At 40.4% G+C, this 72089-nt stretch overlaps 1 protein-coding gene and 1 long non-coding RNA gene across 5 annotated transcripts; both read right to left on the reverse strand.

Moving 5' to 3' along the window:
• Positions 1-6091: 6091 nt before the first annotated feature.
• On the reverse strand, positions 6092-37221 carry LOC308608959 (flavin-containing monooxygenase 5-like). 2 transcript variants are annotated; one of them, XM_081222354.1, is made up of 9 exons: positions 37157-37221; positions 36749-36926; positions 25668-25856; positions 23598-23760; positions 21902-22044; positions 18578-18777; positions 14316-14668; positions 8395-8467; positions 6092-7242 (listed from the first exon to the last, which is right to left on the reverse strand). In XM_081222354.1, the coding sequence occupies exons 2-9, from the start codon at positions 36881-36883 to the stop codon at positions 6897-6899; spliced, it is 1602 nt and encodes a 533-aa protein (XP_081078480.1). In that variant the 5' UTR covers positions 36884-36926; positions 37157-37221; the 3' UTR covers positions 6092-6896. The 2 variants fall into 2 exon arrangements, with proteins under 2 accessions (XP_081078480.1, XP_081078479.1); XM_081222353.1 differs by having other exon boundaries at positions 37081-37198.
• Positions 37222-60775: 23554 nt separating this feature from the next.
• Positions 60776-70717, reverse strand: LOC308628405. Of its 3 annotated transcripts, none has more exons than XR_014017526.1 (3): positions 69499-70717; positions 67738-67820; positions 60776-66760 (listed from the first exon to the last, which is right to left on the reverse strand). It is a non-coding gene; the product is annotated as an uncharacterized lncRNA (long non-coding RNA). The 3 variants fall into 3 exon arrangements; XR_014017527.1 differs by lacking the exon at positions 69499-70717 and adding an exon at positions 66904-66965 and having other exon boundaries at positions 67738-68126; XR_014017528.1 differs by lacking the exon at positions 69499-70717 and adding an exon at positions 66904-66990 and having other exon boundaries at positions 67738-68126.
• Between the last annotated feature and the right edge of the window lie 1372 nt (positions 70718-72089).

The raw sequence follows: 72089 nt of genomic DNA on the forward strand, positions 1-72089 counted from the left end.
GCACTTGGGCACCGGGGAGCTCCCCAGCCTAATCCTCTTCCCTCGGAGCCTCCCTCCTGCCACACAGAGCCCAAGCCCCACCCCTACATCCCGCCCAGGGCCCTACCTCTACACTCGGAAAGCCCCTCTGAGAGCCCCTCCAACCACGCTGGGCCTAAATCCCATCCATACGCCCTCACCCAGGGCCTTACCTCCAAACTTCGGAACTCCACATTCCGAGGGCCCTCCTTTGGAGGTGCTACCTCTCCCCTTTCACGGGCAGGTCCTAAGCAGGGCTCCACCCCATGCTTGAATGTCACCCTGACTAGGCCCTGCCCCATGCTCAAAAGTCACCCCCACCACTGCCTAAGTTCCATCCCTGCCTAAACTCTGCCCCCCATAGCCAAGGCTTTTTTTTTTTCTTTTTCTTTTTCCTCTTTTAGATTGGGATTCTGTTTTACCTTGTTGTTGATTCATTTATATTTTTATTTTTTCTAATAAATCTTTTATTTTTCTTATTTTATTTTATTTTTTTTACTTTGTTATTGTTCTGCTCCTTTTGGCTTGTTCCCCCCTCTTTTTTTTGTTTTGTTCTGTTTTTATTTTTATTTTTTTGCGGTACACGGGCCTCTCACTGTTGTGGCCTCTCCTGTTGCAGAGCACAGGCTCCGGACGCACAGGCTCAGCGGCCATGGCTCACAGGCCCAGCTGCTCCGTGGCATGTGGGATCTTCCCAGACCGGAGCACGAACCCGTGTCCCCTGCATCAGCAGGCGGACTCTCAACCACTGCGCCACCAGGGACGCCCCCCCCGTCATTTTTTTTTCTTTCTTTCTTTTTTCTGTTGTGGTTTTGTTTTACCTTGTTGCAGTTGTTTCAATTATATTTTTATTTTTCCTAATACATTTTTTATCTTTCTAATTTTATTTTGTTTTTTATTCATTGTTATTGTACTGTTCCTTCTTTTCTCTCTTTTTTTTTTTTTTAACCATGCCACGATTTGCGGGATCTTGGTTCTCAGGCCGGAGGTTGGGCCTGAGCTCCTGTGGTGGGAGCTCTGAATCCAAACCACTGGACTAACAAGGATCCTCAGACCTCAGGGAATATTAATCAGAGTGAGGCCTCCCAAAGATTCTCATCTTGGCACCAAGACCCAGCTCTATCCAACTGCCTGCAAACTCCAGTGCTGGACGCCTCAGGCCAAACAACCAGTGAGACTGGAATACAGCCCCACCCATAAAAAATAAATATGACAAAGATATGTTGCAGACAAAGTAGCAAGGTAAAAACCTACAAGACCAAATAAATGAAGATGAAATAGGCAACCTACCTGAAAAAGAATTCAGAGCAATGATAGTAAAGATGATCCAAAATCTCAGAAACAGAATGGAGAAAATACAAGAAACATTTAACAAGGATCTAGAAGAACTAAAGAGCAAACAGTGATGGACAATACAATAACTGAAATTAAAAATACTCTAGAAGGAATCAATAGCAGAATAACTGAGGCAGAAGAACGGATAAGTGAGCTGGAAGATAAAATGGTGGAAGGAGCAGAATGGTGCAGGGAGCAGAAAAAAGAATGAAAAGAACAGAGGACAGTCTCAGAGACCTCTGGGGCAACATTAAACACACCAACATTTGAATTAGAGGGGTCCCAGAAGAAGAAGAGAAAAAGAAAGTGTCTGAGAAAATATTTGAATAGATTATGGTCAAAAACTTCTGTAACATGGGAAAGGAAATAGTCAGTCAAGTCCAGGAAGTGTAGAGAGTCCCATACAGGATGAACCCAAAGAGAAACATGCTGACACACATATTAATCAAACTATTAAAAACTAAATACAAAGAAAAAATATTGAAAGCAACATGCGAAAATCCACAAATAACATACAAAGGAATCCCCATAAGATTAACAGATGATCTTTCAGCAGAAACTTTGCAAGCCAGAAAGGAGTGGCAGGACATATTTAAAGTGATGAAAGAGAAAAACTGACAACCAAGATTAGTCTACCTGTCAAGGATCTCATTCAGATTTGATGGAGAAATCAAAAGCTTTACAGACAAGCAAAAGCTAATGGAATTCAGCACCACCAAACCAGCTTTACAACAAAATGCTAAAGGAACTTCTCTAAGTGGGAAACACTAGAGAAGAAAAAGACCCACAAAAACAAACCTAAATCAATTAAGAAACTGGTAATAGGAACATACATGTTGATAATAACCTTGAATGTAAATGGATTAAATGCTCCAACCAAAAGACACAGACTGGCTGAATAGATACAAAAACAAGACCCTTATATATGCTATCTACAAGAAACCCACTTCAGATCTAGGGACACGTATAGACTGAAAGTGAGGGGATGGAAAAAGATATTCCATGCCAATGGAAATCAAAAGAAGGCTGGAGTAGCAATACTCATACAAGATAAAATAGTTTTAAAATAAAGACTGTTACAAGAGATAAGGAAGGACACTACATCATGATCAAGGGATCAATCCAAGAAGAAAACGTAACAACTATAAATATTTATGCACCCAACATAGGAGTACCTCAATACATAACGCAAATATTAACAGCCATAAAAGGGGAAATCAACAGTAACACAATAGTAGTGGGGGACTTTAACACCCCACTTACACCAATAGGCAGATCATCTAGAGAGAAAATAAATAAGGAAACACAAGTTTTAAAAGACACAATAGACCAAAGAGACCTAATTGATATTTTTAGGACATTCCACCTGAAAGTGGAAAAATACACTTTCTTCTGAGGTGCACATGGAATGCTCTCCAGAACAGATCACAAATCAAGCCTTGGAAAATTTAAGAAATTGAAATCATATCAAGCATGTTTTCCAACCACAATGCTATGAGATTAGAAAGCAATTACAGGAAAAAGAACAGTAAAACACAAATACATGGAGGCTAAACAGTGCGCTGCTAAATAACCAAGAGATCAATGAAGAAATCAAAGAAGAAATCAAAGAAGAAATCAAAAAATACCTACAAACAAATGACGACAAAAACACAATGATCCAAAACCTATGGGACACAGCTTAAGCAGTTATAAGAGGGAAGTTCATAGCAATTCAAGCTCACCTCAAGAAACAAGAAAAATCTCAAATAAACAATCTAACCGCACAACTAAAGCAACTAGAAAAAGAACAAAGAAAACCCAAAATTAGTAGAAGGAAAGAAATCATAAGATCAGAGCAAAAATAAATGAAATAGAAACAAAGAAAACAATAGCAAAGATCAATAAAACTAAAAACTGGTTCTTTGAGAAGATAAACAAAATTGATAAACCTTTACCCAGACTTATCAATAAAAAAAGGGAGAGGACTCAAATCAATAAAATTAGAAATGAAAAAGGAGAGATTACAACTGACACCACAGAAATACAAAAGATTATAAGAGACTACTACAAGCAACTCTATGCCAATAAAACGGACAACCTGGAAGAAATGGACAAATTCCTGGAAAAGTACAACTTTCCAAGATTGAACCAGGAAGAATTAGAAAACATAAACAGACCAATCACAGGTTATGAAATTGAAACTGTAATTAAAAATCTTCCAACAAACAAAATTCTAGAACCAGATGGCTTCACAGGAGAATTCTGTCAAACACTTAGAGAAGAGTTAACACCTATCCTTCTCAAACTCTTCTGAAAAATTGTGGAGGGAGGAACACTCCAAAATCTCCCAAATCATTCTACAAGGGCCTCCATCACTCTGATACCAAAACCAAACAAACATATCACAAAAAACGAAAATTAGAGACCAATATCACTGATGAACATAGACGCAAAAATCCTCAACAAAATACTGGCAAACAGAATCCAACAACACATTAAAAGAATTATACACCATGATCAAGTGGGATTTATTGCAGGGATCCAAGGATTCTTCAATATATGCAAAACAACCAATGTGATACACCATATTAACAAATTAAGGAATAAAAACCATATGATTATCTCAATAAATGCAGAAAAAGCTTTTGGCAAAATTCAACACCCATCTATGATAAAAACTCCAGAAAGTGGGCATAGAGGGAACCTATCTCAACGTAATAAAAGCCATATATGACAAACCCACAGCAAACATCATTCTCAGTGGTGAAAAACTGAAAGCATTTCCTCTAAGATCAGAGACAAGGATGTCCACTCTTGCCACTATTATTCAACATAGAATTGGAAGTCCTAGCCACAGCAATCAGAGAAGAAAAAGAAATAAAAGGCATACAAATTGGAAAAGAAGTAAAACTGTGACTGTTTGCCGATGACATGATACTATACATAGAAAATCCTAAAGATGTCACCAGAAAACTACTAGAGCTAATCAATGAATTTGGTAAGGTTGCGGGATACAAAATTAATGCACAGAAATCTCTTACACTCCTATACACTAACAACAAAAGATCAGAGAGAGAAATTGAGGAAACAATCCGATTTACCATCATAACAACAACAACAAAAAATACCTAGGAATAAACCTACCTCAGGAGGCAAAAGACCTGTACTCAGAAAACTATAAAACACTGATGAAAGAAATCAAAGATAACATAAACAGATGGAGAGGTATACCATGCTTCTGAATTGGAAGAATCAATATTGTGAAAATGACTATACTACCCAAAGCAATCTACAGATTCAATGCAATCCTTATAAAATTAACAGTGGCATTTTTCACAGAACTAGAACAAAAAATTCCACAATTTTATATGGAAATACAAAAGACCCCAAATAGGGCTTCCCTGGTGGCGCAGTGGTTGAGAATCCGCCTTCCAATGCAGGGGACGTGGGTTCGTGCCCCGGTCTGGGAAGATCCCACATGCCGCGGAGCGGCTGGGCCCGTGAGCCATGGCCGCTGAGCCTGCACGTCCGGAGCCTGTGCTCCGCAATGGGAGAGGCCACAACAGTGAGAGGCCTGCGTACCGCAAAAAAAAACAAAAACAAACAAACAAAAAGACCCCAAATAGCCAAAGCAATCTTGAGAAAGAAAAACGGAACTGGAGGAATCGGGCTCCCCATCTTCAGACTATACTACAAAGCTACAGTAATCAAGATAGTATGGTACTGGCACAAAAACAGAAATATAGATCAATAGAACAGAATAGAAAGCCCAGAGATAAACCCATGCACATAGGGTCACCTTGTCTTTGATAAAGGAGACAAGAATATACAATGGAGAAAACACAGCCTCTTCAATAAGTGGTGCTTGGAAAACTGGACAGCTACATGTAAAAGAATGAAATTAGAACACACCCTAACTCCAGATACAAAAATAAACTCAAAATGTATTAAAGACCTAAATGTAATGCCAGACACTATAAAACGCTTAGAGGAAAACATAGGGAGAACACTCTATGATATAAATCACAGCAAGATCCTTTTTGACCCACCTCCTAGAATAAGGGAAATAAAAACAAAAATAAACAAATGGGACCTAATGAAACTTAAAAGCTTTTGCACAGCAAAGGAAACCATAAACAAGATGAAAAGACAACCCTCAGAATGCGAGAAAGTATTTGCAAATGAAGCAACTGACAAAGGATTAATCTCCAAAATATACAATCAGCTCCTGCAGCTCAATATCATAAAAACAAACAACCCAATCCAAAAATGGGCAGAAGACCTAAATAGATATTTCTCCAAAGAAGACATACAGATAGCTAACAAATACATGAAAATATGCTCAATATTACTAATCATTAGAGAAATACAAATCAAAACCAAAATGAGGTATCACCTCACACTGGTCAGAATGGCCATCAGCAAAAAATCTATTAACAATAAATGCTGGAGAGGGTGTGGAGAAAAGGGAACCCTCTTGCACTGTTGCTGGGAATGTAAATTGATAGAGCCACTATTGAGAACAGTATGTAGGTTCCTTAAAAAACTACAAATAGAACTACCATATGACCCAGCAATCCCACTATTGGGCATATACCCTGAGAAAACCGTAATTCAAAAAGAGCCATGTACCACAATGTTCATTGCAGCACTATTTACAATAGCCAGGACATGGAACCAACCTAAGTGCCCATTAACAGATGAATGGATAAAGAAGATGTGGCACATATATATATTGGAATATTACTCAGCCATAAAGAGGAATGAAATTGAGTTATTTGTGCTGAGGTGCATGGACCTAGAATCTGTCATACTGAGTGAAGTATGTCAGAAAGAGAAAAACAAATATCATATGCTAACGCATATATATGCGATTTTAAAAAGCGGTACAGATGAACCTAGGGGCAGGGCAGGAATAAAGACACAGACTTAGAGAAGGGACTTGAGGACACGGAGGGGGAAGGGGAAGCTGGGATGAAGTGAGAGAGCAGCACTGACGTATATACACTACCAAATGTAAAATGGATGGCTAGTGGGAAGCTGCTGCATAGCACAGGGAGATCAGCTCAGTGCTTTGTGATGACCTAGAGGGGTGGGATAGGGAGGGTGGGAGAGAAGCTGAAGAGGGAGGGGATATGGGGATATATGTATACATATAGCTGACTCACTTTGTTGTACAGCAGAAACGAACACAATATTGTAAAGCATTTATACGCCAATAAAGATGTAAAAAAAAAAAAAAGAAAAGAAAGTGCCTACCACATGTCAGGAACTCTGCTAAGGACAAACAAAGATGACTAACAGAGTACCTGAGCTCACAGTCCAGGAATTACTGGAAGGAAAAAGTGATGGGTCATAAGAGTAAGGGAGGCAAGTCAGTACAAATGAAAAGCTGAGATCTCACTGTAGGGAAAAGAGGAAAAATGATTAATGCTTTGGAAAGAGAAATAAAAGTAGATTTCTGGGCAATGTGAAGCTGAGAGTTGTTCAATCTTGTCAGGTTCTAAAGGCGTCTCCAGATCCAGCTTTCAAAGAAAACTGGGACAATGACAATGGAACAGCTAAAAATAGGTCATAATTATAGCAAAGAAAGCCACAGCCAGCATAAACCTGGCCACTGTTATTGTTGAAGTTGTGGAATTGCTGCTTTCAGTTACTCTTGTCATTAGCGGCTTCCTGATACGATCTTCTGTGGTGAGGATAGCTTTTCGAGCTCCATCCCACTTTCCAGGGCCCTGTAGCCGATACTGGATTGAAGTACAGGGTCCCCAAAATAACTGTAATGCCAATTTGGGGTCAGTGAAGGCCAGGGACAGCAGATTGGGCCTGACGCCCACCAGATCAGCAAGCTCATCCATGGTATCTATATAGTCTCCCTGAATGGTATGGCGTTGGCTGTCCACATACCTGAAGCAGAGGAGATAGAAGCCATGCCTATTAACAATTCAGTCAATCCATCAATTAATCAATGCTTTCTATCTGCTCTTGGCTCAATATTGGGCTAGGAGCTGTAGAAAATAGAGAAGAAAGACACTGTCTCTATCCTTAAGGGCCTTATAGTCCACTGGACTAGATAAGATAGATACACATGAAACAGAGAAGAATATAAGACTTTTGGTAAAGCATGTGGTATTAGACTCCTAAATAGAAATGTAGAAGAGGGTAGTTAAAATCGAGCTATGATAAGTTCTTGAAGGATGTGGAAGAAATAGATAAGCTGAGAACAAAGAGGAAAGTATTACAAGTCAATATATGTAATGTAGATTATATTTTGTAGGAGTTTGGCAGTGAAAGGAAGGAGGAAAATAGGAAAGCACCTAGAAAGTGTATCAGGGTTAAATAAAAAATGTCTTTCTCCTCCGTGCAGAAGGGAGAGTTATGCTGGTATAATCAATTGAAGAAAACCACATCTTTGGGCATGGGATGATTGTGCCTCTGACTTTTCCACAAAAATTTAGGAACTTCATCAACAGACTTTGTTCAAATAAAGATCACCAAGTGAATAAACACAAGTTCTGAAATTCAGATGGCTAAATGTGTCCACCCAAGCACTAAAATATTGGCTGATGGTACCACCTTCCCAGATCCTATAGATTACTCATACCAAGAGCCACTGTGACCTAAGTACACTGTCACATGACAGCCAGCAAAGTGGCCTCTGCAGATTTGTAATCTACCTACAGATTTGTAATTTAACCATATCTACCTCTCATGAATTCATCACTGCCTTTCCTTTCTCTGGCAGCTCTAACAGCCCTTCAAGTAATCCTTGCCAAAATAATATACCTGTTTTCCTCTCCATGTGCTTTTTCCTACTTGACTTTTCTTTTAGGCCCTAAACATAGAATGTTCTTAAGCTTTTCTTTCCTTTCCCATCCATATTCAAACCACTTGGTGGTATTTCTCTATTATATTGTCACAAACTATTATTTCCTTTTCCTCCAAAATATAATCTAAATCCTTAAACAGACACGAGGACAATAAATACAGTACAACATTGCTCTTATTAAGAAAGAAGTGGGAAAAAGTAACCACCTATCTTCCTAGGAGAATTCTTACCTTTTGGCCATATCCTCTCGAACCTTAGCTATTTCTTTTATCATTTCATTTTGTGAGGGCAATGTCTTTATCCCTAAAGAGAAAAATCGAAATTTTAAGTGTAAAATTAAAATTACCTCAGTATGAACACTAATCCTATTAACAATTACCATGTTATGGAAAATCCAAAGGAATACAGGCTAGTTGTCTGTACCAAGGAGGTTACACCTTCACTTGATCACCTTAGCCTACCACCACCAGAATATAATCATATTAACCTCAGTAGCTTACTCTTTTCTACTTTGTCTTTGGAAGATATTTCTCCTGATCTGCTTTCCAACCAATACCTGCCTCCTCCCTAACATAGTCTTTCAATTGGGAAATGAAATATGGACATGAGGAAATGATAAATGGCCTTAAAAGTATACGGAAAATGAGGTGCAAAGTAAAAGGGTGGGGGGAATATGGGAAACACATCTGTACTTGTACTCTTATTAACAAAGAGGCTTTATACCACAGGGAGAAGGAAGTAAAAGTAAACTCTCAGTCCTGTTGTATGCCTACAGTTCCATGGAAGATAAGCCTTACCTTCTAAATTTTTTTATTTACTGAGAGTGAGGGTAAGGTCAAGGGCAACTCATAATATCCAATCTTAAGAGATAAATTTAAGCACCAATGAACAGTTCCAGTGGCAGGAATTTAACACCAAGGACATGGCTAGACAAAGGTAGAATAGTATTTAAGTCGACATAGACAACTCTCAATTTATATGATTAGCTTTATGCCCAGAATTACAGGCACTATGCCATGCAGAAAACTTTAGCCACACCCAACTCTAAAGTGTTACTCCACAATATTCTGGAACGTGTAATTTTAGAATGGGAATATATCTTACCTAATACAATCCTTCTCTCTACAAATACTCTCAAGGGGTTATCTCATTCCTCCTTAAATATCTCTGGTGATGGGGATCTCATCACCTGAGGAGATGATTTAATTGTTTGGCTGCTCTACTTGCTGAAACATTATTCTTTTCATTGACCCCAGAACCTGGCTCCATGCAACTGGCACCAGTGGACTTAGCTCTGCCTTCTGGGGCCAAGGAGTTTAGTATTAACAAATGACAGTGTTTGAACCATTTGATAACAACTGTCATAACTTCTTTAAGTCTTTTCATTATCAGCCTTAAAGCCTTAACAGTTCCCCATATAACAGATTTCACGTTCTCTGCCCCACTGGTTGCCTTTTTCTGGGCACACTCTAGTAACTATCCTGGTGTGTCCCTCTTAAAACATGAGACTCAAATTCAACACTCAAGAAATAGCCTTTTGTGTTTTGCCATGTGTTCTTTTCATTTTAGCCTTGGGAATTATTACGTATGTTCATAACTCAATGAGGAATCACTGAAATGCTTCATTTGAAGTTAATCACAGGTCTTAAGATGCTCATGAAACACAGTTTGAGAGTTGATTTCCCAATTATTTCTCATAGAACCACCGTAATTTTTACTTCTCTTAAGTAGAAACATTATGGAGAAGGAGGTCATTTCTTGCCTGTGACGCAGCCAATTAATCCAAAAAACAAAACAAAACCAAAACCCAATCAAACAAAAAATCACTATAAATTAGATAGGTAAATAGATAGGAATATATAAAGATGTGTACTGTATCTGGTGGTGCAGTTCTTAATTCATTGATACTGTTGTTGCAGTGTTTCCTCGTTCAGGCACATGTCATTTTTACCATATGTATCTCCCTCCTTCCTATCTTGCTCCTCCTCTTATATTACCAGTTTACATCAATGGACATAGCCCCTGAGCAGATTCTTTTTCTCGCTTTCATCTCCAACATATATTCCATCCAAATCTTTTCAAATTCACCAATGAAATTTCATTCAAATTTGTCTCCTTGTATTCCTTTACCTTAGTTTAAAGCCCTCATTACGCCTTTCTTGGACCTTTGTCACAGGCTCGCAACTGACCTATTTCCCATTTCATTTCCCCCTAACACATCTTTTGAATTACAAATCTGATTTGACTCTCCCTCTCCCAGTTAATCCTTCAATTGTTTTCTGTTGCCTACATTGAATGTGAACTTCTTGCATGGCAACTAAGGATTTTTCTTGGTTTTGCTTCTATAAATATCTCCAGCTTCATTTTCTTTAATTCCTATAATACTTTATGTTCCAGAATTCTGAACTCCTTATAGTTCTCAGGACTTGGTTTATTTTGTCATTTTCTCTAACTTTGTATAAATATTACTAATTTTTCTCTTCTCTGTTATGGTCAAGATGGCCTTGTCCTTTTAGTAAACTCTTATTTTTTACAGTGTATTTGCAGTTGTAGGGAGAATTGGGTACTTATTCCTTTCTGCTCCCATAGCCAGCTCCTCTACATTGTTATCTGACCCTTGTTTAGGATATAGTAAATATCTGCTGAGTGAATGAACACATTAAATGTCTGTTTACTTGTCTGTCTTCCTTGCTTGACTCTGAGTTCCGTAGAGATAGGAATTTTCTGTTTGGTCATATTTGCATCTCCAGCACCTAGCAGAGGGTCTGGCATATACTAAGAAGCCAGTAAATGTTAGCTGAAGAATGTTGTTGAAAAACAGTGTGGAGGGCTTCCCTGGTGGCGCAGTGGTTGAGAGTCCGCCTGCTGATGCAGGGGACACAGGTTCGTGCCCCGGTCCGGGAAGATCCCACACGCCAGTGGAGCGGCTGGGCCCGTGAGCCATGGCCGCTGAGCCTGCGCGTCCGGAGCCTGTGCTCCGCAATGGGAGAGGCAACGACAGTGAGAGGTCCGCGTACCGCAAAAAAAACAAAACAGTGTGGAACTGAAGTTCAGAGATTTCCTAAGCGTTCCAAGACAAGGTTCAAATGGGGTAAGCCTGAATTATAACTCTGTGGAACTAAGTCTTTCAGTCGGCTCTCAGGCCTAAGGCAGATTGTATTTATGTAGTCCTGACTAGTCCCTGCACGTTTAATGTAAAGATAATGTTACAAGAGAAGGAGGTGTGGCTGCCATTCTGCTCTTTCAGTCCAGTCCAGCCTTTTACCATGACTGGAAATTGAGAAAGTAGTTCATAAGCTGAGATCCTCAGATAAGAACTTTCTACTATCGAGTTTAAAAAACCTCCAAAACTAAACTTGCAGTCATTGAATAGAGCTGTATTAGCTACCTCCCATGTGCTAGGCACTGGTCTAGACTTGGAAAACAAAGGCAAATAAACATGATTCTTTTATTTAAAGAGCTTTCAATATACTACAAAGAAAGGGAGGAAATAAACAGGCTTTTTCCACACAAATAATGAGTAAAGGGGAGGCATACCAGGCAGAGAGAACAACAGAAGCAAAGGCATAAGGTACAAGAGTACCTGTTGTGTTTGCTGCATAGTGGGTAAGTCATTCAGTGCATCTAGAAGATTGTAGGATGGATGGTAAAGACTAGTGAAAGGTGGGCCTGAGAAAGCAGCCTGTATCCAATTTGTGGAGGAACGTGAATGCCATGCTATGACATAATGCTTCCTTGTGATCCAGAGAATTGGTATCATTTCATACGGTTTGCAAGGGAAGAAAGTTACTAAATGAAAGGGGAACACTTGCAAGGACTCTTGAGAGGGCTATGAATGAGACAAAAGAAAACTAGATTTCTGTCAAGGCAAGCAAGTGGGTTCAGTGTTCTAGAAAAGGGTGGAATATTTTCTTGACAAGAGAACAGTAATCCTAGAGGACAAAGGAAGAAGGGAAATGTGGCTTGGTGGGTAAAGGACAGGCCAGGGAAGAGGACAGGCTGAGTTGGGCAGGTGTGAAAGAATGGGAGAAACTAGCTGATTCTAAAGTCTTAAAATTGGCACAGTGAAAGCAGAATTCAGAGATGAGAAAGCAAGGACTTGGTAAGCAGAGAGTAGAACAAAAAACTCAGGGTTCCTTTTGGAAACTTGATAAATTTATAAGGATTATCTGATGATTCCTTCCTTCCAAGTGTTAGAAGAAAGTTGGAGGGATTAGCACTAAGATTTGCTAGCAGAGGAAACTGGGCTTTTTGTGCATTTCCCCTAAGATCCCCTAATCCCATAGCCATAATGCAGAATCTTCCAAATACTCATTTTCCCTAATCCTCTCAGTGGTTCACTTGGTCCTGGAAAAGAGTCTCAATTGTTCAAAGTGTACAAGGTGCTGTGGCCTATTTTAATGCAACTTTTTCCTCTTACTTAATTGACCCAATTAAAAGATCCACTTTATTTGACTGGAATTAAGCCAACTTAATGGGTTACTTGCATTGGATTGCTGGTCCAGTGCTCAAGGAGTACTTGATCTACTGGATAGAATTAAAAGGAATTAAGAAATGAAAAGAACTTTGGGACTTCCCTGGCAGTCCAGTGGTTAAGACTCCATGCCTCCACTGCAGGGGGCGTGGGTTCGACCCCTGGTTGGGGAACTATGATTCCCACATGCACCACTGCACAGCCAAAAAATTAAAAAAAAAAAAAAAAAAAAGAAATGAAAGAACTTTGGGGAAATTTGGAAAAGTTTTTTATCTATCAACTCTAACATCATTGCTATTTTTTCCTCTGCTGCCATGAGGATCTTCAATAGGTAAAAAGAATCTGTAATTTCAATAAGAACTCTTTAAAAACATATTTATTTATTTACCTGGCTATGCCAGGTCTCAGATGTGGCATGCAGGATCCTCTTTGCAGCGTGCTGGATCTTTAGTTGAGGCATGTGGGATCTAGTTCACTGGCCAGGGATCAAACCCAGGCCCCCTGCATTGGGGATGTGGAGTCTTAGCCACTGGACCACCAGGGAAGTCCCTCAACAAGAACTTTGAATAGTTTTAATTAAACATTAGTAATGGTACAAAGAACTTCTTTGTTAGAAGGAACCTTAAAAGTCATTTGATTTCTCCCTATTCTGAGGCTTGAGTCTACTCCATACTGGCCTGGCCAAAGTTTATTTTTAATGTTAAGCTAATATTGTGCAAAGCCTCAAAATTTCACTCCTTGGTTCTGGTTCAACCCTTTGAAGTGATACTAAGCAAATATATAAAACCTTCTGCCATGGGGCATCTCTTCAGGTATCTGAAGGGAACTTCCATATCTCCCCTAAATCTTATCCTCTCCAGGCCAAACCTTTCCAGCTCCTTTAGTTGTACTTCAAATGGCACATTTTCAAACCCCTTAACCACTCTTGTCTCTCTCCTTTTAATGTACTCCAGATTCATTTTTAAAATGTCTGTGGGTGTGGTCTCACCAGTTCAGGGAAGAACAGCTGTAAATTCCAACACATTATAGTTTTTTAATGATGCCAGATATAGTTAAGTCTTTTGGAAGCCACATCATTCTGCTGATTCATATTGAGCCTACTATCCCCAGCCCCAAAGTTTTTTCTCATGTTTTCCTAGCCAAAACGTTCTGAAAGGGGGAACATAAAGGGGGGAAAGTTAGACTTTGAGTGGCTGAATCTTCTTCATTCTGGACTAGTCTTTAACCAGCTCTTAATTTTTGTCTGAAATGAAATCACAGTACTTCTATATGTGAATTTCTCTAACTATAATGAAAGAAGATTAAATTCTTTTGCTTCACAAATATGTACCAGTTGTCTAAAATCTAGATGAGTGGATTTTAATCTGAAGTGCACATTGGAATCACCTGGGAAACATTTTCTCAGCACTCTTATGTCAGTCCCACACCAGACTTATTAAATAAACACCATCAGGAAAAGCATGTCTGTTTTGGGGAAACTTCCTAGGAGATTCTGCTATATGTCTGTGGTTATAAATTACTACTTTATATTCCCTCAAAAATTAATTTTTGAGCACTAATTTTGTGCCAGGCACTGTTACAATCATACATACTGTCTCAGCTATTTATAAGCAAGAACATAAACATAATTAAACAAACCACTAAGTAATTAGGTAGTCATCTTGCATGGTCACTTACCTTTAAATACTTGAGTGACCCAGCGTCCTTGGAGCTCTGAAATGGGCATAATGGCACCCAAGGGCTGGATCAAGCCTATGATTGCAAGAGTTGGCTTTTCTAGGTTAGGAGGGAAGACCTTTTTATACAGAGATATCTTGTTTTTGACTACTTTGACAGAATCTTCAAGAAAAGGAAAGGCAAAGCTATAGCCTGTAGCAAAGATAACAGCATCAATGTCATCCTCCCTGGAGCCATCGTCAAATATGGCCGCTGTCTCTGTGAATTCCTTCACATTTGTTTTCACCTTCACCAAGCCAGAAATTATACAGTTTGGCAGATCATCATTTATGGTTGGTTGCTGACTCAGAGCTCTGTGAAAGATGATAAAGAAGGAAAAACGAGAGAGATCATGAGAGAGAGAGAGATCATTGCCATGTAAATAAAATTCTACTTTGATTGAGGTGTTTAATCAATATGCCAATAGTCTCCCTTTATTCATGAAATTTGGGAAAGGTCTGATGTATATCAGCTTGATAAAGATAAGGATCTCAGAGTAAAAGTTGGACCCTGGGGCTTCCCTGGTGGCGCAGTGGTTGAGAGTCTGCCTGCAGATGCAGGGGACACGGGTTCGTGCCCCGGTCGAGGAAGATCCCACGTGCCCGGGCTAGGCCCGTGAACAATGGCTGCTGAGCCTGCACGTCCGAAGCCTGTGCTCCGCAACGGGAGAGGCCACAACAGTGAGAGGCCCGCATACCGCAAAAAAAAAAAAAAAAAAAAGTTGAACCCTGGATGGCATTGAAAGAGAAGCTATTGGAGAAGTGAGGGAAGGATTGTTTTATTTGCAGAGTACATGCATGTTTTCTCAAGGACTAATAATTTTCTCAGTGGTATGATAAGGCTACAGTCTAGTAACTTCTACCCATATGTCAAGAAATCTGCAGAACTGGACTATCAGCATTCTGTTGAGTCTCTTTTCCACTTCAAAGGCCCAAGAGCTAGGTTTGGACCATCATTTTCCAAAAGGTATAATAAATTGCATGTGTATAGTGACTTACAGTTATTAACTGTTTTTACATACATTAACGTATTTGAGTCTCACACAAACCCAACGAAGGAAGCAGGACAGTTATCATTATCCAGGTTTTATAGATGAGGAAACTGAGGCCTAAAGAAGTTAAGTGGCTTGCCCAAGGTCACACAGCCTAGGATTTTAGGATTTATATCAAAATGTTTATTCATGAACTCCCTTGAGATACTCTAGGCATGGTAAGTAGTGTTTCCTCTAAATAACATAGGATAAGGTGCAGAATCTTAGACCTTTCTAAAACAGTGTGAATCCTTGGATCCTGTGTTAACAGGCTCTGAGAATCCTCAGCCCATCATGTTCAGACAGAGCTGGCCTCTTCTTAGGAACAAGATATGTTTAAACAGTATTACTGGTTTGCTGCATTTAGTAATTCTTTGACACAAACCTTTAGGTACAGATTCTGTTCTCATTGCAACCTCATCATTTCATCTTTCTCTCCAAACTTACTCCTTTCCACTAACAGTACCACCATCCGCATTGTTGCCCAAGCCACAAAACTGTAAGTCTTACATCTGGTCACCAAGGCCATGCTTTCTCCTCTTAATACCCCCAGAATAGTTTTACTTGTGCTGTTTCACCTGGGCCATTATAGCTGTCTCTAGGGCCTCCTGCTCCATCCCCTTTCAATCTATCTTCTACATCATTTTTGGAGTGATTGTTCCAAAATGTATTTATTATTATGTCACTCACCTGCTTAAAATCTTTCAGTGGCTCTTGGCTGTCTTCATTCTAAACATTTTATTTAGCAGAGCATACAAACATTTTCATATATCCGCCCAGTGAACCAGGAGATATACTCAGTCATTCTTCCATCTTTGCCTGTAGTCCAGCCAAACCAAACTATGTGCAGGTCTCAGAGCATAATGTATTTTTTGCTATTCCAAGACCTTTATTTATAATTAGAATGCTACTTCCTTACCCTATTTGTTTGACTCTCTTCTATTATTCCATATAACCTCAATATATTTTGTGATCACCAAAGTTATGGATGCTACAGTTTCCATAATTGGGTGAAATAAATGCCTGAAAGGTTGTTGGCAGACACAGTCTCAAAATATCACCCCACTGATTAATTTTAAAGGAAAAAATATCTTTACAGTAAAGAAACCTAGTAGATACCACCTAGTCCAAGTGATCAAATTTTACATCATTAATATGCAATAAACTGCTATCATACAGCTCCTGATGTGATCCACCAAGAAGGCACAACATAACATATGAGTATTCACACCAAAATTGTTTAACCTAAATAGAGGAAGAACAACTATGAAAGTCCAAATTTAGAGACTTTCTGCAAAATAAATGGCTTCAATTCTTTAAAAAAATATCCATGTCAAAAAAAGAGAGAATTATTTCAGATTGAGAGATTAAAGAAATATGACAACTAAATGCAATGGTGTAATACATGACACGATCTTGGATTTAAAAATAAAAAAGCTACAGGTAATTCCCTGGCAGTCCAATGGTTAGGACTCTGCACATAAGCCACATGGCATGGCTAATAATTTTAAAAAGCTACAATATTATTGAAACAATTTCGGAAATTTGAATGTGCAATATATTAGGTAATGTTATTTTTATCAATGTTAAATTTACTAAGTGTGATAATTATGTTTATGTAGAAGAATGCCCTTTTTCTTAGGCAATATATGCTAAAGAATGTAGGGTAAAATGTCTTACTGACTGCAGCTTACTCTCGAATGGTTCAGAAAAAAAAATGTATGAATACATGTATGTATATATGGATGCCATATATGTATGGATCTATCTATCTCCAGAGAGAGGGAGAGAGAGAAAGCAAATATAGTAAACTGTGAATAATAAGTGAATCTAAGTGAAGGGTATATGGGTGCTTATTGTACTTACTATTTTATAGCAAGTAAACCTAAACATTGGACTCCCTGTTGGCGCAGTGGTTAAGAATCCACCTGCCAATACAGGGGACACAGGTTCGAGTTCAGGTCCGGGAAGATCCCATATGCTGTGGAGAAACTAAACACATGAGCCACACCTGCTGAGCCTGCATGCCACCACTACTGGAGCCTGAGCGCCTAGAGCCCATGCTCCGCAACAAGAGAAGCCACCGTGATAAGCCCAAGTACCATAACAAAGAGTAACACCTGTTCACCTCAGGTATAGAAAGCCCACGTGCAGCAACAAAGACCCAACACAGCCAAAAATAAATAAATAAATTTATGAAAAATAAAATAAAAGTCAGAAGGGAAAACAGCATTTAAAATCAGCCTTTGGAAATGCTATCACAGTCTACCTTGTAGGCTGTGTGAGGACTCCTATCCTTCATACTCTCATAGGACTCCATGCATTTCTTTATCATATTCTATTGTCTCTTTTCTTGTTAGAGTATTAAAGGAAATATCCATTTCTCAAGTCTGTCATTTATTACTTGTGTGATCTTGGGCAAATTAGGTTCTCTAAGTGTCAATTTTTATATTTGCAAAATGGAGATCAAAATAGTACCAACCTATAGGGCTGCTGTGAGGATTAAATGAGATAATGCGTGTAACTCATTTAGCACTGTGCTTGTCTTATATTAAGTCCTCAAAAAGGTAGGGTGCTATCATTACTATTAGTATTACTACTAGGTCTTTAGTCTCAGTATTCTTATGCCAGTATAACGCTTGGCTCATAACAGATGCTCAGTTTGTTGGATGAATGAATGAATGATGCCCTGCCCTCTATTACCATTTTGTTATTGCTATTGGGCATCATGTAAAAAGAACTGGTACCTTGGGGCTTCCCTGGTGGCGCAGTGGTTGAGAGTCCGCCTGCCGATGCAGGGGACACGGGTTCGTGCCCCGGTCTGGGAAGATCCCACATGCCGCGGAGCGGCTCGGCCCGTGAGCCATGGCTGCTGAGCCTGCGTGTCCGGAGCCTGTGCTTCGCAACGGGAGAGGCCACAACAATGAGAGGCCCACATACCGCAAAAAAAAAAAAAAAAAAAGAACTGGTACCTCAGGGAATAATAAAAATGGTTAATGCCAAGGAGAATTACAGCCTGAAAATTACAGGCCAGTAGATCTTGGACTTCTGTGGGGGAAAGGTAGAAATCTAATCTCAGATTCTGTGGACTTGCTTAATGTAAACATAGAGGTAACCCTACTATTAGCCTATGTGAACAGTCCTTATTCTTTGCCTTGGCTGTTACTGCCCACCTCCCCGCCTGGGAACATACCTGTGTTTAGGCTTCAGGCCAAACATTTCATGATCAAACCTTTGGTTCATCTTTTTTTCCAAAAATATATTTGCTAATGATTGACCACAAATCTTCTTCATAAAATATTGAAATCGAGAAGTCAACAACACATCAAAAGGATATCCATAGTCTCCGACACGATTGAAAATCCAAGCTCCTCTTCTGGTGCTGAGGAAAACCTGAGGCATGGGGAAAAAAAATGTTTGTTTTTGCCATTCTCTGACTCATTTCTCTGAAGGAATGGGAACCCAGTTTCTTCAAGATGAAGTTTAAACTCATTAGTCTGGCTTTTTATTCCTTGGCAATATATATATTTTTAAATTTCCTGCCATTTTCTTCTCAAACACTAAGCTTACGATTAAATTGGTGTAGTCACTGAACAAGACTATGTCTTGCTCTGAACTACCAGTGCATTTCTGTTTAATGTCATTATGCCTCCTTATCCCCTTCATTCTCCAAAGCCTATTCATTTTTAAGATCCAGATCAAGTCTCCCTCCTCCATGAAGACACTACGGACCGTTCTGGCTAATAATTTTCTCTCCATCTTCTGAACTTCTCTAGCACTTGTCACCTGTCCAACTCATTTAAAATCATGGAGCAGTAAAGCTGAAAGCAACTGGACATCATTAATCCAAAACCTTCAGTCTTTATTTTGCCTTTGACATTGTTTACATTATTACAAAAAACTTATTTATATTGACATTTAACATTATATATTCTTATTTTTTATCTTTCCAAATGTGTTTTCTCCAAGGTGGGAGGTAGAGCATATACATCCTTTAGTCCCCAACCTATCATCAGCATCACTTCCTTTTATTGAGAATTGTAACCTGTAAGTTGCTGTACTAGGTCCTTTATCTATATTTTTATTTAATCAGTACAACAACCTCTTGAGGTAGGTATTGTTATGTCCTTCTTATGGATGAGAAGCATGGAGAGGATGAATAACTTGCCTGAGGTCATATAGCACTAAGTGGTAGAGCTGAATTTCCGACCTAAGTCTGACTGACTCCAAAGCCTGTGCTTAAGTAATGTTTCATCGATTATTTAAGGGAAAAACTGAAGATTGCAAGTAGAACAACAGGGAGCTGGTCTGTCTTTCTGTGTTATCTGCTGGCTAAAGTCCACATTCAGATAAAAGTTTTGTATTCAACTACCTGGCAAAAGCATCACTTTCTCTATATTATAAAACTCTCTGGAGATAGTTTCCAGGGTTGTAAGCTATATAAGTACATTGTTTTATGGTGTTTTGTCTAACACTTCATGTTAAAAGGTGACCTGTCTACAGAGGGATAATCATGTACTTCATACATATATTCTCACCGATGGTGACCTTAACCGCTATCATAAATAAGCACTTTTATGTGTCACAATTGAAAGAGCCTGCGTGGTCTTAGAAATCAAATGGTTTTGTGTGCGGTCTATATAACTTTTTAAATATAGGTTATGAGTAAAGTAAATGCTCAGAGTTTCAGTTAAAAAGTTCTCTATGTACAAAATAGTGACAAAAATACATATGTCACAAAGCTTTCTCAGACACAACCACCATATCTCCACCAGCTCTTGCTGCCTTGTACTTTGGCAATTTACAATTCCTAACTGCTTGTAAGGCTCAGCTCCTCTATAACTAACCATTTAACAAGCCAATGGTATTAAAGAAAGCTCATGCCTTTGGTCCCCACCACATACCTTGTACATTCTTTTATCATAGCACCCATACCCTTTATTGTTTATATACCTATTTCCTAATAAATGCTTGTTGAATTAATTCATGGAGTAATATATGAAATCAGTTTTGTGGGGATAGATGGAGATAGACCTGGGAAGTGCTATTGAATGGAGTTTGTGGGTAAAGTTCATTTAACAAAGTTGTGGCCTCAAACTTCTTCTTTTTTTTTTTTTTTTTCAGTACACGGGCCTCTCACTGTTGTGGCCTCTCCCGTTGCGGAGCACAGGCTCCGGACGCGCAGGCTCGGCAGCCATGGCTCACAGGCCTAGCCGCTCCGCGGCATGTGGGATCTTCCCGGACTGGGGCACAAATCTGTGTCTCCTGCATCGGCAGGTGGACTCTCAACCACTGAGCCACCAGGGAAGCCCTAAACTTCTATTTTTTTAAATAATTTAAGAACAAATTGTGGAGAAGCACAGCTTAATTAAAGTTACTGAAGAACAACCAGGCATTTACCTATTGCCAACAAAATTATGATTCAATAAAGACACGAATAACAAAATATATTAATGATGTCTGTTTCTAGGAATTTATAATGAAGATACTTTTTTCCCAGTTCAAAAGCTATGATACAGGGCTTCCCTGGTGTCCCAGTGTTTAAGAATCCGCCTGCCAATGCAGGGGACACGGGTTCGAGCCCTGGTCCGGGAAGATCCCACATGCCACGGAGAAACTAAGCCCGTGGGCCACAACTACTGAGTCCACCTGCCACAGCTACTGAAGCCCACGTGGCTAGAGCCCGTGCTCCACAACAAGAGAAGACACTGAAATGAGAAGCCTGCACACTGCAACGAAGAGTAGCCCCCGCTCACTGCAACTAGAGAGAAAGCCCGAGCGCAGCAACAAAGACCCAATGCAGCCAAAATAAATAAATAAATAAATACTAAAATAAATAAATTTATTTTTTAAAAAAATCTATGATACAAAAAACAAAACAAGGAAACCAAAAAACGTCAAGGACATAGAAATTCCTTTAGAGTAAATGTTATTCTGTGTTACCTAATTGTATGCAAAGGCTGGGGAGAGCTGCTTGCATGTGCTACAATGTGGATGCTGTTCATACTGATATCCATGTTGTCTTTAGAAGGATTAGAATGCTTCTGTTTTCCATTTGGGGAGTGAAGAAGAGTGAAGAGGAAAATTCCCCAAACATCCTGTGAGTGAAAAGCTTTCAATAACTGAGTACACTTTCCTTCAGATAAGAGCATAGCACTTCTGCTGGCCAACAGGTAATCCACACTCTGAATGCTGCATTCTAACAAGCTCTCCCAGCAATCACTTGGTCTTCTTAAAAGCCAGAGGCACACTCTGAAGAGACAGCTGAGTGAGATTATGAGCACAGTTTGTGGTCATGACTAAATTCCTTAGTGTGAGGCCAAATGAATGATGGGAATCTAACTTGTAACCTTGGCTCCATCACATCGTCAATCAAAATGTTGCCAACTGAGGCAGTGAAACCAAGCCCTGCATTTGCCATTGGCACTGATGGGCAGTGTGCAGGTATCCGTACACTCTGTTGGGTCCACCTGCAGCTTCCTTGGTGAAGCAAAGTAAATAATTTACTAATTCAAACCTGCTTGGCTGTATGGCTAATTTCCACAGCCAGATCGCTTCCAGAATTCCCAATGCCAATTATAATGACTCTCTTTCCAGTTAAACTCTCTGGATTCTTATAATCTCGAGTATGGAAGTACTGTCCTTTGAACTTCTCAATTCCTGCAAGAGAAGGGAAAATTATTACTGGGTGATGGTTTATCTGATATCATTTGTTAAATCATTCATTTTTTTGCAGTGTGTAGAGTTTATGCATATATTCTCCATATGTTCTGCTTTTACTCAGGTGCACTGTTGCCTTTCTGAATATTTTGCCTGTTTTCTTTTCCCATAGCCTCAGAGTGGAACCTTGTGATTTCCTTATTATAAGTAGTCTGCTGAACTCAGGATCTGTTAGTATTTTAGACCTGTGGACTCACAAATCCAAACTGGTTCCAAAAACCTCCATTCTCTTTTGTCTTTTCATCCTCTTTATTTTTTTTAATTGAAGTGTAGTTGACTTATAATATTATATCAGTTTCTGATGTACAACATAGTAACTTGATATTTATATAGATTATGCAACATACAAAGTTATTACGATATTACAGTCTTTTGATTATATTCCTTGTGCAGTATATTACAACCCTGTGACTGATTTATTTTATAACTGGTAGCTTCTATCTCTTAATCCCCTTCACCTATTTTGCCCATCCCCCACCCCCTCTTTTCATCCTCTGTAAATACCTACTTCTATTCCAGTTGGAGTATATATGTTCTTATATACTCTAAACTATACACAGAGTGCTTTTTTCCTCTCAGAATGAAAAGCCAGGCCAAAGACTGTAATTAAACTCTTTCTTTAAGATTTATTTTCTTCCTCAGAAACTCAATATTTCTGTTTATTTCCTCGATTGCTAAAAAAACCCTCATTCGGGTTAAAGAAGATGTGGTAAATATATACAATGGAATATTACTCAGCCATAACAAAGAATGAAATAATGTCATTTGCAGCAACATGGATGGACCTAGAGATTGTCATACTGAGTGAAGTAAGTCAGAGAAAGACAAATATCATATGATATTGCTTATATGTGGAATCTAAAAAAAAATGGTACAAATGAACTTATTTAAAAAACAGAAATACACTCACAGATGTAGAAAACAAACTTATGGTTACCAGGGGGGAAATGTGTGCGGGAGGGATTAACTGGTAGACTGGGACTGACATATACACACTACTATATATAAAATAGGTAACAGATAAGTACCTACTGTATAGCACAGGGAACTCTTCTCAGTACTCTGTAATGACCTATATGAGAAGAGAATCTAAAAAAGAGTGGATATATTTATATGAATAACTGACTCACTTTGCTGTACAGCAGAAACTAACACAACATTATTAATCAACTATACTCCAATAAAAATTAAAAAAGAAAAAATCCCTCATTCAATCTAATACAGATCAACCTTTATCCTTAAAAAAATTAAATTATTGTGAAACTAAATATAGAGCCTTCTAATTTTCCTCTAGTCCCCCAAATTACTGTTACCTCTACCTCCTAAATAGCATTAATACAAGTTATCCCATCACCTTTTGGGAGAATATGCAGAATTAGGATAAGCCTTATTTCATCCCAAGATAGGAATCACTCAGACAACAATCCTCCCATTCTTTAGGGATCAGGTCACAGGCATACTTCAAGTGTCTTCCTTCCTTGTAGGCTACTTACCAGGGAAGCTTTCCAAGGGTAAGTGAGCATTGGTGTGATGGCCAGTGCAAACCATAACTCCATCAAAGACATTCACCTCCTTTTCCCCTTCAGATTCTGTGACCACCTCCCATTGGCCTGAAGTGGAGAAATCAGGCTGCTTCTTCACACTGCACACGGTGGTCTAAAAAGAAAAGGGATAGCCACAGGGGACTATAACCACAGTCAATATAGTGGACATTTTCCCTGACAGGACTCTCCTTGCAGAGGGTTACACAAACGGCTGATACCACATAACAGGCCTCATGCAGGGATATTTGATTTTCATACTCCACAAATCAGAACTTTTTTGTTTGGGGCTGTGGTCAGAGTGAGAAAACTTCCATGAGGCAAGCTAAATAAAACAGAGTTGGCAGACTAATGTTGCACTCTACTCTGCTTCTAGAAAAGTGCAAATTACTAGTTCTCTTGGACCATACCCTAAGGCAATGTGATACTTGAATAAAGTTTGGGCTTCTCTTGTGCTTCTGAGACACTCCATGCACTAAATGCCTATTCCTCCCCATACCCCCAGACATCCTGAGACCCTCTGATGCCTTCTTACCTCAAGTCCTGTTCTCACTGTTTGGCCTTAAACTTGTGACTGAGCTAGAGGGCTCCCTTTCCTAACAGAGTAGATAAACATCTCAGTGGCTCATATTTTACGTAAATGAACCTCTCTTTGACTCCCATAAATGCCCATTTTACAAGTAACTATAAAGAAAGAAGGTGTGAGATGGGATAGTCAGTGGCACAATTTTTAGCTTTAAGAAATAATAATAAATATGGGTTACTCTACCCAGGTTAAGGAAACATTAAGAATGTGTTCTATGTGCTTCTAGGGTTTATGACCATAATGTCTTGGTTGACTAATAGAGATACCCCTCTTGTATACCCGAGCCATCCTATACTATTTGTTGTTCTTCTCTATCATGTTCTTAATTTTACACAGGCTGGTGATTCTGCCTGGATCATCCTTTTATTCTTTCTCCATTTGGAGATACTCACCCTTCAACATTTAGCTTGGTATTATCTCCTTTAAGAAAACTTCCTTGGTGCCTGATGGGTTAAGCAACCCTCTTCTGAGCTGCAATGCATAGATTTCAGTGGCATTTATCACTAACTCTTCATTTTTAATAATTATGTTTACAATGAAATTTCTCTTCATTTCTCTATCTCTTTAACTAGACTGTGATATCACTAATTTTTTTTTTGTTTTTGTGTCTTCACTGCTTATTATGGTAACAAACCTGTTCAATAAGTGTTTAAAGAAGTGAAGAGAAGCACCACCAGGCTGTAAATGACTGACTTTGGAAGTCGTCACTGGATATTGCCATTTTAAATTTGTTTTTAAAGAGAACGGGTCGTGATTTAGTAGAATGATCAGAAGGTAGAAGATTTGGGCTTTTTGCCAGCTGTCAGAAGTATTGATTCTTTTATGGTCATGGTTTAGAATGATAGGAATATCACGGAAGACTCTACATCAGGAAGGAACCAATGAAGTGATCTAGTACAATCATCTTGTTTTACAAATAAACTTAAGACACATTGGCGTTGAGGAACTTACTTGTCTGAAATCACAAGTTGATTAGTGGTAGAGCAAAGACTAGAACTCAAGTTTTTGCTTCCCAATTCAGTGTTCCTCCCTCTACGCCAAAGTTAACTTATTTGCTTCCTCACTGGGTTGTTGTGATCACATAAATAATGCACTGGAAAGCACTTCAGAAAGTACAAAAGGGCTAAGCAGCCAGTTGTGGAAACAGAAGGTTTTAAAGTTCCCATACCTGTCAGTTCCCCTCATTGTTTTATTGTAATCAAATGATATAGAATGAAGGCAATGAAATGAAGGTGGCTTCCTGGATCTGAAGTCAAAATACATAGAAGAGGGACCTTTCCATGAATATTTTGAGACACAGAGAAGACACAGAGTGGAGTCTGGATAGGATAGATACATGAGCATATCAAACCAATCTAAGCACTGGTAAATAAGAACAGTTATTCATTTACTTGACAAACAACTCAGAACACAGAGATACCCACGAAATTCCCTACCTTAAATCGAATGTACTTTAGAAGGTCAAATTCATTGGCATACATCCTGAAATACTCCAGGACCTGGGAGTTGTGCATGAAATTAGGATAGTGATCTGGGATGGGATAGTCACTGAAGCACATCATCTCCTTAGAAGTGTTGATGATCACTGACTTGTAAATACTGGCCCTTCCTTCTTCAGGTTCTTCCTGCAGTAAATAAAAAGCATTCATAGCAACTTGAGAATTAAGGTCATGGATTATAAACAGCCAACAAACATTTGAAAGTGTTTTCTGAAAGAAATGACCATTAAAAAAAGTCCCCTCCCCACAACCCTTCACATCTCCCAGTATTTGTGCCCTCGTGCAGTCTCTTCCCCGTGAATCTAAGCTGTCTTCATGGCTTGCTTTTGACCAACAGCATGCAGTTGGGATGATACTGAATGGCTTCCAAGACTAAGTGATAAGTAGTCTTGCAGTTTCTGCCTGAGTCTCTTAGAAAGCTTGCTCTGGTGGAATTCAGCAGCTACGTAAGAAGTACAGCTACCCTGAGACCACCATCCTGTGAGGAAGCCCGAGCTAGCCACATGAAGAGCATGTTTGGGATAGAGAGATGTGCAGCCAGCCCCAAGAAGTTCTAGTTATCCCAGCTGATGTTCTAAATATGTGAGCAGAGAGGTCATAGCACACGTCCTGTTCCAGCTGTCACCTGATTGACTCCAAGTGAGAACTGCCCATCTGAGTAATAGTCTTTTAAATAGTATATATATTTCAAAGCCTAGGGAAGTTTCAAGAGTTTCATACACTTACCACATTGTTCTCCAGGAAACACTGTACTAACTTACACTCTGTCCACTATGTGTTCCCATTTTACCTCGTTTTTACTAAATTACAAAGACAATTACTCAGTGTTAGCAAAAATGAGGTGAAATGAGATCTTAGTACAATGTTTTCTGGACAGCAATGTGGCAAGAATATGAAGCCCTTGCAACCTAGCCTTTTAAAGAAAGATTCAGCATTGTAGACAAAGATTTATGTTTAAGGATGTTAATGACAGCATTATTTATAACATAAAAATGAAATAAGCTAAATGCCTGCAATATTGTGATTTATAGGAAATATATATTTGGTTATCCAGTTGGTCAAAATATATTTCTCATATATGGTCTTTCTCCACAGTCCCTGTCTCAGAGCTCCCAATACTCTCCTAATTTCCTAACTGTTGAGAGTGATAGGAAGTGTCTTTTATTATGTTAATATGGTGACCTTTAGAAAGCAACTAAGGATGTGGGCTGGTTACCAATGGAGCAAACCCTGTGATTAGAGGGTTGTAACTTTCAGTTGCCTATACCCTGACCTCTGGGGAGGCGACAGGGGCTGGAAGTTGAATCAATAGCAATGCCCAATGATTTAATCAATCATGCCTATGTCATAAAGCCTCCATAAAAACCCAAAAGAGGGCTTCCCTGGTGGCGCAGTGGTTGAGAATCCGCCTGCTAATGCAGGGGACACGGGTTCGTGCCCCGGTCTGGGAAGATCCCACATGCCGCGGAGCGGCTGGGCCCGTGGGCCATGGCTGCCGAGCCTGCGCATCCGGAGCCTGTGCTCCGCAGCGGGAGAAGCCACAGCAGTGAGAGGCCCGCATACCGCAAAAAATAAAATAAAACCCCAAAAGAGTGGGGTTCAGGGAGCTCCCAGAATGGTGAACCGAAAAGACTAGGGTAGAGCAGTGTGCCTGGAGAGGGCATGGAAGCTCAGTGTCCTTTTCCCTATGTACCTCTTTCATCTGCCTGTTCCTAAATTATATTCTTTTATAACAAACAAGTTACCTAGTGAATAAATGGGTTTCCTGTATTCTGGAGCTGCTCTAGCAAATTAATCAAACACAATGGGGGGGAGGGGTTCGTGGGAATTTCTGATTTATAGTCTGTTGGTCAGAAGTATAGGTAACAACCTGGACTTGAGAATGGCAACTGAAGTCCAAATTCAAGGAGGGGGTCGTTGGAACCTCCAATCTGTAGCTGGTTGTTCAGAAGCCCAGGTAATAACCAGGGCTTATGACTGGTGTCTGAAGTGGAGTCGAGGGTGCAATCTTGTAGGACTGAGCCCTCAATCTGTGGAATCTGACACTGTCTCTGGGTAGATAGGGATCAGAATTGAGTTGAATTCTTGGACATCCTGCTAGTGTTTGAGAATTGTTTGCTGGTGTCTGGGGACCACCCGCCACCCACATACACACACTGGAATTGGTCTCAGAACCATTTAATGCCCAACAAAATTCACTGCAATTTTGAGGAGCACTGCTCCAGATCCTTGCTATCTAAAGTAGGATCTGTGGACTAGCAGCAGGGCATCACTTGGGAGATTGTTAGAAATGCAGAATCTCAGCCCCCACCCCAGACCTACTGAATTGGAACCTGTCTTTTAATAAAATCCTCAAGAGTTTCAGACGCATCTGAAAGCAGAGAAGCATTGCTTAGCTGACATTAAACCCCAGTTCATTGTTCTTTCCCCATCAAGGTTATCTTCTTTGCTTCCTCAAAAACTTCTAATAACTACCCCATGGGGGTGTTGTATTGATCACATAAAATAAAGCCATAGCCACCCAGATTGTTATGTTAGCCTCTCACTGAGATATCATAAATGATGACTTTTCAACTCTACTAGAATTTTTAAAAATTGTTTTGATTATGGAAAATTACCTTAACCAATTTGGACCCTCTCTTCTCTTTTTATTCCAGAAAAAGATATATGGATATTACTGAACATTAAATGGCCACAAATGAGAGTGTTCATTGGTTTTGCCCACATTAGAGATGATTTTCCTCCCATTTTTAGAGAAGAATTTTTCAATTTCAGAATCCTGAATAGATCATTTCCATTTCTCTGCCCCATACTTCAAGATCTCGTTCCCTTTGGCTGCTAATAATGTTTCCACAGGTCTCTTCTAATCTATCCTACCTATTTCACCCGAAGTGTTCTTTCTAGGGTATGGTTGTATCTCTGCCCTAATTAAAGTTTTAGATGCTGCCCCATTTTCTCTAATTTATATTTTTCAACTTAGGATTCAAAGACCTCCATAATGTCTTGAAGTCTATTCTTTATCTCCCCAACTAGATTGTAGGCCCCTTAACTTGTATTCATGATCTTTCCCACAGCATATAAAATTATAAATAGCACTTAGTAGATATTTAATAGATGTACATTGAATTATACTGAGAAAGGTACATATAGAAAAAGGAAATAAATTTCACAAAATGCATAACAAACTAATGAAATACATCAAAATTCATTGCAAAAACAGTTGAGTAAGATATTTTTATCTTATTCACAAAAATTTGCTGTAAGGAAAATTGCAAAATAATATAAAATCAAATGCATAGATATATTCATTTTACAGTTTTTAAAATAGCTATTAATTAGAAACCACTTAAAATTCCTCCCTACCCCAGGAGGAAAAGGGTTTAGTAAATTATGGTATCTCAATATGATGCAGAATTTACGTTTCACACCACTCCTTAAGTATCCTCCTAAACTCAAAGCAGATCCTGTCAACCCACTGCTTAATGGCTTCAATTGATTGCATTTGGAAAACCAAATTTCCTATTTTGAAACTCAGCATATTTCACAATCCATCCCAGTCTATTTTTTATCTTCATTTAGTGCTCTCCTCAGTTAATTTCAAGCTTCTGAGTCATTAAATTGTTGTTGAAACATTCCAGACTCTTTCACAACTTTAAACTTTTGTAACACTATACTACTGCATCTTCATTTGGAAAATTCCTATCTATCATTCAAGAGTCACATCAAATGTCATTTCTTTTTTTTTTTTTACAACTTTATTGGAGTATAATTGCTTCACAATGGTGTATTAGTTTCTGCTTTGTAACAAAGTGAATCAGTTATACATATACATCTGTTCCCATATCCCTTCCCTCTTGCATCACCAAATGTCATTTCTTTGGTGAAGTATTTCTTGTTCTCTCCACTGAGTCAAATGCCCCATTCAACCTCCAAGCTGCCAAAACTCTCTGCTCAGATTGCCCTCAAGGCAAATTAGAACACACAATATTCTGCATTTGTTTCTATGACTGTAAGGTACCCGAAAATAGGATTTGTGTCTTATTTTTTGCATCTCTGTCATCAAAACAGTACCTCAGGGCTTCCCTGGTGGCGCAGTGGTTGAGAACCTGCCTGCCAGTGCAGGGGACACGGGTTCGAGCCCTGGTCTGGGAGGATCCCACATGCCGTGGAGCAGCTGGGCCCATGAGCCACAACTGCTGAGCCTGTGCGTCTGAAGCCTGTGGTCCCAAGAAGAAAGGCCGCGATAGTGAGAGGCCCGCGCACCGTGATGAAGAGTGGACCCTGCTTGCCGCAGCTAGAGAAAGCCCTTGCACAGAAACGGAGACCCAACACAGCCAATAAATAAATAAATAAATAAAATTTAAAAAACAACAACAACAAAAAAAAACAGTACCTCATATATAGTGGATGCTTAATAAATGCTTCGAAATGAATTAATGAGTGAATTATAGAGATTGAATTTGGAGATACTTAAAACTATGATTTTGAAATCTGTATAGGAACACTGAAAATGGCCTATGATATAACTTTAAGCAAAAAGTAATATTACAAAATTAAGGTCACATTCTAATCACCAAATATATAATATTATGTATGCCTAGGGCAATTGTATACCTATGTCTATCAATGTCTATATAATTATACATTGTACAATCTCTCCCCTGTTATATGAATATATTTTATTTATTTTAAATCAATAAAACTTGAAAGTAGGAAAAACAAATTGATTTATTAAGGAGGTAGGATTTTTTCTTTTATTTTTGTAGGAATGCTGCTTATACTACACCTTGATGATAAAAAAAACTTCAACAAACAAGGAATAGAGGGAAACATCTTCAATTCAATAAAGAACATCTACAAAATACCTGCAGCTAACAGCATACTTAATAGTGAGAAAATGGACAATTTCCCCCCCATAAAATTGAGAACAAGGCAAGGATATACTCTCTTACAACTTTTGTTCAACACAGCACTAGAAATCCTAACTAATATAATAAGATAAGAAATGGAAATAAAAGTATACAGCCTGGGAAGGAATAAATAAAATGATTTTTTTTTTGCGCTACACGGGCCTCTCACTGTTGTGGCCTCTCCCGTGGCGGAGCACAGGCTCTGGACGCGCAGGCTCAGTGGCCATGGCTCACAGGCCCAGCCGCTTCGCGGCATGTGGGATCTTCCCGGACCGGGGCACGAACCCATGTTCCCTGCATCGGCAGGCAGACTCTCAACCACTGCGCCGGCAGGGAAGCCCAATATAATATGATTTTTATTCACAGATGATATGACTGTCTGTGTAGAAAATCTCAAAAATTAAAAAAAAAATTCCTGGAACTAATAAGCAATTATAGCAGGGTTGCAAGATACAAGGTTAATATACAAAAGTCACTTACTTTCCTATATACCAGAAATGAAAAATTGGACTCTGAAATTAAAAAAACAGCATCATTTATAATAACATTCCCCCCAAATTAAGTGCTTAGGTAAAAAATCTAACAAAATATGTATGAGACTTATATGTAGATACCATAAAACACAGAAGAAGAAAATCAAAGATACAAATAAATGGAAAGATATGCTGTGCTCATAGATTGGAAGATTCAGTATTGTTAAGATGTCAGTTTTCCCAACTTGATCTGTAGATTCAACACAATCCCAATCAACATCCCAGCTAGCTATTTTGTAGATACTGACAAACTGATTCTAATATATATGTGGAAAGTAAAAAGGCCTAGAATAGCCAACTTTGTCCTTAAGTGTGGACTGTGCCTAGTGACTTTCTTGCAAAGATTATAGTATGACAAGGGAGAAAAAAAAGAGCAACTTTACAGTGGCAAACCCTGATAAACACCATCTCAAGCCAGGTCGTCAAGGTTAACATCAATCGGTGTGATAAGTTTGATAGTGTTTACCATTGATATGATGTGATGAGAACAGACCCTACCTTTAAGGCCTTCCTCCCCAAAATTCATAACCCCAGTCTAACCATTGATGAAAACATCAGGCAAATCCCAGTTGAGGGACATTCTATAAAATACCTAACCAGTAATCCTCAAAACTGTCAGGGTCATCAAAAACAAGGAAAGTCTGAGAAATTGTCACAGCCAAGAGGAGCCTAAGGAGACATGACAACTGCATGCAATGTGGTGTTCTGGATGGGAACTCCTGGAACAGGAAAAGGCCGTTAGGAAAAAAAACCTAAGTAAATCTGAATAAAGCATGGACTTCAACTAATAATAATGTATCAATACTGGTTCATTAATTAGGACAAATGTATCATACTAATGTAAGATGTTAATAGTAGCTGGGCATGTGGTATATGGGAACTCTGCACTATCTTCCTATTAATTCTGTAAATCTAACATAATTCTAAAATTCAAAGTTTATTTAAACATGTTTGTACATAGCACATTTTTTCAAAAAAAATTAAATTAATGAGTGGTAGGGTCCTTTTGGAATGAAGATGTTTGAGGGGGCAGGGGTAGACACATTCCTAACTATTAAATTCGACTTCATTCATTCATTCAGTAGCTATTTCTAAAGTCTCTCTGTAATAAAAACACTATATTAATGCTAAAAAAATCCAAGTCTGTCCCTGTTTCCCAAGGGTTGAAAGTTTAGTACAAGGAGTAGAGCCATGCTTTCCACAGCAGGTGTGTTGGGGTCACTGAGCTAAATGAATCACAGATCTTACCCCTGTGACAATAATCATATATTTGTATTCTTTTTCAAGTAATTAAGACAACAAAGTGTTATTGTGTGTCAACAAAAACCTTCAAGCCCCTCTAAACACCTGATTGGATCCTAGGTGGGGTTCATCACTGTCAACTCACTGCTTTATAAAAGAGAGTGAGGGCAGAGCAGTACTGGGTCAGTGAGTGGGAAAAGAAGCTTCTGCTCCTGCATTTTAGTATTTCCTACCATCGGCGAATAATCTGCCCTCTAGAGATGTATCTTGATTCTATTTCCTGCCTAAGCACATGACTCGCATTGAGTAGGAAGTCCATATGAGAAAAGAGAGAACCAGGGCTGTAACGTAGTGTAATTGGAACTGAATGGATTGGAGGCAATAGTAAGGGCAGAAGAAAGGAGAAAAATGACTCCCCTTCAGTGGGAGGAGTGAGAACAGTGTGGATCTTCTGTTCCTTAGACAGACTCTCAGAATCCCGTGGGACAGAAGCTGTCTTAGGACTGTTGTTCTCAGAGTTGTCTTCACACTGGACTCATCTGGGGAACTCTAAAATACTAATGCCTGGTCCTTACTCCCAGAGACCCTGTTTTAATTGCTCCTTCTCTAATGTGTAGACAAGGTTGAGATCTGCTGGTAAGAGGTCGTGTGGTGGCCCCGGAAAGCTCAGGGCACCAGAGTTTATCCCATCTACCTCAGAAGTCTTTTTTCCACACATCCTTAGCTAAACTGCAGAATGCCTGAGGGCAGTGGCAGGAAGTTATATAACTCTGTATCTCCACACCATCTAACAAAGTCTGAGCTTCAGAAATGTTTGTTCAATGAACTGTTATCGATTTTGTTTTCAACGTGCAATGTGATCCTCATTTATCACCTGGGAAAGCTGGGGTAAAAGCTGAAGGGCAAAGGTTTCCATGTTGGCTGTGCATTAGAAATAACTAGTGGAGAGCTTTATTGACACCCCAGGCCAATAAAACCAGAATCTGGATGGACTGATATCAGTATTTGTTAAAGTTTGTTAAAGTTCCCCAGGAGATTGTTCAGTGTTGCAGCCAAAGCTGACAGCCACTGCTCTACAGTTACCCTCTTTTAAGTATTTTTGTATCCATTCAGTTGTCTTTTTTGGGGGGGAGGGTGGTTGATATTTAAGAATTAAAAACACCTATTCAACTAAGGGTGTTTATTACTTAATTTCACATTTTAAATTAAAATGTATTAAATATGCCTCATTTTACATTATATTATATCCATATGGTACCTTTGTATCACATATACACTTTAGAACCTCACTATGTGAACTGTAATTATCAGATCAGCAGCATCAACATCACCTGGGGCTTCACCTGAAATATAGAATCTTGGCACCACCCCAGATTAATGAATCGGAATGTACACTTCAGCAAAAGCTCCAGTGATTCATGTGCACATTAAAGTTGGAGAAGCACTGCTTTGGTATACTTTAAGGATTTTTAAAATTCAGATTGACTAAAGAATATTAAAAATTATTTTCCAGCATTACATACTTCTTAAAACCTCAGCATTTCATAAGGAATTTATCATTTTAAGCTATTTCGTTCATAAAGTAATATTGCAGTATGAAAATTAAAGTGATACGTCTCACATTACTACCGACTTTTCACCATCAGTCTGGTCTAACATTAATGAGGAGATCAAGAAGAAAGAAATTTATACTGAGTCCCTGAGACCTGTTACAAGAAAGAGAAAGTGGAAGCCCTGAGTTGCCAGTGGCTTACTGGACACCCAGTAGCAATGGTGGAATTCCAAAGTGCTTGGGATGCTCCTATATATGAAACCCCCAATGAATTACAGAAAATTTAAGGGGGTAGGATGGGGGAGAGCAAGACTCCAAATAACAAGCAAGGGGGTCACAGAAAAGCAGATCTCAGAGGCAATTCTTGAGGAAACCAGCATCAGCATGTAAAACATGTTTAATCTGCAATTAATGGATGTTTATAATACCTCAGGCTCCACAACTGTGTAACTGTGGAATAAGTGAGAATGAAGGTCTCTACTTCCACAAACATTCTAAGCAGCCACCCAAGATATTTTGCTTCTCTAGGATTCATTTATATTGGTGCCTAATATATGCCAGGCATCCCCCGTGGCTCTAGAAATATAGCGGTGTTTGTGTGTGCATTTATAATATAGGTAAAATATATGTATGCTATATATAATATGATAGACACAGATGTGGTCTGTCTTAACAGCAGTCAGAGCATTATGATGAAATATAGCTTATTTATTTTCAAGAAAGCAGTTTATAAGGTGCTGAAATTTTGCCAAGAGTATAATCAGAAAAAACTCCAAATTGGGTCTTTAACAGAGAGGAAGTTTAAACCACTTTGGAAATAAAACCTGATAATCAGGTAGGATGGTGGACCCTTCACTAATTTCATGCCTGGTCAGTAGTTGCCAGACCTGGCTAGGATGCTTACCAGACACCACATGTGTGGGCCACACTCTAGGCCTACTGAATAATAATTGATGTTTAGCAATTATTGTGCCATTGTTATTAGTGATGACATAATTATTCATTCACTTAATCCCCACAATAACTCTATGAAGTGGGTGCCAGTATTATCTCCTTCTTAAAGATGACAACACAGAGGTACAGATGGGTTTAATCGTTTTCCCCAAGGTCATAGTAGGATTTGAACCCAGATGTGCTCTTAACGTCTACACCATGTTGTGGCTGGATTTCAAAAGTAAAATTTCCTATTGAGTACAAAAGATTTATTAACAATCTTTTCAGCCCATTCCCAAGACTGATTATGACTGAGGCATGGGTGGTGTGCTAAGGAGTATCCACCCTAGATCGGAATAAGGACGATTGTCAAATAGAGTTAGTCCCCAAGACAGAGCCAAGATATAAAACAACTGTACTGCTGTTCTACTAAGGAATGCTATGAATGAATGAAACCACTTTTAAGTAGCTGGACAACACCGTGTTGGTTTTGTGAAATATGAAGCAAATCTGGACACCTTAATACACTTAAAATACTGGCTTAAAAAGTGAGTTGAAAAGCAAACCCAATGGATGTTGCTTTGGAGATCAGTCAAGGAGGGTGATATTCTTTGACATATAATAAGCTTAACTATCATTTAAGTAAGAAGATACCTTAACTGTTAGTAACAAGTTGCAGGGCTGGGTGTGCATATTAAAGCAACTCAACTTTAAAACTGAGTCTGTGCAAGGACAAGAAAAGCCAGTTGCAGGTGCCCTCTGCCCTTCCCTGAAGATGGGACTACTGCTTTGATTTCTCAAGTGAAGGAGAAGTGCAAAGCAAGGAAGGCGGCCAGATTTTATATCCTATTCAAGCACTAGAATCATTAGAGAATTGTCTAAAGTAAAGAAGGAAGGAAGCAACGAAGGAAGGAAGGTAAGAAATAAAAGAAAAAAAAACAGTAAGAAGAGATTGAAAAGGGGGATTCCTGGAAGGAGTTGTAAGCCGTATTCTAGATCACTTACCAATGAACACAGACCAAGAGCAACCACTTTACATGTCTGCCATTCTGCTACACCCCCCACCAAGATTGTTACCCTTTTCTGGATAGCAGCAAAACTCATTACAGACAGTGCCCAACTTGTGATTTTTTGACTTTACAGTGGTTCAAAAGCGATACACACTCAATAGAAACCACACTTCGAATTTTGAACTTTGATCTTTTCCCAGGTTAGCGATATTTTGTAACATACTCTGGTGATGCTGGGCAGTGGCAGCTTCCAGTCAGCTGGAAGGATCAGGAGGGTAAACAACTGATAGACTTACAACCATTCTGCAACCAAACAACCATTCTGTTTTTCATGTTCAATACAGCATTCAATAAATTACATGAGCTATTCGACACTTTATTATAAAATAGGCTTTGTGTGAGATGATTTTGCCTGACTGTAGGCTAATGTAAGTGTTTTGAGCACGTTTAAGGTAGGCTAGGCTCAGCTATGGTGTTAGGTAGGTTAGGTGTATTAAATACATTTGTAACAGGATATTTTCAATTTACGATGGGCTTATCAAGATGTAACCTCATTGTAAATCAAGGAAGATCTGAAAATGAAAATGATCTCTGTGCCATTTTCACAGACATCAGTAAAGGAAAAAACGAGTGATACCTGCGTCCCATTTTGCTTCCAGCGTAGGGAAAGAGAACCTGCATAGAACCTGAGGTGATGGCTGCTGAGAGGAGGTCAGCAGGTTGAAGTCTGGCAGGTTTAATCACTGTGAAGCCCGTCATACTTCCTGACACGAGGTAAAATATCTTATGCACCTAGTTACGGCGAGAGTTCCAAGTATTAAGGAACCAGGAGATTTACCTGAAACCTCCACAGCCCTCCGATGTCATCAGTCCCTTCAAAGCAGACAGGCTCCAAGCCTTCTTCCAGGCAGCACTTGATAGACGTGAGCCCACTCGCTCCTCCCCCAATCACAGCAATTCTTTTCTTGATCATGGTCTCCAGAGATCTTCACCGGGCTGGGTCAGTGTAACCTGTCCTAAAGAAAGGATGACAAAAGACAGAAAGCACACATCAGTTAACACCTTTCAAAGAAGAGCTTGAACGTGGTATTTAGATAAATTCTGCAGCAGCAGGTGCCTCTGGGGAACCCAGATTCCATTGTCCTCGTGGACCACCGGGAACTACTACACCTTGGATGGGTGAGCCCTGTGCCTGGAAGACCCAGAGCTGAGACCCAGAGCTGAGAGCTCTGCTGCAGTACCCGACCTCGCTGCCTTTGCTCCAACTGGCAGATCCTTCAGCTGCGATCTGGAGGGCACTGCACTTTCAGCTCTTTGCAAAGAAATGTAAAGCAACAAAGTACACACAGCAGCAATAGCCAATGTGGAGGGGCTGTTCAGCTCCACCTCCTTTCAGGCAACACACCGCCCACTCAGCAGCACCCATTACCCCCACAGAAGGGATAAAATGTGGGCCAAACCTGCTCTGGGCAGAAAAAATTAACCCTATGACCTCTCTGTTTTTCACCTGCAGTTGCCCACATTCTCAGCTACTCTCAGGGGAGACCCTAGGGGTCGGAATCTCCATCACCCGCCCTTCCCATTCACTTTTAACTTTCTGGTGTTGTCTTATAGTGACAAACTCCTACTGGTGAAGGGAAACTGTCACCAACAACCCCGAAGCAAGTCTTGCTCCAGAAGCTTACGCGGAGAACATCTATCTTTCAGGAGAACTGTCAGAACCCATCCCAGCCCCTCATCCACCTCTCCAAGCCAACCCCCAACCCCACAAATCGGATCTTTGGTTCTCTGCTAAGGGAAGAAATTTACTTTAAAATACCCATGCACTGAGCTGGGTGCTGGGGTACAGTGGGGAGTGAGGGGATTAAGTTTCCTACTTAGAGGAGCTTATAGTTCAGTAGAGAAGACTGATACACAGATAATTTCAAAAACATAAAAATACTGTAAAAAAGAACTTTCCTCACACAGCTACCTGTGTGATTACAAACACAAAATATCCACTTTTAAAATGTAACAAATTTTTCAAATTATTTGGAAAAGACCAATGTAATGGATATAGGATTTCATACACTGGGTCAGAATCAGCGCTCATTCAACCCAGGAGTCTATTTTGACAGGTGTAAGGGGTTCTGGGAGAGCTGGGTTGTGAGAGATGCCATGCATCTTTGTGCACCTTATACTACTCCTTGAGTCAACCTTGCTGAAGATGATTTGATGCCAATGATTCCAGCCCAGCGCTTTAACTTACTAACATCACCCCAAAAGTATCCTTCCCAGACCAATCATTATTTCTCAAGGGTTTACCTTATGTGGTACAAAAGATACAATAGGAATGGACACATGTAATCCTCTCAGCAACCCCAAGAAGAACATACTATCAACTACTTCTTCTGCAAGTAAGTGGAAAGGCAGGGAGGTACACCTGGCAGTCTGACTTCAATCACTATATATACTGCTCCTTTATGAGGATATTTTTACGTCTTTTTTAGCCACAGGTCCTTTGTCTATTTCTCAGCTCTCTATTGCATCCCCTTTCTTTGCCTAACTCCTGCCTTTACAGTTTACACTTTAGTTGAACTGCTTTTAGCTGTTGCCTTATCTCAACTACTTTAAAATATGTTTAAAAATTGATCTTTGGTTTTGGAAATCATTTGGCTTCATCAGGAAGTCTCCTGTTCAAAATATGGTCTGAATTATATGAACACACACACACACACACACGTAAACATACACACAGTGGGGAACACATGACATCAACATAGCCTAATGGGAGAATAAAGAGAAAGAAGCTTAAGGATGGAGTTATATATATTTCTCAGTAATTAAAGTATTTTTGTGTTTTGATGTGGTTCTGTCTTTTTGTTATGGTTCTTCTTATCAAAATGTCATTAATCTCTCAATAGTCATCTTAAGACAAGCTAATCAAAAAGTTCATATTTTTCTTTTTAAAAAAAACTGCTATCTACTTTTGTTCTGGATTCTCTTCTCACTTTGCTCCGGAAATCCCTTTAACTAGTGTCCTTACTGTGAAATACCATGAAATAGAATGTCTTTTGTCACCAAATATCTTTTCTTCTGTCTAAAGCTACTTTCTCTTAGAAAGAAAAAGCAGGGTTTTTTTTTCCAGTTGCCTAAATGCATCTCCCTTCAGATTTCAAAAATATTAACCTCTTGTGTTATCTCTCCCCAAGATTTATGGCAGCAGAAGGGCCACTGAATAGTAAAGAACAAGAAGCTCTCATATAATCATCCTGTTTCTATTACAACATGGTTTATTGGGTGTTGGAGAAGTTAGTGACTTCCTTTGAGTTAATGAGTTGCTGGACCACAAAAAGCCAATCTGAGTGTGAGGGAGATGATTGTAAGTCACCCAGAGATCCCAGAATTTGAGCTGGATGCAGCACCTGGATGGAATTTGGAGTTGTCTCCCTTGGGGAGGGGATGAGCATATCAGGAGAAGGATGAACACAGAATTCTTGTGGCTAGAGGGGTGTCAGACACTGCTAACTCTTCATTTAAATCTGTTTTCCTCCTATTACAGCATTATAGGACTGGAGCTGGGATGGGGCTGCCCAAATAGCAACAGTATTTCCCAGTTTCCCTTGCAGCTGCACGTGGACATATGACTAAGTTCTCACTGAGCTCTGTCTAACCCATTTAAAAGGCAATGGTTTTCCCTGGACTTCTGCCCACTCTTCTTTCCTGTAGCCTAGAATAATGATAACCAGAGAGATGTTTGGGAACTTTGTATTGAGGTAGGTCCACCATCAGATTGGGGCCCTAAATGACTGGATCTTCTAATCTGGATCTATTAATCTTGGACTCTTACATGAGAGATAAGTAAATTGCTATTTTGTTTGTGCTATCGAATTTTTAATTTTGCTTTTTATAGCAATTTAGACAACCCTAATTAATATTAGTATCAATATTCTTTGGACCTGTAACTTTTTAGACTGATAACTTTCATAAAAGTTTTCAGTTATAAATGTGAACTTATGCTATAATATTACTTTTAAAAATAAAATTCTGAAAAGAGTGTTTTAATGCAACCATTTTACATATTGGAAGTTTAACTTATAAATGAATTACTTGTAAACTGGATAATTCTGAATGTACTAGAGATGCCTAGTTATAGGAAAACTGATGAATACTTTCATAAACTGAATATTAATGTCTCCCTACTGAATCTGTTTTAGAATTTCAGAACAATACAAGAATTACTTTTAAAACTTAGTATTTTAAAATGTAATTTTAATGCTCTACTACTTTTTTTTTAATAAACTTATTTATTTTATTTATTTATTTTTGACTGTGTTGGGTCTTTGTTGCTGTGCGTGGGCTTTCTCTAGTTGCCGTGAGTTGGGGCTACTCTTTGTTGCGGTGCACAGGGTTCTCATTGTGGTGGCTTCCCTTGTAGTGGAGCACTGGCACTAGGCATGCGGGCTCAGTAGGTGTGGCTTGTGGGCTCTAGAGCACAGGCTCAGTGGTTGTAGCACACAGGGCTTAGTTGCTCCGCGACCTGTGGGATCTTCCAAGACCAGGGATCGAATCCGTGTCCCCTGCATTGGCAGGCGGATTCTCATCCACTGTGCCACGAGGGAAGCCCTGCTCCACTACTTTAATTGTGTTTTGTAATTAATTACTTTTAAACTTGGCAAATATGTTTTATGTTGTTTTTAAATTACTTGTAAAATGTTTTAAACCTTGAGTCAAATTTTCTCTCTGTTTAGGCTAACTGCAAATTTGCAAGTGAGTATATACAGGCTCAAATTTGACTAAAGTTCTTCTACAGACAAAAGGCAGGCAGAGGACATGGTGGGTGGGGGGAGGACCATAGCGTCCTGCTCCATTTCAGCTGTGCTTCCTGTACATCCAGTTCTGCATGCCATTCTCTAACATACAAACACAAGTAATGGAAGAGCCTGCCCTTTGTGATTTTCAAAGATGATTGGAAATACAGAATATAAACCCATTAAAAAGATTTAGAGATACTTAAAAATACCATAAAAAACAAGAGGAAAATCTCCAATGAAGAAATGACTGGGTTCTAAAAAGTTAATCAATTTTAACAATTTTAATCAATTGTTGAAAATCAGAATACATTTTCCCATAGAAACAATGTCATTTTCCATGGTTAAGGCACTGGAAATGTTGTAAAAACCAATTGAAGCACAAAAGAAAATCAGTTAAAATTATGGATCAGTAGGAATGGAAGTTTTGTGGTAATGGCTCATTCACATAGAGAACAACACTCATATCTGATGAGTCTCTGGGGGCTCTTGTCCTCCCATTCACTCCTCTGACACAGGATCCTTCTTGTGGCCTGCACATCAGAGACAGTTCAGACTTGGCCTAGAGTGGGGACAGTGGAGATCACGAGAAGAAGATGATTCTAGGTATGGTTCAGAGGTAGAATGACTGTAATGATGGATGTGGAGCAGAGATGTCATACAGAGAGTTTTCTTGTGCACTTTCCCAGCCAATATCCACCTCCAGAGGTAAGCATTGTTTCCTTTTGTTTTTTATTACTGAGGTATAAATGACATGTAACATATTAGTTTCAGGTGTACAATACTTGTACATCTGCATATGATATTTATATATTGTGAAATGATAAACAAAATAAGTCTAGTTAACACCTGGTGCTTTTATTATTCTCAAACTTCATATAAATAGAATTATATAGTATGTACTCACTCTCTGTGCTTGGAATCGTTACACAATTTAGTGATTTTAAGATTTATCCAGGTAGTTGCATGTATCAGTAGGTTGCTCTTTTTATTTGTATGAATCTATAATTTGTTTATCCATTCTCCTATTGTTGAATATTTGGATTATTTCCACTTTTTGGTGTAATGAAGGTGTTTTATTCTTGAACAAGTCTTTTTTGTGGACGTCTCCTCTCATTTTTCTTGTGTGCCTAAGAGTACAATTGCTTGGTCATAGGGTAGGTTTATGTTTAACTTTAGTTGAAACTGCCAAAAAGTTTTCAAAAGAGGTGCCATTTTATACACTCACCTGCAATATATAAAAGTTCCAGTAGCTTCATAGCCTCTCAACACTTGGTACTGTTAGTCATTCTTGTAGGTGTGTGGTATTATCTCATGGTGTTTTTGATTTGAATTTCCCTGATTACTAATGATGTTGAACGTCTTTCCATTTAATTTCTTGGCCATTTGTATATCTTCTTTGCAAAGTGTTTGTGAAAATGTTTTGCCCGTTTTTGAAAGCTGAGTGGTCTTATTATTGAGTTTTAAGAGTTCTTTGTTCTATCTGGTTACAAATCCTTTGCAGATGTATGTATTTAAAAATATTTATTTATTTATTTATTTATTTATTTTTGGCTGTGTTGGGTCTTCGTTGCTGTGCATGGGCTTTCTCTAGTTGAAGCGAGCAGGGGCCACTCTTCATTGCGGTGTGTGGGCTTCTTATTGCGGTGGCTTCTCTTGTTGAGGAGCACGGGCTCTAGGCATGTAGCCTCAGTAGTTGTGGCACATGGGCTCAGTGGTTGTGGCTTGCGGCCTCTAGAGCACAGGCTCAGTAGTTGTGGTGCACGGGCTTAGTTGCTCTGCAGCATGTGGGATCTTCCCAGGCCAGGGCAGGAACCTGTGTCCCCTGCATTGGCAGGCGGATTCTTAACCACTGCACAACCATGGAAGTCCCTCACTTTCTTAATTGTGTTTGTTGATGAACAGAAGTTTTAAATTTGGATGAAATGTATTTTATCTTTTCTTCCTTTATGGTTAGTACTTTTTGCTCTTTTATAAGAAATCTTTGCCTACACCATGCTCATATAGTTTACTGTGTTCCCAGCTAGAAGAATTATAACTTAGATTTCACATTTAGATCTGCAATCCATATTTTAAAAATCTATTTGCTTTATTTTTTGGCTGTGTCGGGTCTTAGTTGTGGCATGCAGGATCTTCATTGAGGCATGTGGGATCTTTTCCTTGCGGCACGGGCTGTTTGTTGTGGCGTGCAGGCTTCTCTTTAGTTGTGGCGTGTGGGTTTTCTCTCCCTAGTTGTGGTGCTTGGGCTCCAGGGTGTGTGGGCTCTGTAGTCTGCGGCACGCAGGCTCTCTCATTGAGGCCTGTGAGTGCAGTAGTTGTGGCATTCGAGCATAGTTGCTCCACAGAATGTGGGATCTTAGTTCCCTGACCAGGGATCAAACCCGCATCCCCTGCATTGGAAGGCAGATTCTTTACCACTGGACCACCAGGGAAGTCCCCTGCAATCCATTTGAAATTAATTTTTGTGAGTGGTATGAGTGTAAGAGTCAAGGTTTATTTTTTTCTATCTGGATGCTGTGTTCTTCCAACACCATTTATTCTAAGGTCTTTCTTTCCCCTAGAATTGCATTGGTGTCTTTTTCATTGGTCAAGTAACAATATGTGTGAGCCTATATCTGGACTCTATTCTGTTCCATTGCTCTATTTGTTTATCCTTATGCCTATACCATAGTGTGTTAATTACTTACCTTGATAGTAAAATCAATTTGAAAATTGGTAGCATAAATCTTCTATCTTTATGCTTATTTTAAAGATGATTTTGACAATTCTAGGTTTTTTTGCAATTGCATTTAAATTTTAAAATTAGCCTATCAATTTCTACCAAAAAAGCCTGCTGGGATTTTGATTAGGATTGCATTGAATGTATAGACCAATTGGGGAGAAGTGACATCATAACAATTAAATCTTCCTCTGTGAAATAGGCTCTTTCTTCTTTCATTAGGTCTTCTTTGATTTCTCCTTGTTTTATGATTTTCACTGTAGAATCTTATGCATTTTATTTAGTCCTGTGTACCTTATAATGTTTTAAATCCTATTGTAAATGGTATTATTTTTACATTTTCATATTTCAATTGTTTGCTGCAAGTATAAAGAAGTACAGCTGATACTTGTATATTGACTTTGTATCACATGGCCTTGCTTAATTCACTTATTACTTCTAGTAGTTTGTACATTCCTTGGATATTCTATTTATACAATCATGTCATTTATGAATAAAGTCAGTTTTACTATTTCCTTTCCAATTAAAAATTTTTTTTTCTCTCCTTATTGCACTGGCAGGAACTCCAATACAATGTTGAATAGAAGTGGTGATAACAGATATCCTTGTCTTGTTAGGGCGAAGCATACACTATGTCACCATTAAGTGTGATATTATTTGTATGTTTTAGGTAAATAATCTTATCAAATTGAGGAAGTTTCTCTCTATTCCTAGTCAACTAATAGTTTTTATTATGAATGGGTTTTGAATTTTATAAAATGCTTTTTCTGTATCTTTTAAAATGATCACATTGTTACAATTATATTGAATGACTTTTTAAGTGTTAAGCCAGCTATATATTTCTGGAATAAACTCACAAGACCATGATGTGTATGGTTCTTACATAATACTGTATCTGATTTGTCAGTATTTCATTTGGATTTTTTTCCCACCTGTATTCTTAAGGGATATTACTCTGTAATTTTTTTTTCTTGTAATGATGTCCTTGATAGATTTTGGTATCAAGGTTATGCTGGCCTCTCTGAAAGATTTTGTGTAGAATTGTTCATCTTTTTCCTTAAAAGTTTGGTAGCATTTATCAGGGTAGCCATCTGGATCTGGTGTTTTTGTTGTTGGAATGTTATAAATTATGGATTTAATTTCATTAAAAGATACAGGATTATTCAAAATTTCTGCAAGTTGTGTTTTCCTAAAAAGTTGCCCATTTCATCTAGGCTGTCAACTTTATTGAGATAAAGTTGTTTATGAAGCCTCATATTATTTTTTTAATGTATGTGGCATCTATAGTGATGTTGCCTCTGTCATCCTTGATATTAGGTATATCTGTTTTCTCTCTTACTCTTTTCCTTGATCAGTTCTGTCAATTTTATTAATCTTTTCAAAGAATCATCTTTTGGCTTCATTGACTTTCTCTGTTTTTTTTTTAAATTTATTTATTTTTGGCTGCATTGGGTCTTTCTTGCTGTGTGTGGGCTTTCTCTAGTTGTGGAGAGTGGGGGCTACTCTTCATTGTGGTGCACTTGCTTCTCATTGTGGTGGCTTCTCGTGTTGCAGAGCACGGGCTCTAGGCATGAGGGCTTCATTAGTTGTGGCTCGCGGGCTCTACAGCGCAGGCTCAATAGTTGTGGTGCACTGGCTTAGTTGCTCCGCAGCATGTGGGATCTTCCCGAACCAGGGATCCTACCTGTGTCCCCAGCACTAGCAGGCAGATTCTTAACCACTGCGCCACCAGGGAAGTCCCTGACATTCTCTGTTTTATATCTCTTTTCTATTTCATTAATCTCTGATTTTATTTCTTTCTTTCTACCTTCTCTTTTTCGTACCTTGTTGAGATAGATACTTAATTCATCAAATTTCCATCTAAGAGCTACTATAGCTGCATCTCACAACTTTTGATATGCTGTATTTTCATTACTGATACTTTCAAAATATTTTCTAATTTCTATTGTAATTTCATCCATGATGAATCAGTTACTTAGAAGTAAGTTATTTAATTTCCAGATGATTTGGGATTTTCTAGATATGTAACCAAACAGGATCCTATAGGTCTTTCCCCTAACAGACCTCTTCCCTATATCCTCTGATTTAGCTCCTCTGAAGTATTTTACTTAGATGATTGTATCTGACACACAGTTCCTGAGTTGTTTTATAAATGCTAAAACCACCACCAAATGGATGAAGTTAACTACTTGATGACTGTGAGCACGTAGCTCACAGACCTACTGGAGCATGAGGATTGATAATGTTAAGCCCTGTGACAGCGCCCTGTTACCTCACCATCAACCAATCAGAGAATTTGGCAGGAGCTCATCACATACACTGGGATGCCCCTCCCTTACCTTACCTTTAAAAATGCCTTTTTGAAACCCATTGGGGAGGTCAGGCTTTTTGAGCACTAGTTGTCCCGGGTTCCTTATATGGTGCCTTACAATAAATGCTGCACTTTCCCTCACCACAACCCACCAGGCGATTGGACCCATGTTTTGGTTTGGTAACAGATATCTTGTTATTGATTTTTGGTTTAATTTTTCTGTGGTTAAAGAACATATTTTATGTAATTTTAATCCTTTGAAATTGATTACTAGTTTTATGGCTCAACATATGATATATTTTGTTCATTGTTCCATAAGCACTTGAAAAGATGGAGCAACCTACAGCTTTTGAGTACAGTTTTCTACAAGTGTCAGTTAAGTTGCTTAGTATTGTTGCTCAAATATTCTATATCCTTACTAATATTTTGCCTGCTTGTCTATTGATTACTGAGGAGATATGTTAAAATCTCCAACTTTAATTCTATATTTGTCTTTCTCATACAGTTCTGTCAATTTTTTGCTACATAAATTTTGATGTTATTAGGTGCATATACATTTAGAATTATGTATTTCTCCTATGGAATTGATCTTCTAATTATTATGAATTTCCTTTTATTCTCTGTTACTTCTTCCTTAACACCTCCTTTGACCATTAATAATATAGCCATATCAGTTTTCATATGGTTACTGTTTTCATGGACTATCTTTTCCCATGTTTTATTTCCAGTTACTTATATCTAAATCAATTATGTTTAAGTGTATCTGTTGTAGGCAGGATATTGTTGGTTGTTTTTTTTTAATATATATTTTTTATTAGTTTCTGCTTTATAACAAAGTGAATCAGTCATACACATACATCTGTTCCCACATCCCTTCCCTCATGCATCTCCATCCCTCCCACCCTCATCCCACCCCTCCAGCCGGTCACAAAGCACCGAGCTTATCTCCCTGTGCTCTGCGGCTGCTTCCCACTATCTATCTACCTTACGTTTGGTAGCGTATATATGTCCATGCCTCTCTTTAGCTTTGTCACAGCTTAACCTTCCCCCTCCCCATATCCTCAAGTCCATTCTCAAGTAGGTCTGTGTCTTTATTCCCGTTTTACCCCTAGGTTCTTCATGACATTTTTTTTTAATTCCATATATATGTGTTAGCATACGGTATTTGTCTTTCTCTTTCTGACTTGCTTCACTCTGTATGACAGACTCTAGGTCTATCCACCTCATTACAAATAGCTCAGTTTCATTTCTTTTTATGTCTGAGTAATATTCCATTGTATATATGTGCCACATCTTCTTTATTCATTCATCCAATGACAGACACTTAGGTTGTTTCCAGCTCCGGGCTATTGTGAATAGAGCTGCAATAAACATTTTGGTACATGTCTCTTTTTGAATTATGGTTTTCTCAGGGTATATGCCTAGTAATGGGATTGCTGGGTCATATGGTAGTTCTATTTTTAGTTTTTTAAGGAACCTCCATTCTGTTCTCCATAGTGGCTGTACCAATTCACATTCCCACCAGCAGTGCAAGAGTGTTCTCTTTTCTCCACACCCTCTCCAGCATTTATTGTTTCTAGATATCTTGATGATGGCCATTCTGACTGGTGTGAGATGATATCTCATTGTAGTTTTGATTTGCATTTCTCTAATGATGAATGATGTTGAGCATTCTTTCATGTGTTTGTTGGCAGTCTGTATATCTTCTTTGGAGAAATGCCTATTTAAGCCTTCTGCCCATTTTTGGATTGGGTTGTTTGTTTTTTTGCTATTGAGCTGCATGAGCTGCTTATAAATTTTAGAGATTAATCCTTTGTCAGTTGCTTCATTTGCAAATATTTTCTCCCATTCTGAGGGTTGTCTTTTGGTCTTCTTTATGGTTTCCTTTGCTGTGCAAAAGCTTTCAAGTTTCATTAGGTCCCATTTATTTATCTTTGTTTTTATTTCCATTTCTCTAGGAGGTGGGTCCAAAAGGATCTTGCTGTGATTTATGTCATAGAGTGTTCTGCCTATGTTTTCCTCTAAGAGTTTGATAGTTTCTGGCCTTACATTTAAGTCTTTAATCCATTTTGAGCTTATTTTTGTGTATGGTGTTAGGGAGTGATCTAATCTCATACTTTTACATGTCCCTGTCCAGTTTTCCCAGCACCACTTATTGAAGAGGCTGTCCTTTCTCCACTGTACATTCCTGCCTCCTTTATCAAAGATAAGGTGACCATATGTGCGTGGGTTTATCTCTGGGCTTTCTATCCTGATCCACTGATCTATCTTTCTGTTTTTATGCCAGTACCACACTGTCTTAATTAATGTAGCTTTGTAGTATAGTCTGCAGTCAGGGAGCCAGATTCCTCCAGCTCCGTTTTTAGTTCTCAAGATTGCTTTGGCTATTCGGGGTCTTTTGTTTTTCCAAACAAATTTTGAAATTTTTTGTTCTAGTTCTGTGAAAAATGCCAGTGGTAGTTTGATAGGGATTGCATTGAATCTGTAGATTGCTTTGGGTAGTAGAGTCATTTTCACAATATTGATTCTTCCAATCCAGGAGCATGGTATATCTCTCCATCTATTTGTATCATCTTTAATTTCTTTCATCAGTGTCTTATAATTTTCTGCATACAGGTCTTTTGTCTCCTTAGGTAGGTTTATTCCTAGATATTTTATTCTTTTTGTTGCAATGGTAAATGGGAGTGTTTTCTTGATTTCATTTTCAGATTTTTCATCATTAGTGTACAGGAATGCCAGAGATTTCTGTACCTTAATTTTGTATCCTGCTACTTTACCAAATTCATTGATTAGCTTTAGTAGCTTTTCGGTAGCATTTTTAGGATTCTCTATGTATAGTATCATGTCATCTGCAAACAGTGACAGCTTTGCTTCTTCTTTTCCAATTTGGATTCCTTTTATTTCCTTTTCTTCTCTGATTGCTGTGGCTAAAACTTCCAAAACTAGGTTGAATAAGAGTGGTGAGAGTGGGCAGCCTTGTCTTGTTCCTGATCTTAGTGGAAATGGTTTCAGTTTTTCACCATTGAGGACAATGTTGGGTGTGGGTTTGTCATATATGGCCTCTATTATGTTGAGGAAAGTTCCCTCTATGCCGACTTTCGGCAGGGTTTTTATCATAAATGGGTGTTGAATTTTGTCGAAAGCTTTCTCTGCATCTATTGAGATGATCATATGGTTTTTCTCCTTCAACTTGTTAATATGGTGTATCACATTGATTGATTTGCGTATATTGAAGAATCCTTGCATTCCTGGAATAAACCCCACTTGATCATGGTGTATGATCCTTTTAATGTGCTGTTGGATTCTGTTTGCTAGTATTTTGTTGAGGATTTTTGCATCTATGTTCATCAGTGATATTGGCCTGTAGTTTTCTTTCTTTGTGACATCCTTGCCTGGTTTTGGTATCAAGGTGATGGTGGCCTCGTAGAATGAGTTTGGGAGTGTTCCTTCCTCTGATATTGTTTGGAAGAGTTTGAGAAGGATAGGTGTTAGCTCTTCTCTAAACGTTTGATAGAATTCGCCTGTGAAGCCATCTGGTCCTGGGCTTTTGTTTGATGGAAGATTTTTAATCACAGTTTCAATTCCAGTGCTTGTGATTGGTCTATTCATATTTTCTATTTCTTCCTGATTCAGTCTTGGCAGGTTGTGCATTTCTAAGAATCTGTCCATTTCTTCCAGGTTGTCCATTTTATTGGCATAGAGTTTCTTGTAGTAATCTCTCATGATCTTTTGTATTTCTGCAGTGTCAGTTGTTACTTCTCCTTTTTCATTTCTAATTCTATTGATTTGAGTCTTCTCCCTTCTTTTCTTGATGAGTCTGGCTAATGGTTTGTCAATTTTGTTTATCTTCTCAAAGAACCAGCTTTTAGTTTGGTTGATCTTTGCTATTGTTTCCTTCATTTCTTTGTCATTTATTTCTGATCTGATCTTTATGATTTCTTTCCTTCTGCTAACTTTGGGGTTTTTTTGTTCTTCTTTCTCTAATTGCTTTAGGTGCAGGGTCAGGTTGTTTACTCGAAATGTTTCCTGTTTCTTAAGGTGGGATTGTATTGCTATAAACTTCCCCCTTAGAACTGCTTTTGCTGCGTCCCATACGTTTTGGGTCGTCGTGTCTCCATTGTCATTTGTTTCTAGGTATTTTTTAATTTCCTCTTTGATTTCTTCTGTGATCACTTCGTTATTGAGTAGTGTATTGTTTAGCCTCCATGTGTTTGTATTTTTTACAGATCTTTTCCTGTAATTGATGTCTAGTCTCATAGCATTGTGGTCGGAAAAGATACTTGATACAATTTCAATTTTCTTAAATTTATCAAGGCTTGATTTGTGACCCAAGATATGATCTATCCTGGAGAATGTTCCATGAGCACTTGAGAAAAATGTGTAATCTGTTGTTTTTGGATGGAATGTCCTATAAATATCAACTAAGTCCATCTTGTTTAATGTATCATTTAAAGCTTGTGTTTCCTTATTTATTTTCATTTTGGATGATCTGTCCGTTGGTGAAAGTGGGGTGTTAAAGTCCCCTACTATGATTGTGTTACTATCGATTTCCCCTTTTATGGCTGTTGGTATTTGTCTTATGTATTGAGGTGCTCCTATGTTGGGTGCATAAATATTTACAATTGTTATATCTTCTTCTTGGATAGATCCCTTTATCGTTATGTAGTGTCCTTGTCTCTTCTAATAGTCTTTATTTTAAAGTCTATTTTGTCTGATATAAGAATTGCTACTCCAGCTTTCTTTTGATTTCCATTTGCATGGAATATCTTTTTCCATCCCCTTACTTTCAATCTGTATGTGTCTCTAGGTCTGAAGTGGGTCTCTTGTAGACAGCATATATATGGGTCTTGTTTTTGTATCCATTCAGCCACTCTGTGTCTTTTGGTGGGAGCATTTAGTCCATTTACATTTAAGGTAATTATTGATATGTATGTTCCTATTCCCATTTCCTTAATTGCTTTGGGTTCATTATTGTAGGTATATTCCTTCTGTTGTGTTTCTTGCCTAGAGAAGTTCCTTTAGCATTTGTTGTAAAGCTGGTTTGGTGGTGCTGAACTCTCTCAGCTTTTGCTTGTCTGTGAAGGTTTTAATTTCTCCATCAATTCTGAATGAGATCCTTGCTGGGTAGAGTAATCTTGATTGCAGGTTTCTCTCCTTCATCACTTTAATTATGTCCTGCCACTCCCTTCTGGCTTGTAGAGTTTCTGCTGAGAGATCAGCTGTTATCCTGATGGGGATTCCCTTGTGTGTTATTTGTTGTTTTTCCCTTGCTGCTTTTAATATGATTTCTTTGTGTTTAATTTTTGACAGTTTGATTAATACGTGTCTTGGCGTATTTCTCCTTGGATTTATTCTGTATGGGACTCTCTGTGCCTCCTGGACTTGATTAACTATTTCCTTTCCCATATTAGGGAAGTTTTCAACTATAATCTCTTCAAATATTTTCTCAGTCCCTTTCTTTTTCTCTTCTTCTTCTGGAAACCCTATAATTCGAATGTTGGTGCGTTTAATGTTGTCCCAGAGGTCTCTGAGACTGTCCTCTGTTCTTTTCATTCTTTTTTCTTTATTTTGCTCTGCAGCAGTTATTTCCACTATTTTATCTTCCACCTCACTTATCCGTTCTTCTGCCTCAGTTATTCTGCTATTGATCCCATCTAGAGTATTTTTCATTTCATTTATTGTGTTTGTAATCGATGCTTGATTCATCTTTAGTTCTTCTAGGTCCTTGTTAACTGTTTCTTGCATTTTGTCTATTCTATTTCCAAGATTATGGATCTTGGAAATAGAATCTTGGATCAGCTTTACTATCATTATTCTGAATTCTTTTTCAGGTAGACTGCCTATTACCTCTTCATTTGTTAGGTCTGGTAGGTTTTTATCTTGCTCCTTCACCTGCTGTGTGTTTTTCTGTCTTCTCATTTTGCTTATGTTACTGTGTTTGGGGTCTCCTTTTTGCAGGGTGCAGATTCGTAGTTCCCGTTGTTTTTGGTGTCTGTCCCCAGTGGCTAAGGTTGTTTCAGTAGGTTGTGTAGGCTTCCTGGTGGGGGGGACTAATGCCTGTGTTCTGGTGGTTGAGGCTCGATCTTGTCTTTCTGGTGGACCGGTCCACGTCTGATGGTGTGTTTTGGGGTGCCTATGGCCTTATTATGTTTTTAGGTAGCCTCTCTGCTAATGGGTGGGGTTGTGTTCCTGCCTTGCTAGTTGCTTGGCATAGGGTGACCAGCACTGTAGCTTGCTGGTCATTGACTGAAGCTGGGTGCTAGTGTTGAGATGGAGATCTCTGGGATATTTTCGCTGCTTGATATTATGTGGAGCTGGGAGGTCTCTTGTGGACCCGTGTCCTGAAGTTGGCTCTCCCACTTCAGAGGCGCAGCACTGACTCCTGGTTGCAGCACCAATAGCCTTTCATCCACCCGGCTCAGAATAACAGGGAGAAAAAGCAGAAAGAAAGAATTAGTAGAAGAAAGAAAGAGAGAGGGAAAGAAAGGAAGAAGGGAAGAAAGGAAGGAAGGAAGGAAGAAAGAAAGAAAGGAGGGAGGGAGGGAGGAAGGATGGAAAGAGAGAAGGAAAGAAAGGAGGGAGGGAGGGAGGAATGAAAGCAAAAGGAAGAGTGAATGGAAGAAGGGAGGGAGGGAGGGAGGGAGGAAGGAAAGAAAGAAAGAAAGACAGGAGGGAGGGAGGGAGGAAGGAAAGAAAAAGAAAGTGGAAAGAAGGGTGGGAGGGAGGGAGGAAAGAAAAAGAAAGAAGGAAAGGAGGAGCTGAGGGAGGGAGGGAGGAAGGGAAGGTAGGAAAAAAAGAGCAGGTAAAGTAAAATAGAATAAAGTATGAAATATAGTAGCGTTATTAAAATTAAAAAGCAATTATTGGGAAAAAAACGGACCGATAGAACCCTGGGACATATGGTGGAAGCAAAGCTATACAGAGAGAATCTTACACAGAAGATTACACATACACATTCACAAAAAGAGAGCAGGGGGAAAAATCAAAAATCTTGCTCTCCAAGTCCACCTCCTCAATTTGGGATAATTCGTTGTAAAAAGAGGAAAAGGGCGAGAAGTCTGAAATCTTGCTCTCTAAGTCCACCTCCTTAATTTGGGATAATTCTTTGTAAAAAGAGGAAAAGGGGGGAAAGTCTTAAATCTTGTCCTCAAAGTCCACTTCCTCAATTTGGGATGATTCGCTGTCCATTCATGCACTCCACAGACGCAGGGCACATCAAATGGACCGTGGAGCTTTAATCCGCTGCCTCCGAGGCTGCACAGAGAGATTTCCCTGTCTCTGCTCTCACAGCTCCCGGGTCTCAGCCTTGGACCTGGCCCCGCCTCTGCGCGTAGGTCGCCGGAGGGCGTCCGTTCTTCGCTCAGACAGGACGGGTTTAAAGGAGCCGCTGATTCGGGGGCTCTGGCTCACTCAGGCAGAGGGGAGGGAGGGGCGCGCAGTGTGGGGTGGGCCTGTGGCGGCAGAGGCCGGCGTGACGTTGCAGCAGCCCGTGGCGCTCCGTGCGCTTTCCCGGGAAAGCCGTCCCCGGGTCCCGGGACCCCGGCAGTGGCGGGGTGCACAGGCCCCCCGGAAGGCGGGGCGGACAGTGACCCGCGCTCGCACACAGGCCCCGCGGCGGCGGCGGCGGTGGCCCCAGCGTCCCACGCCCGTCTCCGAGGTCTGCGCCTTACCCGCGGCTCGCGCCTGTCTCCGGCGCTTCCCCAAGCAGCCCTCTTAATGCCCTCTCCTCGCGCACCAGGTAACAAAAGGGAAAAAAGTCTCTTGCCTCTTCGGCAGCTCCAGACCCTTTCCCCGGACTCCATCCGGGCTAGCCGTGGTGCACTAACCCCTTCAGGCTCTCTTCCTGCCGCCAGCCCCAGTCCTCTCCCTGCGCTCCGACTGAAAGCCGATACCCGAGCCTCAGCTCCCAGCCCCGCCCGCCCCGGCGGCCGAGCAGACAAGCCTCTCGGGCTGGTGTGTGCCTGAGGGCACCGATCCTCTGTGCCAGAATCTCTCCGCTTTGCCCTCCGCACCCCTGTTGCTGTGCTCTCCTCCGCTACTCCGAAGCTTTCCCCCTCCGCCACCTGCAGTCTCCGCCCGCGAAGGGGCTTGTAGTGTGTAGAAACCTTCCCTCCTTCACGGCTCCCTCCCACTGGTGCAGGTCCCGTCCCTATCCTATTGTCTCTGTTTATTCTTTTTTTCTTTTGCCCTACCCAGGTATGTGGGGAGTTTCTTGCCTTTTGGGGGGTCTGAGGTCTTCTGTCAGCATTCAGTAGGTGTTCTGTAGGAGTTGTTCCACGTGTAGATGAATTTCTGATGTATCTGTGGGGAGGAATGTGATCTCCGCGTCTTACTCTTCCGCCATCTTCCTCCGGGGCCCTTGTTTGTTGTTTTTTAAAAAATAGTGTGGGGCTTCCCTGGTGGCCCAGTGGTTGAGAGTCCGCCTGCTGATGCAGGGGACACGGGTTCGTGCCCCAGTCCGGGAAGATCCCACATGTCGCAGAGCGGCTAGGCCCATGAACCATGGCCGCTGAGCCTGCGCGTCCGGAGCCTGTGCTCCACAATGGGAGAAGCCACAACAGTGAGAAGCCCATGTACCGCAAAAAAAAAAAAAAAAAAAAAAAAAAAAATATATATATATATATATATATAGTCCAACAATCTTTTTCTTTTAAAGAGTGATTAGTCCATTTAATTTCTTGTGATTACTGATATAATTAGCTTTAAGTATACCATATTTGTGTTTTAATTTGTTCCATCTGTTACTTCTTTCTTTGTTCCTCCTTTCCAGGTTTCTTTCAGGTTAGTCAAGTATGTTTTAGTTCTCCATTTTTCCTCTTTTATTGTCTTTTAACATATATTTCTTATATATTTAGTAGTTACTCTAATGATTACAATATACATCTTTAATTTATTACCGTCTATCTTGAATTAGTACCTAATTGCTTCACATACAATGAAAGAGCCTTACAACAGTATAATTACAATTTTATTTATCTTTCCTGAATTTTGTGTTATCATTGTCATATATGTTACTTCAAATGTTATGAACCCCATAATACATTGACAGTATTATTGTTTTAAGCAGCAAATAGTCTTTTAAAAAGAGTATGAAGTGAAAATTTAAAAATTTTAAAATTATACCATTGATACCATATCAAGATATCAAATTCCTGGGAATAAACCTAACAAAAAATATACAAGTCCTCTATGTAGAAAGTGGGAAAAAATATTGGAAGAAATTAAAGAGACCTGAATTAATGGAGTGAGATACCATGTTTATGCATTATGAGTCAATATTGCAAAGATGTCAGGTCACTGCAATTTAGTCTTCAGATTCAATGCAGTGACAATCAAAATCTCAATATGTAGACGTGTGTGCACATGTGTATGTGTGTAGCTGATTTTAAAATCTTAGCCAAGGCACCTGAAGAAGAACAAGGCTCACCAAAGAAGATATACAGATGGCAAATATGCATATGAAAAGATGTTCCACATCATATGTCATCAGGCAAATGCAAATTAAAGTGACAATGAGGTAACACTACACACCTATGAGAATGGCCAAAAACCAAGAACACTGATGACACCAAATGCTGGCAAGGCTATGGTGCAACAGATACTCTTTCATTGCTGGTGGGAATGCAAAATGGTATAGCCACTTTGGAGTTTTCTTACAAACTATACATACTCTTACCATACATCCAGCCATCCAGCAATTGTGAGTCTTCGTATTTACCCAAAGGAGTTGAAAACTTATGTCCATACATAAACCTGCACTCAGATTTCCATGCCCCACCACCCACCTTAATTGAGGTATAATTGATAAATAAAATTATATATATTTAAAGTGTACACCACAATGATTTGCTACATTTTTACATTTTGAAATGATTACCACAATCAAGTTAATTAACATACCCATCACCTAACATAGTTACCTTTTGTGTGTGTGTGGTGAGAAAGCTTAACATTTACTTCCTTAGCAAATTTCAAGTATCCAATACAGCATTGTTAACTATAGTCACCATGCTGTACATTAGATCCTCAGAACTTATTCATCTTATAACTGAAATTTTATACCCTTTGACAAACATCTCCTCATTTCCCCTACCTTCTAGCCCTTGGTAACCGCCAATCTACTCTATTTTCATGAGTTCAGCTTCTTTTTTCAGATTCCACATATAATAATTCCACATCCTACTATATGTGACAGCATACAGTACGTGTCTTTCCCTTCTGGTTTACTTCACCAAGCATAATGCCTTCTAGGTTCATCTATGTTGTCACAAATGACAGGATTCCCTTTTTATGGCTGAATAATATTCTATTGTATGTCTATATAACATAGTTTCATTATCCATTCATCTTTTGGTGGACACGTAGGCTGTTTTCATATCTTGATTATCGTGATTAATGCTGTAATGGATATGGAAGTGCACATATCTCTTCCAGATACTGATTTTGCTTCCTTCAGATACATACCCAGAAGTGGGATTTCTGGATCTTATCGTAGTTCTATATTTAATTTCTTGAGGAACCTCCAATCTGTTTTCCATAATAGCAGTACAAAATTACATTCCCACCAACAATGTACAAGAGTTCCCTTTTTGCCACATTCTTGCCAACATTTGTTATTTCTTACATATATTACTTTTGATAATAGCCATTCTAACAGGTATGAGGTGACATCTCATCATAGTTTTGATTTGCATTTCCCTGATAATTATTGACGTTGAGCACCTTTTTATCTATCTGTTGGCCATTTGTATATTTTCTTTGGAAAGATATCTATTCACGTCCTTTGCCCATTTTTTAATCAGATTATTTGTTTTCTTCCTATTGAGTTACATGAGTTTCTTATATATTTTAGATATCAACCCCTTATCAGATATCTGATTTGCAAATATTTTCTCCCATTCTGTAGGTTTTCTTCTCATTTCCTTGTTTCCTTTGCTGTACAGAAGCTTTTTGGTTTGATGTAGTCCCAGTTTGTGTATTTTTACTTTTGTTGCTTGCGATTTTGGATGATCTAAAAAAATCATTGCCAACGCCAATGTCAACGAGCTTTTCCCTGTGTTTTTTTCAAAGTGTTTTTTATCATTTCTGGTCTTACATTTCAGTCTTGACTCCATTTCAAGTTAGTTTTGTGAGTGGTATAAGATAGGGGTCTAATTTCATTGTTTTGCAATGTGGATATCTAGTTTTCCCACCACCATTTATTGAAGATACTATCCTTTTCCCATTTTATATTCTTGGCACCATGTCAAAGATTAGTTAACTGTATATGTATGCATTTATTTCTGGGCTGTCCACTCGCTTCCATTGGTCTATGTGTCTGTTTTTTATGCTTGTATCATACTGCTTTGATTACTATATGTTTTTAATGTAGTTTGAAATCAGGACGTGTAATGCCTCCAGCTTTGTTCTGTTTTCTCAAGGTTGTTTTGGCTATTTGGAGTCTTTTGTTGATACAGATGTTTATACTAGCTTTGTTTGTTTTTCATTTTTTAATTATTTATTTATTTTGGCTACACTGAGTCTTCGTTGCAGCACGTGGGCTCTTTGTTGTGGCATGTGGGCTTCTCTAGTTGCAGCGCGCAGGCTCTAGATTGCGCAGGCTCAGTAGTTGTGGTGCATGGGTTTAGTTGCAGTATGTGGGATCTTAGTTCCCTGACCAGGGATTGAACCCAGGTCCCCTGCATTGGGAGCATGGAGTCTTAACCACTGGACCACCAGGGAAGTCTCTATAGCAGCTTTATTTGTAATTGCCAAAACTTGGAAGCAATTTGCATGTCTTTCATCAGGGAAATGGATAAATAAACTGTGGTACATCTGGACAGCAGAATATTATTCAGTGTTAACAAGAAATGAACTACCAAACCATAAAAAGACATGGAGGAAACTTAAATGCATGTTACTAAGTGAAAGAAACTAAAATGAAAAGGCTACTGTGATGGTTAATTTTAAGTGTCAACTTGACTGGGCTAAGGTATGCCCAGATAGCTGGTAAAAACTTATTTCTGAGTGTGTCTGTGAGGGTGTTTCTAGATGAGATTAACATTTGAATTGGCAGACTGAGTAAAGAAGATCACTCTTTACCCATGTGGGTGGGTATTACCCAATCCATTAACGTCCTGAATAAAACCAAAAGGTGAGGGAAGGACAAATTTGCACTCTACTTGAGCTAGGACATCCACCTTCTCTTGCCCTCACACATGGTCGCTCCTGGTTCTTGGGCTTTTGGACTGGACTATGACTTAAACCATTGGCTTCCCTGGTTCTCAGGCTTTCAAATTTTGCATTGGAACTATGCCACTGGCCTTCCTGTGCTTCAGCTTGCAGATGGCAGATCATGGGATTTCTCAGATTCTGTAATCAGTGAACCAATACCTCATAATAAGTCTCTTACTATCTACCTATCTATCTATCTATGTGTATATATATCCTATTAGTTCTGTTTCTCTGGAGAACCCTAATACAGCTACAAAGTATATGATTCTGACTATATAACATCCTGGGAAAGGCAAAATTATGAAGACAGTAAAATGATCACTGGTTGCCAGGGGTTTGAGGGGAGGGAGGGATGAATTGGTGAAGCACAGAGGATTTTTAGGGCAGTGAAAATACTCTGTATGACTATATAATGGTGGATTTATGTTATTATATTATATTTGCTCGAGCCCATAGAATATATAACACCAAGAGTGAGCCCTAATGTAAATTATAGACTTTGTGTGATAATGATGTGTCAATGTAGGTTCTTTGATTGTAACAAATGTAACACTCTGGTGGGGGATGCCACCACACTCTGGTGGTAGGCTATGCCTGTGTGGGGCTGGGAGTATATGGGAAGTCTCTGTACCTCCTATCAATTTAACTTTGAAGCTAAAACTGCTCTAAAATTTTAAAAAGTCTAAAAAAATGGAATCAAAAATTTTTTTTTCAATAATTCTTTTTGTTAAAAAAAACAAGGTGGAAGTCTTGCTGTACTAAGCTACAACTGTGTTTTGTTGGTGTAAGAATAGTCAAGTAGGTGAATAGGGCACCACAGAGAATCCAGAAACTGGTTCATGCACACAAAGACATTTGATTTATGATGAAGTTGTCACTGCAAAGCACTTGGAAAAATAGCTTATCAATAAATGGTGTTAGGTGGAAAAAAACCCACAAAGCTTGATTCTTACTTAATATTCTACAAAATATGAATTCCAATTTATAGACATAAATGTACTAAAAACCCTAGATGGTGTAATAAGAAAAAGAACTGGGACTTCCCTGGTGTTCCAGTGCTTGTGGCTCTTCACTCCCAATGCAGGGGGCCCGGGTTCGATCCCTGGTCAGGGTACTAGATCCTACATGTCTCAACTAAAGATCCCACACATGGCAACGTAGATCCCCCATGCTGCAACTGAAGATCCCTCATGCGGCAGCAAGGATCCCATGTGCCACGGCTGAGACCCGGAAAAACCAAATAAAGAAATAGATAGATAGATAGATAGATATTTTTTAAAAAGGAAAATAAATGAGAGGTATTTAAACTGGAAAGGAAGAAATGTCCCTACTTGCAGAGAACACATCTGTCCATGTAGAGGATTCCAAGGAATCTACACAAAAAGCTACTAGAACTTACAAGTGATTAGCAAGGTCACAGTATAGAAAAGGTCAACATACAAAAATCAACGTGCATTTCTATATATTTGTAATAAACAATTGGAATCCAGAAGTTAAAAATGGTACCAATAGCTCTTCATAATTGAAGCACTAGGTATAATTATAATAGGACATGCAGGATCTTTATTTTGAAAATCAAAAAATGTTGATGAAATAAAACAGAGAAGACCTAAATGAATGGTGAGACATACCCTTTTCATTGATTGAAAAATTCAATATAGTTAAGATGTCAATTCTCCCTAAGATGATATAAAGATTTAATGTAATCCCTATTAAAATCCCAGCAGAATTCTTTGCAAATATAGAAAAGATAATTCTAAAGTTCATATGGAAATGTGAAGAAACTGAAGTATCTAAAACAATTTTGAAAAACAAGAACACAGTTGGAAGACATACTACACATTAAGATATATCATAAAGCTACAGTAAAGAAGACGGTGGTATTGGTGAAAGGATAGACACATAGATCAGTAGAACAGAATAGACTCCAGAAATAGACCTTCATAAATTCAGTCTATTGATTTTTAATGAAGGTACAGAGGCAATTCAATGGAGAAAGGACACTCTTTTGCACAAATGATCCTGGAAAAATTAGACATCCATATGCAAAAAAAAAGTGAACCTTGAACTATATCTCACACCACATAGAAAATGAATTTAAAATGGACAATAGACCTAAGTGTAAGATGTAAAACTATAAAACTCTTGGAAGAAATTATAGGAGAAAATTTTCATGACTTTGGGTGGGGCAAAAATTTCTTAATACAAAACCAAAAGCATAATCCAGAGAAGAACAAATGTATAAATTAGACTTTGTTGAAACTTAAAACTTCTTCTCCTCAAAAGACATTAAGAGAATGAAAAGACAAGCCATGGGCTGGGAGAAAAGTTTACTAATCATACATCTGACACAGAACGTTTACCTAGAATAGGTAAAGAACTCTTAAAACTTGAAAAAAAATACAATTTAAAAAAAGTGGGCAAAAGATTTCAACAGACACTTCACCAGAGGAGATATATGGATGGCAAAAAACCCATGATGAACCCATTAGTCATTACGGAAATGAAAATGAAAACCAAATGGGAAACTCTTGCACACCTATTAGAATGGCTAAAATAAAAAATAATGACAATACCCAGTGCTGGTAAAGATCTATAGCAACTGGAACTCTCCTACATTGCTTTTTTTTTTTTTTTTTTTTCCGGTACGCGGGCCTCTCACTGTTGTGGCCTCTCCCGTTGCGGAGCACAGGCTCTGGACGCTCAGGCTCAGCGGCCATGGCTCACGGGCCCAGCCGCTCCGTGGCATGTGGGATCTTCCCGGACCGGGGCACGAACCCATGTCCCCTGCATCGGCAGGCGGACTCTCAACCACTGCGCCACCAGGGAAGCCCTCTACATTGCTTTAAGAATGCAAAATGGAATAATCATCCTGGAAAGCATGTTGATAATTTCTAATAAAGTTAAACAAGTACCTATGTGACCCAGCAATCCTACTTCTATGTATTTAGTCTAGAGAAATGAAAACACATGTCCACACAAAAACTTGTACATAAAGGTTCATAGCAGTACTATTCATAACTGTCAAAAACTGAAAACAACCCAAAATCGCCTTCAAGAAACGAATAGATAAATAACTGTGGTGTATTCATACAATAGAGTGCTACTCATCAGTAAAAAGGAAGAAGCTATTAATACACAAACAACATGGATGAATCTGAAATGCATTATGCTAAGTGGAAGAAGCCAGTCTCAAAATGTAACATAATGTATATTTACATTTATATGGAATTCAGGAAAAGATAAAACTGTAGTAATGGCAAACAGATCAATGGTTTCTGGGGATTAGGGGTGGGTTGAGAGACTGATTAAGGAGTGTTAGAATTGTTCTTTATCTTGCTTGTGGTGGTGGTTATAAGGGTCTCTGCATTATTAAAACTCATAAAGCAGTAAACCAAAAAATAAAAATAGAGTGAATTTGCTGTGTGTAAACTTTAAAATGATTAACAGATAAATAAGTTGAGATATATTAGTGAAACGGAGCAAGACCCTATGGTCCTTGCCCCACCCCCTGTCCTCAGCCTGCCTTTTGTCTGTGGAAAATCTTTAGCCGAAGAATAGGTTTGATCAGAGAAGTGAGGAAATGCAGAAACCAAGGAAAACAGTCAAAGGAGACCAAATAATAATAGTTTAATCATTAAGCACAGTCAAGGACCTTTAGTTCCTCCTTAAGGGCTATAGACAATATTCTGAGCCATGTCCTGTGAGCTGTTTTGCAGATACTGAAGCCCCCACCAGGGGAGGAGGATGACTACATTATGACCAAATTGAAGCCATGACATAAGCTGCCACAGTTCTGAGAACTGGCCTCAAAGAAATGGGAACAAACCCTGGAACTAAAGATTAACTGTACTTAAAACAACCAAGGTGACACTGATCAGACCACCACATTACCGGTTTCAAGATGACTGTCAGAGCTGACTGTGATGTTCTGCTCCCTCCCTCTGCCTATACAGCCCTGAAACTCCCCTTTAAAAGCCCCTTCCCCTGAAGAGCAGTTGGGAGTTGGTTCTCGGACAGGAGCCCACCCTCTCCCCCGGTTGCCGGGCTCTGAAATAAAGCAACCTTTCCTTTCCTACCAACACTTGTCTCTCGAGAATTGGCTTTCAAGCGGCAAGCGGTTGGACGTGGGTTCGGTAACATGAGAGTTTAGACTCATCATCTTGGGTCAAACTGAAAGTCCACATAGCCTACAATTTTATGGCTGGTAGTGCAATAAAATCAGATAGTTGCTATTTATCCTCCCTGGACCCATATATGCCAGTATATTTTAATGGTTATCCGTCATTCTGTTAGGCATTACTGACTCATTCTTACTCTGAAAACACATTTATTTTACCTTTTAAGCCATTTACTAAGGGTCACAGTAACATGCAGTAACGTTTTTTATAAGTGGAAATTTAAAAAATCTAGAAGAATCAACTGAATAACTATTTGTACTAAAAAGACAGTTCAATAAAGGGGCAGAATATAAGATCAACATACACAAATTGATGTTTTTTCCTATATACCAGTTAAAAAAGTAAGAGAATAAAAGATCCCATTAACAATAGCAGGAAAGGGGGCTTCCCCTGTGGTGCAGTGGTTAAGAATCCGCCTGCCAGTGCATGGGGACACAGGTTCAATCCCTGGTCTGGGAAGACCCCATATGCTGCAGAGCAACTAAGCCCGTGCGCCACAACTACTGAGCCTGCGCTCTAGAGCCCGTAAGCCACAACTACTGAGCCCGTGTGACACAACTACTGAAGCCCGCGCACCTAGAGGCCATGCTCCACAACAAAGAGAAGCCACTGCAATGAGAAGCCCGCGCACCACAACGAAGAGTGGCCCCTGCTCGCCGCAACTAGAGAAAACCCGCGCGCAACAACAAAGACCCAACGCAGCCATAAATAAATAAATAAATCTGTGACCGTTTAAAAAAAAAAACTGGACAAAATATGGAAAAAACGTTTTCAGACATTGGACAATAGGAAGCTCTGAACTGTGACCCCTGAAAGAAAACAAACAAGGTGAATCCTACCACACCTAAGCTTTCTTCTTGCAGACAATTTCTGGAATATGGCACAGGGTAGGAACGACAATAACAACAACAAAGTGCAGGAAAATTGCTGAGTTAAAGAAAATAAACACAGTTTAAGAAATCTTGAATTTTTGCACAGAGTAACTGAGGAGAGACACACACAGAGAAGAGTTACTGAAATATACATAATGCGCCCCATGAATCAATAGCTGAATATAAATCTGTGTATGGTAGGGTAAACCTCCATGAGGCTGGGAAAGAACAGATTCCAGGCAAAGCACAGTGACTAGGAAGAAGACAAATAATTCCTAGAGATCACACTGGGCTGGAGATCATTACAGCCAGAGTGGAAAAATGGAGAAATCTCACTGAGTATACAGGGCATCCAATAGAGACATCAAAAAGGCCATGCCGTAGAAGTGGGTCCAAGTGAGCCCTCGAGCAAAGACTCCTATAGACTTGCCCTGAATGAATTTTAAAAGAAGCCTCAAAAGAATCATACTGAACACAAGTAACTTAACTTCTGGGGAAAATAAAGTTCAACAATCTTTAAAAACAAAATTCAGTAACCAGCAATGTATAATTCACAATGTCCAGCTACTAATAAAAAGTATTATACTGGGCTTCCCTGGTGGCACAGTGGTTGAGAGTCTGCCTGCCGATGCAGGGGACGCGCGTTCGTGCCCTGGTCCAGGAGGATCCCACATGCCGTGGAGCGGCTGGGCCCACGAGCCATGGCCACTGAGCCTGCACGTCCGGAGCCTGTGCTCCGCAATGGGAGAAGCCACAACAGTGAGAGGCCCACGTACTGCAAAAAAAAAAAAAAAAGTATTATACATAGGACAGGAAAATATGACCCATAACCAGCATAAAAATCAGACAACAGAAACAAACTCAGAAATGAAAGACATGATGGAGTTAGGCAAAAATATTAAAACACATAATTATGCTTATATGTTCCAAAATGAAAAGAAATATGAGCATAAGAAGGAGAGAAATGGAAGATATAAGTACAAAACTGCAGGGAGGATGGGCCTGCCCCCCTTCTTCACAGCTCCCTGTCCGCTGAGGAGGATCTGGGCCCCACTCCTCCACACCTGCTAGAGGGTGTGGAAGTAGTCAGAGATGTGGCCTGGTGGGGCAGGGCGAAAGGCAGAGGGCCTCTCCTGCAGTTGAGGAATAACCAGCCAAGGTCCACCGGGCCCAGCACTAAGCAAAACAGGCATAGTTTGCAGAGGACCTTGTGGCACTGCTTCTGAACGCCCCAGGGGCTTGGGAACCAGCAACAGCACATTTCTCGCCTCATCCACCGAGGGTCAACTCAGGGGAATTAGGACCTGCTTCCTAGCAATGGAGCATGTGGTCCCCACGCTGGAGCTCCAGGGCAGATTGAAAAGCTCAGGACTGAGCAGCGGTGCCCTGCAGGACAGTGTTGGCAGGGGCCCGACGACCTGACCCGGGGCCAGCACAGCTGGGTCACGGTCAGGCTGGGCGTCGGTCTACACTGCAACACCCGAGTTCTTTGAATCCACGTGGTGAGAGCAGTGATTCCCAGATGCCGTCTCGTGCTTAGCCTAGACCTCCTATTTCTATTCTTTTATGATCTCCAAGTAGTTACTGACCTCACTCTAAATATACTGTCCGATTTTGTCATCCTAACTTCTCTCTGGGACTTGGGGGCTACTGGCCACTCCAAGCCTGTTGAAAGTCTTGTGTAAATGAACCAGTGATCATTTTTAAGTGACATGTGAGCGGCCCCCAGTTGTGCTAAAGCCTAGTCTGTGTCTTCACAGTGTTTTCCAAGGTGTGTATGTGTGAATAAATGTATGATATATATTTATACATGCTGCTATAGCGATACGTTAAAGGCCAACATAACTGGTGGACAGGGTCAGTGAGAGGAAATGAAACAATCTTTTTGGTGGCTATTAAAGCAAAATGTGTGTAAAGAAATAAGTTTTTCTTCCCCTACTTTGTTTCTAATTTCTGCACGAGTCCCTAGGCTGAGTGGGGAAGAATAGGAAAGACAAACTGTCACGAAGAGCTCACCTCACTGTCTAATGCTTGAAGTCTAAGTTTAAAAGAATGATTTACCGTCTTGTCATTTTGTAACAATCCCCTTATCTAAAAATATTAAAGGGCAGTTCTTACATTTAGAGTGCCTCAGAATCAGCTGTGGAGATTACAGAAGCTCCTTCCTGGGCTCCAATCCCCAGAGGTTTCGTTGGTGTGAGGCCCTAGAGTCTGCGTTTTTCACGTAAACACAAACCACATGTTTCTGATGCGGGTGGGCTGCGGATCCCAGTTGAAAACCTATTGTTCTATAAGACTGATTCAAACCTATAAATAAGCTTGTTTTCCTTTAATTAAGAATCCTTAATTGAAAAGTGGGTAAGTCACACCACAAACTGACATAAAGATCTCAAAGCATTCCTTGGGAAAAGTCCTTAGTTACGTTCTTTTGCTTTCCAGAATTAAAACCAAGCACTTGCTCCACAATTATTTCCTAGTAACAGTTGAAAAATTAAAACAAACAACAACATGAACAAAAAACTCACGGACTTCCCTGGCGGTCCAGTGTTTAGACTGTGAGCTTCCACTGCAGGGGGCACGGGTTCGATCCGTGGTCGGGGAACTAAGGTCCCGCAGGCCCCGCCGGCGTGGCCAAAAAAATAAATAAATAAAATAAAATAAAAAATAAAACAACTCAAACATTGTCATCACCACCGCCACCAATTACCAAAAGACCCATCAAAAGACTCAGGCCTGAGGTAGACACATGCTCCACTCCCGTAGTAGATGAAGTGACCTCGACTTCTGCCTTTACACTTGGTTGTTTAAGTATTTTCCGTAAGTGCCTTTGGCTGTCACTACAGAGGAACTCACTGGCAGAATCAGCAGAATGGATGAAAAGTCAGCCGAACTATGAAGTATTACTTAAAGATAAAGCAGTAAAATTTGAGGACCTCTTGCCCTGTGGTGATGCAAGCATCCCAGCAATTCTTCCTTCCTCCCTGTGCTGCCAGGGCTGGAAGGTATTGATGATATAATCAGTAATCAATGGAGAACTCAAATAATGCCTTTAAGAACTTCATTTTATGGACATTAACATTCATGAAAACAACAGCATATGCATCGTGTAAATCTCAGACCTGGTCAGGATTGAAACCGTGTACGAGGCCCCGTGTCCTTGTCTTTCGAAGTAAAGTGCTGACTCAAGAGTTAATGATTAGGGAATGTGAAGGTGTAGAAACAAAGAACAGCTGTCGGGCTGGGGAACGGGCGACAATTTAGACTATAAATCCGCCACATGGCAGAATCACCGAACTCCCAGTTCACTGAAGCTACAGATAAAGGCCTGACACACACTCCTAAGTGGTTTTACAGGGAGCAGACCCCCTCCAGATGGAAAGTGCTGCCCACAAGCACACAGACCCTGGACTGGTTGAGACCAGAAGGTTGATGACGCTTGAAACTTCACCTTGATGCCAGCCAGTCCGAGAACTGTCTGCGAGCTGATCACGCCCTGCTCCTCGAACACTGTAAGACTCCTCACTACGCCCTCCAGGGTGGGTCACACAGTCTTGAGGGCATTAACCCGCTGTGGCCCCCTCTGCCTGGCAAAGCAATAAAAGCGACTCTTTTCTACTTCACCCAAAACTCTGTCTCTGCATTTCTCTTCGGCACCGGTGAACAGAGGCCAAGTTTCGGCAACAGGATCCAGTCACAAATTACTTTGGGGGAAAATTCCTAAAAGCCATTCTTGTGTTTCACCCTTTGAAAAGTAGTTCTTCACCCTAATTTAAAAAAAAAAAAAAAAAAAAAAAGTTGCAAAAAATGAATCTTTGGAATGGAGGATTCTACGGTATTTAACTTTCCATAAATTATATTCTTTCCCTCTATGTGTTAGAACCCATTCTTAAAAGCAAATGAAATCAACCTGTGTCACCACCACTGTCTTCCAATTTGCTGTAATTCCAGTGAGAACCATGTTGGGTACACCTGTGCAGGAAATAGGGCGAGAGTCCTTTAGGGAAAAAACGGAAAGGAAAAAAAGATACCTAATGTAATGCTTTAAACATGTACCAGTATCTCTTGACGTGTCAACCTAGGACAGACAGACGACCTGCAGATTTATATAGGGTTCATTATGTCCCCCATCTTATTACTGCTAAGGTGAATGTGCTAGACACTTATTGAATTGGTGTTCTATGTCCGCTGTAATAAGTGACCATGAGTTTAGTGGCTTAAAAGAACACACATTTATTATATTACAGTTCTGTAGGTTAGGAGTCCAACAAAGGTCTCACTGGACTAAAATCAAGGGGTCAATAGGGCTGCCTTACCTTCTGGAGGCTCTAGGGGATAATCTGTTTCCTTATCTTTTCTAGAGATTTTTCTAGAGATCTTTTTCAGAGATTCTCTGAGCTATTACTATTCCTGGAATAAAGCATATTTCAGATGAAATGAGCCAGAGTTTATTTCTGATGGCTGCAGAGAGAGAAAGGAGGGGAAAGGGGAAAAGCAGGGGGAGGAAAGGAAGCTTCTTCCTGGAAGTTAGCTGGGTGCTGAGTTCCTTTGTTGTCGGCTCCAAGATTCTCCGGAAGAGTCAGCTTCCCCCTTAAGCCAAAGGCACCCTCAGGGATCAAGTTAGCCCGCTCCTTGCTCTCCGGTCTGAAAACACAAGTTGGCTGCCTTCTTCAGCCTCCCCTCGCCCCGCCCTCAGGTCTAACCCAGTCTCACCCAGGAAGAGAAAACAAACGAACAAACCAACCTCGCTCTTCAAGCAAACAGGTCATCTTCCTATCCCTTATTCTGGTCATCAGCTTCTTTTTCAGAATCGTCATTTCTTGTATTCTGTATGGTGAGGAAAGGAAAAACATGGTCCCTGGTATACCACGAGATTGAAGTAGGAAGGACGTGCACAGAAAATACACCGAGTAGCACTCTGAGATGTAACCCTGAATCTCCATGTCTACAGACAAGACACATACATAAATATATGCTTGTATCCATTGTTTTACAACTTTATTTCTTAAAAACATTTTGGATCAGCATAACACACGATCCCAGAATTCCTTTCCCCGGCGTGTAACGCAGGACAAAAGGTAAGAATTCGAGGAGGCTGGCAAAATCCGCCGGTATCTCAGATAAAGGGTAAGAGGCGTGTTACCTCGGCTCGGTGGGCTCCCGAAGTGGGCGGACAAGATGACGTCACTTCCCCCTTCAGCAGCCGGCCCGCCCATTGGTCATCTCGGCAGGGCGGGGACAGGGCGGGGGTTGGAGGAGAGGAGCCGCCTTAGAGGTCAGGAATGGGGCTTGGTTTATGTAAATCTTGCAGCGTAGGGGTACAATTCCCCGCGAGCCACTTCCCGGGCTGTGGAAGTTTTCCAGAGAAGTTGCTTGGATTTTGTTAGCAGAGTCGTTAGGAGGGGCTGAGAGGCGTGGAAGAGGAAGGGGTGCGGAGGGCGGGTGGTGAGCGTGTGTGTACAGTGTAGCAGTCTAAGGCTATACGGGGGGGCGGGGAACGCAACTCATACTTACCTGGCAGGGGAGATACCATGATCATGAAGGTGGTTTTCCCAGGGTGAGGCTCACTCATTGCACTGCGAGTGTGCTGACCCCTGCGATTTCCCCAAATAGGGGAAACTCGACTGCGTAATTTGTGGTAGTGGGGGACTGCGTGCGCGCTCTCCCCTGGCAATGAGTGTGCTAACGACAGAATTAAGTGGAAGTCACTAGTGGGGCCCCGTTCTCATGAACATAGGTAGGTGGAGACCGGTGGCCGCTCTCTTTTTTCACGCGCGGTTTTGTTGTGGGTTTTCTTATTCCCGGGTGAGAAAGGGGTGCTGCTGCAGCACCGCTGCGGTGGCGAGTAAGGAAGGGGAAGGGTGCGCGTTAGCCGAGGTTTTTTTTTTTTTTTTTCTTCTTCTTTGTTTTTCTTTTTCCCCGGGAGAGATAAATAAGTACCAACGCTCCGCGCAAGCGCCGGGTGTTTGCATTAGTGTTTACGAGTTCGCGTTTAGCTAGTCTGTACGTCGAAAGGACTCCCGGCGAGTCTCCGCAGTTTGCTTCCCAGCGTTCAATTTTGAAGCGGGGGTGCTACGCCCCACGCAGGCCCGGGCACGGAATCTGTGCTCCTGCTTGAAACAACCAGTACCAGGTGAGGGACGTGCAAAGAAAGTTTTCCCGGAGGTGGGTCGTTTGGGCCTCCCCGGTAGTGCAGTGGATAGGACTCCGCTGGCCACTCCCAAGGAGCACGAGTTCTAGTGCTGGTCGGCGAACGTCCGACACGCTACAGGGCAAGGGAGCCCTCGTGCGGGCAACTAGTGAAGCTTGCGCGCCTGGAGCCCGCGCTCCCGCTGTCCGCAGTGAGAGAGAAGCCCGGTCGCAGCCACCGCCCCAACGCAGCCGAAACTGAATAGAGTCGGTTTATTAGAAAACAAAGTCCAAAAAAACGGCGGAGGCACGGGCCCTCTGACGAAAAAAGGACAGTGAGTGGTCCCTGAGGGGGTAAGCAATGGCTCCAACTTACTGCCTGGAGAGTTTCCCCAGCAACGCACTCGGGGACAAACGCCGTGGACCTTGCTGAGCTGAGGACGTCGAGCTGTGCGTCCAGGGAGTCCGAACGAGCTCCTGTCCGCAGGACAGACTCCCAGGGAGGAGATAGATGCTCGAAGTAAATCAGCGAGAAATGCAGCAGCGTCGCCCGCCACGCTGCAGCTCTGCGAGGAAACTCGCCGAGGTCGGCGGAAATTTTTGACAGGACCAAGACTCGCACAGAGAGTGCTCCTCCGAAGCGGACAGACTAGAAGGAAAAAACAAACAACCGCAACCAGAAAACATCGTAATTCACGAGGGCATGGGGGTAAGAGTACTCAGGAAGGTCTTGCCGCAGTAGCGGAAGCTAGTTAGCCCCAGACTGAGCGCTGCTCGGAACCACTTCGCAAATCATAGAAGCAAGACCGGAAACGATCGAACTGTTTGCAAGTAACTTATGTGTGTCCGTGAGCAAAAGTTCAGCATTTCCAGGAACACGCAAGGCACCCATTCACAATGCCTTTGGCATTCCATCACAGGTTCTGAGGTAGCCAAAGAGCCAGGGGAAAAGACCCTCTCCATAATGCAGAGACACATCGGCCAATTTGCAAATGACCCAGAGCTGACACCGATGTTAAAAATCACCAGAGAAGGACATTAAAACATTTATTCCAACTGCATTCCGTAACTTCAAACAGTTAAATGGTACACACGGGGAACATTTTAAAAAGACCCGCTCTAACGTAAAGAGGTGAAAACTACACTGAGAGGAAAGGTACTGCAAGGGATTAAGAGCGAGCAATTCGAAAACGCAGAAGAAAGAATTTTGAATAGGAATCGCATTGACTCTGCCTTGATTTGCAGATCACTTTGCGTAGAAAGCGACAGTCCCAAATGAGAGGGCTGAGGCGTCCTGAGATGGGGCGGTGAATACTCCGCGCAGGTGGTGCCATGCAGCTTGATTTCTGACGTCGCAGCTTGAGTGAGGGATTGCCGCCACCCGTGTGCGTGTGCCTTCATCCTCTGGCAGTTGTCCTGGAACGTACAAGGCAGGTGACTTAGTGAGAGCAGCCCTCCAGGTGCTGCAAAGAGACCAGGGGCACCAGGTAAAGACCGGGAGCAGGCGGAGATGAGGTGGGTGGAGATTCCGGGAGAGGGGCGCTGGGGAGGAACTGAAAGGGCAGGCGCATAAAAGCGACAGCTGAGACCTCGCTTAGCAGATTCTGAGCCAAAGTCCGTCCCTGGGTGGGCTCGAACCACCAACCTTTCGGTTAACAGCCGAACGCGCTAACCGATTGCGCCACAGAGACGGGCAGCTGCGAAGCTTTCTTGTAACATCCTGGAATCAGGATGTATTCCCCGTCCCTTCCAACCCCAGCGGAGGAGAGATTCAAATGTCTATCTTGTCCAACCTCGCCGGCGCCAGGGACACTGAGTCTCGGGGACCGTGGACACCGAGCCCGAGGAAACTGGGGGCTCCGACGAAACAAGGCCGGGCCCACGACCCTCCTCGCCTGCTCCTGGCCGCCTCGAAAGCGGCCCCTCTACACGAGACCACTGCCGCCTCTCTCGGGCTCAAGTCCTCCATTTCCCCACTCGTGATCGGCCTCACCCGTCGCGCTCACCGCAAGTCCCCCTCCAGGCCCGGGTGGTCGTACGGGGGAAGGACAGCAACCGGCTGTGTCCCCACCGTTCTGCACCCTCTGGGCGCCTCCAGAGAAGGGCTCCACGAGGCACGACCCGGAGTTTGCTCACCAGGCACACCCTCGCCCGGAGCAGGGCCTGGCATCCAGCAGGCGCCCAATAAATGCCCATGCATTCCGCCGCCGGGGCCCGCGGTTGTGGGTAGACCGAGAATTCTTATGCCACCTGTGTTTAGTCCTGAAGGAACCTAGACTTTTCAAATCGCCTGTTCTTCAAAACCTTTCTTCTAGCAGCTGATTTAGAACCAGATAAAAGTCCTAGAAAGGCCAGGAGGGCACCACCCCGACCGGCTCTCAACTCCCCACCCAAGGCGGTGCTGCGGCCTCAGCCTGCGGGCGCAGGTGACGGGTCTGAGAGGCGTGAAGGAGGAAAGCTGCAAGGGAGAAAGACGGCTGGGCCGGGCAACCTGCGAGTATGAGGGAGAAAGAGATCCGTAGGGGCTATCTTTCCATTGCCTTAGGTATTCTTTAGTCACCTGCAGCTATGTTTTGTAGTTTTCAGTCTAGAAGTCTTTCACCTCCTTGGATAAGTTAATTCGTAGATATTTTATTCGTTTTGGGTGCTATCGTAAATTGCTAATTTCTTTTTCAGATTGTTCACTGCTAGTGGAAACAACTGATTTTTGTCTATCTTGTACCCTGCCATTATACAGAATTCGTTTGTTGACTCTGGTAGTTTTGTGTGGGTTATTGAGGATTTTTCTATGTATAGGATCCTGCACGCCATTCGTAAAGACAACGACAGGAGAGGTTCCCTGTTTTGGGTCGCTGCAGCTCCTGAGTCTTGTATCAGCATGCACAGCTTAGGCCAGGGAAATCGAAATCGGCGGGAGCCTTTCTTTGCAAGCCAAGCTCCAACCAGCAGGAACACAGCGACCCCTCC

Source organism: Mesoplodon bidens (assembly GCF_964165515.1).
Source record: "Mesoplodon bidens genome assembly, chromosome: 2".
NCBI lineage: Eukaryota > Metazoa > Chordata > Mammalia > Artiodactyla > Ziphiidae > Mesoplodon > Mesoplodon bidens.

What these genes read in the sequence shown, in the direction of transcription:
- LOC308608959 (XM_081222354.1), bottom strand. Translation starts at nt 36,883, where the DNA reads ATGATCAAGAAAAGAATTGCTGTGATTGGGGGAGGAGCGAGTGGGCTC. An exon ending in ACCCTTGGAAAGCTTCCCTG is followed by an intron (nt 22,045 to 23,597) that starts GTAAGTAGCCTA and finishes CTTCTCTTGCAG; the next exon opens with GAATTGAGAAGTTCAAAGGA. An exon ending in GGTCACTCAAGTATTTAAAG is followed by an intron (nt 8,468 to 14,315) that starts GTAAGTGACCAT and finishes TTTTCTCTTTAG; the next exon opens with GGATAAAGACATTGCCCTCA.